Source organism: Vidua macroura, chromosome 2 (genome assembly GCF_024509145.1).
Source record: "Vidua macroura isolate BioBank_ID:100142 chromosome 2, ASM2450914v1, whole genome shotgun sequence".
Lineage (NCBI taxonomy): Eukaryota > Metazoa > Chordata > Aves > Passeriformes > Viduidae > Vidua > Vidua macroura.
Window position 1 is genome coordinate 15,688,060 of NC_071572.1, and position 60,016 is coordinate 15,748,075.

General features: G+C 42.9%; 2 protein-coding genes and 1 non-coding gene across 3 annotated transcripts; 2 read left to right on the plus strand and 1 right to left on the minus strand.

The window, feature by feature from the left end:
- Nucleotides 1-362: 362 nt before the first annotated feature.
- On the minus strand, nucleotides 363-37,993 carry PPEF1 (protein phosphatase with EF-hand domain 1). Its single transcript, XM_053971530.1, has 17 exons — nucleotides 37,682-37,993; nucleotides 28,683-28,872; nucleotides 25,550-25,677; nucleotides 24,684-24,735; nucleotides 18,791-18,963; nucleotides 16,979-17,093; nucleotides 15,177-15,223; nucleotides 11,080-11,246; nucleotides 9,490-9,526; nucleotides 8,868-9,017; nucleotides 6,457-6,657; nucleotides 4,921-5,106; nucleotides 4,155-4,297; nucleotides 3,415-3,521; nucleotides 2,294-2,457; nucleotides 1,369-1,453; nucleotides 363-902 (listed from the first exon to the last, which is right to left on the minus strand). The coding sequence occupies exons 2-17, from the start codon at nucleotides 28,744-28,746 to the stop codon at nucleotides 712-714; spliced, it is 2,010 nt and encodes a 669-aa protein (XP_053827505.1). The 5' UTR covers nucleotides 28,747-28,872; nucleotides 37,682-37,993; the 3' UTR covers nucleotides 363-711.
- An 877-nt stretch (nucleotides 37,994-38,870) lies between these two features.
- On the plus strand, nucleotides 38,871-38,943 carry TRNAV-UAC (transfer RNA valine (anticodon UAC)). The gene has a single exon. It is a non-coding gene; the product is annotated as a tRNA-Val (tRNA).
- Nucleotides 38,944-43,539: 4,596 nt separating this feature from the next.
- RS1 (retinoschisin 1) lies at nucleotides 43,540-56,586 on the plus strand. The gene is made up of 6 exons (XM_053971532.1): nucleotides 43,540-43,703; nucleotides 51,736-51,761; nucleotides 52,048-52,153; nucleotides 54,717-54,858; nucleotides 55,004-55,199; nucleotides 56,312-56,586. The coding sequence occupies exons 1-6, from the start codon at nucleotides 43,574-43,576 to the stop codon at nucleotides 56,462-56,464; spliced, it is 753 nt and encodes a 250-aa protein (XP_053827507.1). The 5' UTR covers nucleotides 43,540-43,573; the 3' UTR covers nucleotides 56,465-56,586.
- Nucleotides 56,587-60,016: the final 3,430 nt, after the last annotated feature.

Consider the following 60,016-nt stretch of genomic DNA (forward strand, 5'->3'; position numbering starts at 1 on the left):
AGTTTCTGCCCATTGCCTCTTGTCCTATTGCTCAGCACCATTGTGAAGAGCCTGGCTCCATCTCAGAAATAGTTATGATTGTTTCATAGCTCCATATCTCAACAAATATGGGGAAAAGTAACCAGAGGCAAGAGGAAATCTAGTGCAAGTGTAAACATCTTTCAACCAAGATCCTCTAAGTTGTACCTGTAAACTATTAGAAGGATAAGAGATTGACCTGGAATAATTTAATTCCTCTGCATCATGCAAAGAGCAAGATTAAATGCAGGACTATCCATTTTAACCAGATGCTTCCTCCCTGTTTTCCTCTCCTGCAATCAACACCCCACAGCCAGCCTCTTGTGCCTGTTCCATCACCTTGTGGTTATCAATGCACTCAGCTGTCACTAAGGACTGCTGACAGACATGTACCAAAGTCTCTCTTCCTACACAGCTGTAGGCATGACCTTGGCAATGGTCAGGGATTAGACTGATGGGGGAGATGCCACCAAGAGGAGGGGATGAATTGTAAGGTCCTGCCAGTGTGTGGCAGTGACACAGTAATACTCTAAGTGTGGGTTTTCATCTCCTCTATCCCATTATTAGCAGGTACAGATCATCTAGGAAGGGCTAAATAAAGGCTTGCACTGTGACCCTATCAAGCAGCCCTTTTATGACTAACGACAGCAAGCTGAGCTTCCAAGACAACCCACAACAAGTTCTGCCTTTTCATTAGGTTGCCTTTTTCTCAAGTCTGTGAACAACGTGAAAGGCTTCTAAAAATTCGTTGAAGTCAATGTGGCCATCTTTGTTGTAGTCTATGCTGAGAACTAACTTGTCAATGGAGTCATCCTGTATATCAATGCCCAGATGAGAAGTGAACAGTCTCCATGTCTGGCTGAATTCCTCAAGAGAAATCAAACCTAAAGGAGACAGACAATAGGTTGCTTTTGGCAGTGTTGTTTCCCCTTCCTGCATAAACACACACATGCACCCTCCTTCACTGCAAGAAAGTTACCTGCCTATTGTGCTGGAGTTAGTGCTTTCATTATTGAAGCACATTTTTACTTTAGGTAATGATTGAATGCTTTTGACAGTGGAATTGAGAGAGCAGTAAAGGGGAAGACTAGAGTGGAAGAGAGAAAAAGCCCCTAAAAGAGCAAAGCCAATACTGGAGCTGGGGTATATGAGAATCTTTTCTTGTTAGGCTCTGTGCACTGTCCTTATATGATTGCAGCCTGACTGCTTAAAATAGTTTCCACCAAACTGGAGAAATTATATCACCTGTGGTTCCTCTATATTTAGAAGCCTTAAGGAGGAAACGCAGTGGGGAAAAGATAACTGGTATAGGCTCCCTAGAGCTGACACAGTGAAGTTACCTGGACTTACCTGAGTGATCTTTGTCAATTATGTTAAAGATGATCTCCAGATCCTTTCTGTATCTGCACAGTGTTTCTGCCAAAGCTGGCTGAGCCTGGTTTTGAAATCACATACAAGAAGCTATTCAGACCTTGGTTTGAGTTAATTTAACCAACAGAATATCTACTCTCCAATTTCCATTTCCCAGTTTAGCTGTCAAATGTGAAAAAACAAATCTTTATGCTTGAGTTCTCTGGAATGACACTTCTGTGTCTTGCCCTGAGGAATAATCAGATAAAACCCATCACTTTCAGATGGCAGGGCAAGGGGGGAAGGAGCCCTTCACACCTCCTACCTTCAGTAATTATTTGTGGAAATAATCTTGGATAATCTAGGGAAGATGGTGTAGACCATGCACTCAAAGCACTCACTATACAGATGTGAATGGGTCCTGCTGTTTAGGAAAATTGTGGTGATACCTCTGTTCCAAAGCACTGTGCAGCCATTTGGTAACAACTGGGCTCTGTAGAAGTGACCTCAGATACCATTATAAACATCTAAAAGTCCATCTATAAATGTGACTTCCTCCCACAGGGGCCTGAACTGCCTCTGGAGCTTGTTTGAAATGCTCATTTCAAAGAGTAGGGTTTGAGTGCTCTGGGCAGGATTTGTCACATCTCCTCAGCTCCGTTATCTAAACGCCCTCGAGAGCCAAGAGAAAGTAAGAAGCAGTTCTAGCATGTGATTCATCCAACCTATTTTAAGCATCTACCTTAGCAGGGAATGATGATTCGTACCCTAGAAGTGCTCATTTTCCTCCAGTGACTATAAAAGGAAGCTCAGCAACTAGTTCAGCTGTAGATGTCTACTTGTTGGGCCAAACCACTGTCTTGTGCTTCAAATTGCACCAAAAGTTGTTCCTCCAAGAACTGCAAGGAAGTGTTTTCCTTTTTACCTCTTTTATAGATTGACCCATTTTCAAATCATAAAAACATGACATGAAGTCAACTTCTCCATCTGGGTTCATCTGTGCTAACTGAGACCGCAGCATCCTCCAGGGCAGTTCCAGCTGCAGGACAGACTCCATTGCTGCAGCCCAGTCATTGACAGAAATCCTGCCTGCCAGAAGAGGTCAGGTCATGGTTAAAAGTACAGGACACAGCACACATCAGTCACCAGCACAAAGGGTTACAAAACACAAGGATTTTCTCTGAACCCTGGGATAAAAGCCCTCATAACAAAGGAGTGGTGGGGTTGGACTAGGCATTCCCACAGGTCCCTTCCAGTCACAAAGTTGTGATGCTGTTATGATGTTTACCATTTGAGAAAGCCACATTATGCCATGAAGAGTACTTCAGGTTTCAGCTGGGCTGCAATTAGAATGACATGTGGCTGAAAACTCAACACAGAAATAGGTGAAACAGTTCAGTGGCCAAAGAAAGAATATCGTATTATTGAGTGCCCTTGTAAGGACACAGTCAAGTGAGAAGCCATCACAAGGAAAAGTTGTATTTGTGGCAGAAATAAACTTGCTTCTACATAAAAGGTCCATCTATTAACTTAGCACTGATTTTTCTTCAGCTGAGGGGTGAGTGTGTGTCTGCTAGGGGCATAGGCAGACTGTGTGTCTGCTGGAGGCATAGGCAGGCAACTTTCCCCAGATACCTCCCAGACTCAGAAGGAGACCAATTCCACACTCCCCACCTGAGACCCCACTTCCCTGTCTGACACATTCTGAAGACAGTCCTGCATTAAGGTGGTGGTGACCTTTGAGCTTCTGGAACTGGATTTGCCTTCCCAAACTCTCTACCCAACAGCAAATACCATTTCTTTATTTGCCCATGTCTTTCAGTTTTCTTTTTCCTACTTCAAGCTTCAAGCTGTTTGGGCTAAGCCCTTCCCAATGCCTATCCTCCTCTGTGGTCATGAAAAACAAGGTCAACCAGCCTCTGCTGCCCTCAGCCTGACACTGGCAGGCAGGCAGGACTCCTCTCCATGGAGTTTGTCCCCTCTGCCTCCCACACACATGGAAGCTGTTTTCCCCATGGTAGCAACCGGACAGAGAGGAAGTAGTACCTGTGCCATTGATGTCGTACTGTGCAAAAGCACTGATGAGTTCAGACCTGTGTGCATAAATCTTCTCTCGTAAGGACTTTAAGGCAGATGATTCAATTGTACCTACCCTAGGAGGAAAAAAATCAGCAGATTATTAAAGGATTAAATTCCTCTAGCAGGTTATGCTTTTCAACCCTCATAATAAAATTCTTATATCCTTTAACATGTAGTATGTTTAGGGTCTAGTATGTTTTAAGTAGGATGACCCAAAACTCACTAGAACAACATCCAGTGGGGGGAAACCCCAAACCAAACAAAACCAACAATGCTCCACAAGAATAAACTGAGTTTTTGAGATAATTGAGTTTATGCAGGTAATTCTAAGCTGCTTTCCTTTAGTAATCTGACCACACTACTAGGCATGGCAAAGCTGTCATGATAAACTTTTGAGACTCAATTCATAACAGGATTTGTCCAGATTAACACTGCAGCCTTAAAGCAAACAGGTGCAGGCCATTTATGAGTCCGTGACAATTGTCAGTTCTAACTGCTTACCTCATTGGGTGTTTCTCAGGAAACCAAGTTAAGCACCCAGAACATCTTTTGTCTACTGTATTAATTTTTAAATTGTAAAACAGAAAACCAGTGAGAATCAAGGAAAATGGATGCCTATTCAGTTATTCAGTCAAGCTCTAGATTTGTGGCAGGTACACTCAGTGTGAGGTGACTCCATGCTCACTGCATGCAACACACAGCTTTACCTCTCCCGGAGATTCTGCCTGCGCGTGAACTTGCTGACCTGGTACTGCACAAACCGAGGGGTCAGCTCGGGGTTCAGCTTGATGTAAGCGCCCCGGTTACTGCCCTCTTCATAATAGTTAGAGGCAGAGAATATGGTGATAACCTGACATAGGAAACAAAGAAACTGGATTGGCCAGAATAGCTCTTCCTGACACTTATTTCTGAAACTGATTTGAGAAAAAATTCCAGGTTACAAAATCATGTGTCTACATTTAAAACCCTGTCATTCACCAAATTGCTCTCGCCTTTTGAGTCAGAGCTCTGGGCCTTTATTTTTGACCTGTCAGACTTCAGAGAGCAGTGAGATATAACAAGCTGTTTAAGAGAAACCTCTTTCAAAGAGAGACCTGATTTTCAGGATTCTTGTTGGCCTCCCAATACAGAATGTTAGAAAGCAGGGCCAGAAGAGAAATAAGTAAGTTAAAGGCTTCTAGAGCCTTAGAGGATGTCTTGAACTGTATTTACACACAACTCTTGTTGGGGATTTTGTTGATGTCCATTTGTTTTCATGTAAGTAATAAATTGGTCCCCACTCCCTAAAGATGTAAAGAATTTTTTTACTTGGAACTCAGTAATTTGTTGTAACATCTATCTAGGACAAAGTTCCCCCAAACCCACTTTAACAAAGTGACTCTCTTTTTTTAAAATAAATTTTGCAGACAAATCTACTGTGGATGTTCCTGTGAAATTCACAGGAGAATTCTACTTTACATGGAAGCATCTTACCTTCCCATCATGACTGATCTCATAACCTTCTGGCTTAAATTCATGAGACCTGATGAGCATCTTCAGATTATATCTCTCAAACAGCTTGGCAGTAACATCGGGACCAAAGTAACAACCTCCTCCTCGACACTTGTTTGGTGTACAGCCATTTTGGCTTCTTGGATCACTCCACAGAATGTCAAGGATCTATAAATAGCAAACTCAAGCAAGTGAGGACTGATAGCAGGGGAAGACTGACAGGCTATGGCTGTCTAAAGTAGTGGCCACAGCAAAAGCCCCACAGTACAGGGAGAAAACACATAGGTCTTGGGGGTTTTCCTTCTTTTCAGGACCATATCCTTTTGGGCTGAGACTTTTGTTCTACTTTTTAAGAAATATTATCTAGATTTTGGATGAACTTTTTTGTTTCAGAAGAAATATCATTTCAGCAATGTACCTCCTTTCACAGCTGAGGTTTTCAGACTTGGGCAGGTGCACCAGAAAGGTTACCTGGGCTAATTCAATGAGTAAAAAGGCTGCTTTCTTCACAGGTTGGTAGGAGAGGCAATTTCTATTTCCCAGCACAGACTGGACAACCACATTGGTCCATGGTTTTAGCTAAGCTTGGGAGTACCTACTCTAAACATGACAAGAGTTGCCTTTGGCTTTAATGTCTTCAGTTAGCTCACATTTCAAACCGACATTTTACATATTAGCATTTTAGTAGGGTTCAGACATGAAGATGAATTATCATGGTTTAATTCTAGTCAGTAGCAAACATTATTCAAAATGTGTTTGTTTAAACTTTTCTGGAGAAGGTTTGCATTAACACATTCCACTTCATGTTTGTGTGCATCTCTTAGTGGATGAATGATTAGCTGGGGGAGTGTCAGATTTGGGGGGGGAAAGGGGAACCTTGCTTGTGCTCATTATGTTAGTTTTTAGGTCAGATAGGTATCTTGGGAAATCAGATTTTCAGAGAAATTAAGCTTTTCAAATTGTCACAATTTATTAAATTACAGTATAACAAAAGCTCTATATTTGCTCTGATATTCAAGATTAAATTAACAGCCAGAGGACAAAAACTTCCCACTTCTGAGTAATCTGCCTGTATGTCTCAGGAGCTGGGTGGCTTTTTTTGGGCTATATCAGCATTCAGTTGCCAAAAGCACAGCCAAAAAAAGGTGCTTTATCTCACCAGCAATTGCTGTCTGACCTGTTTAAACCAACAACCATTTATGTACCAACAGATCCAACCACAGGAGGGCAAGCAAACCCATTTCCTACTGAGCAGTTTCCTCCTCCTAACGGCTATGGAAAAAAAAAAAAAAAATACTGGGTGAATTTTACTTGTAAGGTACAAAACCCCAAGCTTTTATTATCAGCTCTACAAAAAGCATCCAAAAAAACTAATCGGTATGTAATATACTCCTTAGACTGACTGTTTTCCTATTAAGAGACAGTTCACTCAGACTCGTGAACGCACTGCCAGAACAGAACACCGGCTGAGTTTGTGCGGGAGGGGTTTGGTATCAGTGTGTCTTTAGTTTCACCTACTTGTTTCCATTCCTTCAGGGCGGAGTCTGGAGGCAAATTTGAACCTGAAGGCTCAGTGGAGCCCGATGAAGAGATGTGTTGTGTCTTCCCTGCAACATGCTGGTTGGCAACGTGTTTACTGGGTTTGGTCGTGGGAATTCTCTTCTTCATTTGGTCCTGTCTGTTTCTCACTGACTTTGGTGGCCGCATCAAAGATTTCAACTTAAAAAAAAAAGTTACTATCACAACAACAGAAGTTGATACAGAGATGTTGGCTGAAAGGCACATCCGCTCATGTTTCCTGTACTCAGGAGAACTCCTTGAGAGTTCAACTAATGTTAACTCTCATAATATCCTGATTTCACAGGTTTGGGAGAAGCTGCAGGTATTTGGCACTTGCAGAAATTTTGCTTTATACCTATCAGTAATCAGGCTCTTCAGAGCTGCTTTCATATTCTTATCCAGACACACACACTCATTCCAAACACAGTAAATCTGAAGGTCTCACTATACAGCAAGTGGGGCCTGGGCTCGGGGAAGACACTTCAGTGCCCAGTTTCCCTGGGAACAAAATAAACATTCAAATTGTACAGAACGTGAAACTCCGCTTCTGCTTTGACACAGAACTGTGCTGTTAGATTAATTTGGCTAAATTAAATGGAGTATCAGGAAGACAGTAGTGAAACTGATGGAATATTATATCAGGCCTTATACTTTTAAATCAAACTCCTCAAACATGCATGGGCATTTGCTATTCTGGAATGGTGCACTATGGTTCCACAAATGACCATTAACATGGATTCTTCTCCAGGGAATGTCTTCTCATTTGAAATTCTCTCATACTAGCTTATTTCTAGAACAAAGCCAAAATAAACCCCAAAACCAAACCAACCAACCAACCCAAAAAATCCAAAGCAAAACACAAAATCCCAAACCAAAAAAAAACCCACCCACCAATAAAATATACACAGTTGGCAGACCCCCAGATTTTACTCTTTAACAAAGGAAAGGACTAATTCAAAACAAATGCACAACACAGGGTTATATGCCAGTGCACTGACCTGTATTGAAACCTGTCCACTGCCAGCTGCAGCAATTAAAGTATATCACTTGGCCTTGAGTGACACGGCCCTGGGTTGTGGCCCACACATGTCTCATTAGTAATGCTCTCCTGTGGCAGCTACTTTGACCTGTTAATTCTGCATTTCACAGATACAACATTTCACAGAAACATGCAGAGCTGAGCCCTGGTGAAAGCATGGGCAGAACTCAGCTCACAGTTAGGACACCTCTATCTGTAGTTAGGCACCCAGTTTTAGTGCACAGTGGTGCAGCCAACGGAGCCTAGACGCCAATGATCAGAAGTACTCATGCCCTTTTTCACATCTTTAAAAAAGAGACACAACTCACTGTGCTGCAAAGCATTTATTTCTGCTTTAGAAAATATGAGGATGACAAAAATAGCACTAGATTCCACAGACATTGATGACAGGGTACACTAAGTTGCTCAAACATTGGTCTCCTATGCCATCTGAGCTGCTCCACTATGGCTGTGAATTCGTGCGAGGGGGGCAGACACAAATCTGGCCTAAAGGACTGGTGGAGGGGACCTACAGAGAAGACTTCCTTTGGAGGCAGGCTAAGGCCAGAGGGGACATCCCTAGCCAATGGGGCACTTCCTTGAACAGCACTGGAGACGTGTGCCTAAGTAATGATATCCACCAAATCTCCTGGATCTCCACTGTCTATAAGGAGTCTCAGCACCCTGATCACAAGCAGACATCTTGATTCAGTTGTTCATATTGAGACCAAATCCCCCACTATTTTTAGCTGATTTGAAAGGTCAGTGTTTGCTCATCATTTCAGAAAAAAACATGAACATTTTTGTCTTCTAAATCCCTGAAAAGCAGTAGATAATGTTTTATCAAGGCCAGTTCTTGAATTTTGATCCTTCTGGAAAGGCTCTCCCACATGTACAACACTCAGCTGCTGCCAAGGGAGCGCCTCACAGGTGGAGAACATCCCCCACACAACAGATGGCAGAAGCACAACCCCAGGAAAAAAGGCAGTGCTGGAAATATGTGGCTAAATTGATTTCTAAAGTGTTTAAAGGAAATGCTCAGGAATCAAGTCCTTTTCATACTTTTTGGCTAATGTGTCATCACTGCAGGAGGAGTCATCTAAAGTGGCTTTAGCTATTTTACGGTCAAAAGACCCGTGTTATGTGGAGAGCCAGACAACTGGCTCTCAACACCTACTGCAACCTTGCTTCCTAAGCCCTGATTTTGAAGAAAAATTGGACTATTATTTTTCTTACATGCCTTATACTGCTGCCATTTCCTTTCCTAATGCAAATGACCTGATACTAGCATTCATAGCGCAACATTTCTAAAAGAAAACAAAATTACCCTCACATGAATATGATCTCTTACCTTATTTCTCTCAAGCGCATTCAGGAAATCCAAATCTGTGGTGTCTGAAATCCCCCCATGCAGGATAAGAACTTTGCTATCAATTATAGTGGCAAGGGGAAGCCAGCTAAAAACATCTCGCAGAAGACACAAAATCTGTTTCCAATGGTCCTGTAAAATATACTCTTACATTAGATCCTATTTCTGGCAAATTCTGTTGCTTCTAAGTTCAAGATTTTGCTGAAGTGTCTGCTACAATTTATATGAACAGTTTTATTCAGGTGATATCCTGAACTGCAACCCTGACAAACATGTTCCAACATTTACTTTAGGGTCATTTAATTGTCTCTGTAGCGTTTCACTTTTTTCTTTCATGTTTACCTCTTTTTGTGTTCTTGATTGTTCTTATGGATGTTACTTATTTCATCCCATAGATCTCTGGGCATAAGAAACTAGCACTTAAAATTGTTTTGTCAGTTATTCCACTGATAGGTCAAAATAATTTCACCTACATCACTAAAGTAATGCTCTGCTACACCTAAATAAACTGGTTTGAACTTTTCTTGTTTACACAGGTTTCATTTTACATGTGCAATTCTACCAAAAAAAAAAAAAAATACAGGGTAAGGAGGAGGACTCTTACCTTGTACTTCTTTGAAACTTCTTTTGTGAATCCATATCTGAAAACAGGATGGCATCATGAACTGGTTTTCGGTATGCACCTTCTGCATGGTTTCCTGTGCTATGGTGTTTTCCTGGAGTTTTCTAGCCCCCTTTTTCACCTGCCATTCCATCTCACCTCAGCTGAAATGTGCTTTCCTCCACTCTGTCTTGAGATTTGAGTTAAATTCGTTTCTTGTGCATAACAGAGGTTGGGAACAGAATCCAGCCTAGTAGTTATTAAGAGGCCTTTTGCCAGTTCTACCTCTTAGATACCAGAGAGAAATTTCAAAGGAACCTGATGATGGGCAAAAATTCCCACAAAATCTTCAGAGAGTTTTTGTCTTAACTATCATATAATGATAGAATCATATCATAGAATGGTTTAGGTTGGAAGGGGCCTTAAAGATCATCTCATTCCAACCCCCTGCCATGGGCAGGGGCACCTTCCACTAGATCAGATTGCTCAGAGCTTCATCCAACTGTCATGTCTTTTCCCCCACAAGGGACAAGGATTTTAGTACCTAATTCTTTTAACTCTGAGATATCCTTCATCAAGGGGCATTTTCACAACACTCAGCTTTCAAATTTACCAATGTGCAGCACTGCTAATCAAAACAAAGCGTGATAGACAGGAATACCTCCGTGCACTCCATACCATCACAGACTTAGTTAATATTTTCTGCTATTCTGGAGAGGAATTTTCCTACCTTGTAGGTTAAGTAACTGATCTTGGTTCATGTTTGTTGTTTTTTAGGGTGTTTTCAATTAAGTGCTGAAAAAGTAATTATCACATGAAACTGATTCACTTTTGTGGATCATTAGTAGGACTTGCCTATGGGCCTCTGAGCCGGGTGCTGACACAGAGGTCTGTGTTAAAACAGCAATACATCCTGTGTGCACACATCAAATGATGCCAGGGCTACAGCAGCTTACCCACTACTCAGTCACCCAAAGGCTTTCTGGGGCAGTTTAGAATTGTAGGGAGTAGGACTGAGGAATTCTCACATGTCTGAGGTGCTTTTTGTCTCCAAGTCACACTTTGACTACAGCCAGAGCCACTGGCTGTGCTCACTCCCTTGCCTGCACTGCACAGCTGAGTGCAAATGTCTGTGTTAGAAAACAGGGTGTCAGCTTTCCTGCACTGACACCTCCAACTGATGAAGCTCCTCGGAGCAAAGGGTAGGATATTTACCTGCCCTTTGTGTTACAGAAGTGAAATCTTAGTTAAAAGTTAACTAAAATATCAAATTTCACTAAATATGTGCTTTAAGTAAAATACAATCCTTCTATCCATTCTTCCCCAATTTTGATACTCTGGAAGCTGCACTAAGCCCTCTGACTTCAATGGATTATGATTAGATCAAAGACAAGACATGATTGCCATTCAGATGTCTGTGTGTAGTGAGGATGTTCCTTCCCCACACACATGCTGAAAAGGCAAAGCTCTACCTGACTACTTAATAAAATATTATTTCTGTTTTAGGGTGTCACAGTGGCTAAAGTAGCATTCAAAAGCTCAAAAATTTCTAGTGATAGGCCAGATATTACCTGCCCCACTCCCAAAATCTACCTCAGGTTCATGATGTAGTCTTCATGGTTTCCTCTATTCAAGTGTAAATCATTGGGATAGATAAGAAGAAATGCAAATAGGATTATAAGTATTTCCATAGAATTTTTCCCTCTGTCGACAAAATCACCATTAAAGACATAGCAGTTTTGTTGTGAAGGCAGACCATTCTGCAGAAAGAAAAAAAAAAAGGGGGGGCATTTAGAGAGGCTGCTATGCTACTGTAATAAAGTAAATAGCATTTAAATGAGATCCCATTGCTAGAAATTCCAAAAAAAACCCTGCATAATACAGAGATCTAAAATGCCACATTTCTTTATTTCCACTGTTTAGAATAAAAGCCTTCATATCAGACAACCTGAGCCATTAGAGAAGAAAGGACCTCTCTGGCTGTTCTTACAATGCCATCTCTAATCCTTTCCTCTACCTATTAAATTAAATTGAAAGGGACCAAAAGGAACATCAGTCTTGTAGTAAAATATACGTTTTTGTTAATGCAACTGTTCCCAGGAAATTATGCACTTGTAAACAGAAGGGAGTCATTCAGTTTGAATGGAAGATAAGAAATGCATGAAAAATTATCTTCTGATGTAAGTTTGAATGGATTTCATATATTTACATTGTTTGCAGTGTATGCTTCCAAAACTCCTGAGAAGGACTATAGTCCAGATGCTACAAAATCTTAAGACAGAATTTAAAATTTGAAGAGTTTGATTTCACTTGCTTTAATCATGAAAGCACTACCTGAATTTCACTCATGAGAGTCAAGATATACTTGAAAGCTCACAAATCTGAGAGGTTGTATATACAGGTTTTTCTTACCTTATTTTTTTTTTTCTGAAGATACAGAGGAATGCTTTATTATAAATGGTGACTTAGTAAAGACAAGTATTTTGAACTGATGGTATGCTTTATTAGATTAATTACCAGCACATGAATGGGTGCCACCTGCTTACAGAAAATACAGCACCTCCTATATGTAGCTTCATCATTTCCAGTCATGAGTATCAGAAATAGTATTTCAACTTTGACTTGCCAGAAAAGGGAAACCTGTTTTCTCAACTGATATGTACAAGAAATATCAATAGAACATCTATAAAATTACGTTATAACTGTGGAAGCCACTCTTAAAAGTTCTGGCAGTATTGCTGGACATCCCACTTCTTGAATATATCTACAGTATCAGTGTCAAGCTTTTCTTGTGTTCCTATGGCATTACTGGTATTCTGCCTTAGTGGGTTTATTGCAGGATGTGTAATGTGGCCAGGGACTGATATAATGTGTCATTTAAATCCTTATGAGAATATCTTTTTTTGTCCCAATCAGTGTTCTGTGCTTTCATGTTAGGTTGCAGTAGTGAACCCTGGTCTCTCCATCCTGGCTGCTGTAAATTCAGCTTCCTTGGATTTTGCTATAGCCTGTCCTGAGCCCTTTCCAAGTTAACTTGGAAAGCGCCTTTGCTTGCTCTGTGCTCACGGGCATGGCAATGTATGAGGCTCTTCTAATGCAGTGGGTTGAAGTGATTTTAAAAAGGAGAGGATGGATTTCAGGAGTGGAACAGACAGCAGAAACTCAGCAGCAGTTTCTGGAAAGATGGATAAACAATAAATAAATAAAGGCTTTGCCTTAAAGCCAATAGGCATGCAAATCCACCAGCAGATTGTGAGTATACACACAACCACTCTAACTGCAGTTCTCATGGAAAGACACATTTACTGGAGCACCCTTCAGACACTATCACCCTTACACACAATTTGAGTTTTAAACAAGTTTGATTTGGACTTCCAACTTCAATTTAATTTTGTTCCACACTCATGCACTTTCCTTTTCTGTGGTTTCAACCAACAATGAGAGCAAAACTAAAGTAAAGGCTGCTGCAGCCTCTGACATGTCAGAGAGGCAAACAAGGCCCTCTAATGACTAGCATCTTGCTGCTAGGCAAGATCATTACCGCATCTCCTGGGTTAGTGATTAATTAACTTCTGTTTGTTGTTGGCATTTTCTACTGCTTCAGGCCATTTCTATCTATAGCATCCCTTTAACAGTCTAACTGAGCAATACATAATTAAAAATTCAAGTGTTTCATGGAATATCAGGAAATGCTGTAATTTAATGAAGATTAATGCAGGGTCTGAATGAACCTTACAAACTGGCTATTGAGGAAAAAAAAGTAAGTGTCTTAGATTCAGCCAAACCAGGTGTAAGGATTATACACCATCTGCAGCATTGTATCAATATACTATAGATTGCCAGCTCTGTGTGTTTGCTGGGGGTGGTCTGTGGAAGTGACAAGCCTGGTCTGCATGTAGACCTCCAGAATCAATTTCAGCTCTGCACAGCCCTGTGCAGAGCGAGATCACTCCCATGGCATAGTTTAGGATTGCACCCTCTTGTTCAAGGTAGTTTGAACCAGCTTGGAGGATGAAATCCCTTCCAACTGAAACAGAGTTTAGGAAGGAGGAAAAAAAATGGATCCCAGAAGCCAATTGGGTTCACTGCTCATCTGAGTAAAGTGCTCAGAGGGGACAGAAAATAGTGTGATTTAATTTGCTTCTAAATAACTAATCAGCTCTATCATATGCTCTCTATATTCTCAACTACTTTGAAATGACAAAACATTTGCCCATTTTATTTGATTTGATGGAAGGGACTTCCCTAGAAATTTAACAGAGAACAACTGGGTGTTATCTCTAGTCTGAAGTCAGTGGGAGTTTTGGCTCTGAATTTACTGAAGTCAGGATGAGAGTTGCTTGTTTTTTTCTCTTTATAACATCCATTAGTGGGGGGGAAAGAATTGGCATCTGTTTACTCCAGAAAAATAAAATGCAGGCTGATTGCAGTTGTAAATATAATTATATCTGAGCATTTATCTCCAAAATACTTATATTTCCCATTCCAGGTTCTGTGTGTGAAACCAATATGTGTCGTACTTATTCCAATTTTAAAAAGAGAGCTAAACAACCAAAAGACTGCAAGCCAAGAACCAGCTAAAGATGGTTGATTAGTAAGAAAAGCAGGACTCTGTAAAAGGTCTGATTATATTTTAACTATACTTCAACAGACTTCGGGTGTGCACTTGGGCAAAACAACCACATTTACATTGAACAAGTCTCAGATGAAGTGTAACAAAGCTGGAATCAGGGGGAGAATGACACCATTTAAACACCTGGTTTAGCTCACTCCAGTCTCCATTCAGTGCAGATGAATGTGTAAGGATCTGACACAAACCCTTCCCCCCTGCCCTGGAAAGCTCAAATCAAAGAGAGTACCTGCTCAATCAAAGGTGGTGATTCATCCTGAAGATAAATGTGAAACTAAATACACAACATTTCCTGCATCTTCAGTTAAACATACAATTGTGGAAAAGCTAGCCTGGAGATTAATTTGTTTTACACATCAGTAAAACAGAGCTATGCTTTTTTAGCATGATAAAAAAGGATATGTGAAGGGTGCCCAAAGCACTTTTATTTTTTGCAGACCATGTGATTGCTTCCAAGGCTTAAAAAGCTTTTAAACACCACTCTTTCTTGTTTCCTGATAAAAACAAAAACACTCCCCTCCCAAAAAAACCCCAACGACAACAAAAAACCGACAAACCCAAAAAACCAAACCAAACTAAAAAAACCCAACCAAACAACAAAACCCCCAAGCCAACGCAAAAGCAAACCAAAAAACCTGCAGGTATCAGTGGAAGGCCTAAATGAAAGCTTCTGCATTTTTTCTTGAATGTTAAAATTATCCATGGTGTAGTGTTACATCAGGAACTCAGTTAGCTCCTGATTTTAGCAGACTTCAGTCAATATGGAATTTAAAACAGTGGCAGAACTTTGGAGACTTTGCAAGGAGTCCTCTTATGTTTTGGCCCATGCTGCAGTTCAGCATTCAGGAAAACAATAATGTCCTTGATCTCCTTCACAGTGAGCAGGAGGATATGAAGAAGGGAAAGCCCTGACAAAGACACCAAATTGTTCCATGATTTGTGTGTGGTGTACGGACACCACATAAGCAGTTCTAATGGTGATAAATCTGTCACATATAAATAACTGTTCTTAATAATAAGTCATAAAGTGAAAATGCTACATCTCAGAGTACCTACTTACCTTATAGAATATCAGCAAAAGATCATCCAGGTTTCCATGCAAATCTCCTACAGGAAACAAAAAGAATTTTTAAAAAAGTTCTCACAGAGAAGGAAGAAACTAGAATTATAAAACCGGAATTAGCTGGATCTAATACCTTTTTATACTGCACAACTGAACATGTTTCAGGGACAGGTTTTGATTACTACCAGTAGGAAGTGATGGAGAGTGTCAAGAACTGCTCATGCCTGTGTGCCTCAATGCTAAGGCCACAGGAATGATGGATTGGGCCCTTTCTGAGAGGTTTGTTTGGAACAGGCAGGAGGATTTCACCCCAACACCATGCGTCACTGCAGCACAGATCCCCTGTGCATCTGACTGCATTTCATGCTCACAGAGCCAACCTTTTCATGTCTGTGACTCACCACCACAAAGCTGCAGAACAGTTTCAAAACCTATCTTGTGATAATATGCTTTTACCACCAATAATTAGGAAAAGAGAAATGACATTTTTATGTGTATACATTTTCTGTGCTTTTGATTAATTATGAGCCTGCTGAATTTGTTCTAAGGGATCTTTCAAGCTATGATAGATATTTATCACATGTAGATGCAAACATTTCAGGTATATATTTAATCTACATTATTAATTTGAAATTATAAGAAATGGAGAGTGATACCTTAAGGAAATAGACATTTTGGACCTATTATGTTTAAAAATGGGTTATCTGTCTTCTGTAGAGGTTCTTTCTGGTGACAAAAGCTTTTAGTTTCAGTACAGGAGAGGGATCCCTTTTGATGCTGCTTACATAGTGCAAATGCAATGCAAACATGAAGAGGAATGTTTATTTAACGAGAACATGTGTTGTGAACAAGCATGAATCTGTTTCCTTGGTTTGGAAAGGGGTCTTGTTGGCTTGGTTAATAAATTATTGTTTATACAAAACCTCATTTAAACAAACCCTTTCCTGGCAATCAAAGTAGGTCCATAACCACATCTTAAAAATATTTATTTTGCATGTCTCACAGTACCTCCCTTATACCACTTTACTGTTACACACAGCACACACTGATAGATGTCAAGAGTTATGTCACCATTACTGTTCTGTTTTGCAGCTACTGCATTCTGTATCAAGTCAGGATACTGCATCCCATTATCCATAATTTACAAAAGTGTAACAAAATAGATGGGCAAAGAGCTCTTAGTTCCTTACTGTGTGACACATCATTCTGTGAGACTAAATTGTTGGTTGTATAAAGACTTATCCATCCTTTTGGGTCTCCTTAGAAATGAGGGGTTATTATAATTTCAATTTATTCTAGATAGTCATGCTGTCAATGAAAAGTCTTTTTTGCCACCCATATTAAACCCTCATTAAAATCATTACCGAGTAAATTATGATTAAAAGCATTAAAATCATTACTGAGTAAGGTTTTTTTCTCAGTGAGACGAGAAAGAGGTGAGACTTAAAGCCAGTGATCAAAATACTTGGTGGCATTTTAGAGGTGGAAGTGCAGGAGTATTTAAGTTGCACTGCAGTGTTAGCTGAATTAATACTGACTCATTCAGAAATGTGAAACAAGAACAGGAAAGAGGAGGTGAGGGAATTTCCTAAAATATACTTTATGATTCAGGAACTTTATTATTTTGTTTGTTTGCTCCAATTTATGCATTTGTGGGGGAAAACAAATAAAAAGAAATAACTTTTTAGGGCATTGAGAACTTTCTTCTAATGGCAAAATTTGGAAATGCCAGTATCATTCTCTAAGCACTTAGAATATCAACCCATAGCCCAAAGCAGTTATCTTTTCTGGCACCTTACCACAGACAGTTATTTCCTTGGAGTAGGAAGTTGAAAGATGGGTGATATTTGGCATCTCCTTGAGAACCCTCCTAGTTTCACTTAGCAGCTGCAGTACATAGCGGGCATGAAGCAGCTGTGAGAAGAAAAAACAGGTAGAAAAGGAAGACTTATCTGAATTAGCAATAGGTCTGCCTGCTTTTTAATATCAGACATGTACTGCCAAGGTTATTTATAGTGCAGACCTCCAGACATGAGTACAGGCTGTATGGCCTAGTGCTGGAAATTAGGAGTGTTCATAGCTTTGCATTTGCTTCCCAGTGAATGGATATGGAGCCCTTACTGAACTTGTTTTATAGATTTTTCCCACTTTATTTATACTGGTCTGTTTCTATTCTTCCTGTTTTTCAGAAGAGATAAGACTTAAACAGCACTCAAAATCACTGCATAAGGCCATCTGTTTAAAATAACTGGGAAAAAAATAAAAAGGATGTCAAGAGACATCCTAGGTGTGAGTAAAAAACAAAACAAACTAAACAAAAAATCCCAGAACCTCCAAAACACAAGCCAACAAAAAAACCACAAAGGTCATAAATGATATTTCAGCAAATTGCAAAAACAATGACAAGAAAACTCCAGTAAGAGCTGGCTTGGTAAGGGTTGTCTTCCTGTTCACAGTGAAGAAGTTATAACAGTGCAACGTTGAAGTTTCTGGTCTTCTCTCCTGATGTTTTTTAGGAAAATTTTGTCAGTTGGTGATTTTTAAAGCTTTTAATTTCACCAGAGATCTGAGGAATTTTAGTAGTGGAGATATATGAGCTACAGAATGACTTTTCAAGATTCATGTCTTTAAGCAATCAAAAAGGCCAATTACATATGACCATTTCCTTAATAAAATGCCAGCCAGTAAGAGAAGGGAGAGTGGACAGTAAGGTGAAGTCTGGGTTGGCTCATTTATCATGTGCTTTATATTTGGTACTTTTACAATCAGCCTCCACAGAAAATTACTAGAGAAAAATATTCTTATTTAGTAAATTAAAAAGCATGATAGATCCTTGCCCCTTTTATACAGCATATTTTAAGCACAAATAATTACAAGTTCAAAGAAAGCCATCCCATTTAATGCCTCCCTGCTCCATCCTCATCTTGTGCGCAACAAAAGGGCTTACTCAGGAATATAGAGAATGAGGAACAGCCTCCTCAGTGCCTTGGAAGCTGCAGCCTGAGCTCCAGAGATTTATGCTGTCACTCTGTTCTGCTACATTAGCAATGCTTTATAGTCACTCCACTGTTACGGTGGAGTCTTGCACCCTGCAACGAGGTGATTAACCCTTACACCTCAATTCCTCTAAAAGAATGAGGTGGGCGACAAAAGACAGAGGACCAAACAATGAACACTTTTAACCCATAAAAAGATGATAATTAGTTTCTATCTTAGCTCAGGACACCTTCCCCAGCCCTGCACTCTCACTGAGAACCCCAGCCTTGCAGCTGCTAAGGGTTCCCATTTCATTTCAGTAGTCCCTGCCTCCTCCCCTGTGCCAGGCCTGGTGGTCATGCAGCAAAGTAGTGAATCAAATGTGGGAACTCGTCTGTCTGAGAACTGTCTGCTTTTGATTTTATTGTGTTAGCTTACAGCCAGATCAATTTCCCAAGGCAGCTTACCATGCATATTTATGATCACATTGCGCTAGCAGGAAAAAGTAATGAGATGTAAAAGAAGGGTGAAATACCTCTTTGGGCACTAGTTTAGCTTTACATTGGAATTGTGGAACTACAACTTGACAGATGTAAAATAAGTTAAAAAAAGAAAACAAGCTAGTTGCAAATTACCTGTTCATTCCTGAAAGCATGAAGGAGAGCATTGGCATCTTCAACAGTAAGGGGGAATGAGAGTCGTGGTCCATAATAGGAGTCTGGAACATCAATCTTCTTTTCAAATTCTTTTAAACATAAGTCTTCATCCACCACCTGAGGAGCACTAGGGCTGGTGAAAATTTGAGAAACTGGAACAGGATAGAAGGAAAACAAAAATGTAGAAACTCCACCAGGCCCCCATAGAGCTGCAACAGCGTGGCCAGAACTGGTTGAATGTAACTGCTTTAACTGCTGCAGTATTACAAAGGCTGACTCCTGCCTCCTTTAGTGGAAAAGCTCCAGTCTCCCCAGATTGTTTCACAATACTAAAACCAACCAACCAATCAACCACAACAAGGAAATAAAGACCAAACCAAACTTAAAAACAGACAAAAACTCTTTTCCAACTGCTAGTAACTATGGTCAGGTTACAAAACATTTTGTACTGAAGTTGTGGAGCTGTCTGCTCATAGGTAACGAAAACCATCACCTGGTACAAACTTCCTTCTCCTTCCCCGTGATGCAAGGAGATGCAAAAGTCATGGCTGATCATTTAATGACCATCATCTGTTTAAAGTTCAACATCACACTTTTAATACAGGTTTTGAAGATTCCCTTCTATTGCTTTTATTTTCTACTTAAAATTTTTCGGCTAAATACCAGCAGGTCACAGTGATTATTTTAAAAGTCACCAACAAAATTATATTTATTCACAGCAGATTGCAAATCACTCCTTTCTGATACAGCTAGGAAACAATGCCAGCTTTTGGTTGGCTGTCATAAAACTATTGGATGAAGCAAAATAAACAAAAACAGTGGTGAAAGTAGAGCACAGCTTCTAATTTTCCTGGAACATGGAGGAAGCAGGAACACTGTTAATTGCTTCAATCCAATATTTCTCTTGACATAATCTTGAAACTTAATTGGCTGATCAGCAGATTTCAGAGTTTTTTTCTTGCAGATTGTCTTAGTCATATATCATTCTAAAAGAGAGAACCAGTCCCTAAATGAAAGTGTTCTAGCAGATGCTGTTGCAGAGTTGCTCTTGTGAGATGATTGTTGTAAACACTTTGTGCTGGGCTACAGTTAAGTTTTCTGTAACCCTGATTTCCTGCAACTGCAAATAAAAATGTATTATTTACAGCTGTGTAGCTGTATTATTTATTGCTGATTTACAGCTGGCCTGTAGCTGTGACTCAAAACTCACAGTAGCCAAAACCAGCATGTAGCCTCATAAATGATGAGACTCATAAAGGCCAACTTGTCTTGCAACTGGATAAAATCCATATTAAAGAAATAAACAGATAAAAATGTAATCTGGATTTTAAAAAGTCCCCTTTTACTATCAGTACTTCAGCTGTGAGCTGATTAGCACTTTCAGTGCTAATGCAATGTTATACTCAGCCATTTAAATGGATTAAGGCATCAAGTAACAGCAAGGTGCTCAGGGTTCACCATTTTCACCAAGTGCAGTTTGATTTGCAATCTCCCACCACAGTTACAGCTTTGTCTGGCTGGACACCAGAATGTCGCCATGGATTGAAATTGCTGATTCTCACATACTGATCAACCAAGCACATTTGCACCAATTCTTGCTCCAGCTCTAGCAGCAGGCCTCTGGACAGTATCTCCCTCTGCACCCCACTTCCAAAGAAGTGGAGACTACAGAACCAACTCCTCAGACCACTAATGCCTAATTTCTTGCCTGTTCTAACCAGCTTTCCTCATCTGACTTGAGTCCTTCAGAGTCAGTGATCTTCTCAGCATTTCAAGCCAGGCAGACACCTGCCCATGCCTGCTCCTGCTCTTGCCTTCCCTTCCAGCACACAGTAGGCCATCCATCCATTACTTTACCTCTGAACATGAACTTGCCTTCCTCACAGACTCACTTCTATTTTGGCACATGCTCAGGCTGGTAAACCTAATCCTTCCCTGTCAGGCAGATCTCTGCAAAATACACCCCGTTTTCCACTTCTGGATGAGTTGTCAAAAGCCAGTCATGGTCATTACCCTTAAAGTGTGCTTATGGCTCCTCAGGCTGTCTTTCAGCTGGATTTTAAGGCTTCTTCCTGCACAGCATGACTGTCCCATCTCTGAACAGTCAGTAATGGATGACCTAATGCAGCTTGGGCAATCACCACACTATCCAGCAAGTACCCCAGCTCACCCACATGCCCCATGTAGGACTAATTCTGAAGGATTCAGCACCCCTCACATTTTGCTGTTCTAGTCAAAGCTGTCAAAGGCTCTTTCAGTTCATACTAAAAGACAGGGATGAAAAGCCTTGGCATGCCTGGTTCTGGCACACATGTCAAGACAGAATGAAACATTCTCTGCCAGCATCTGCATCTCTGCACTGACTAGAGGGAGCATAGGCAATGACCGACTTTGTACTCTGACACCAGAGGTCTAGCCCAGGCTCAGAGAGCTGAGCCTTCACTATTAATAAACCCTAAACAACTACAGCCATATTCTATGTTAAACACAAATGCCCAGAGCTAAGTGGAGTCAATTTGGCCACAGAAAGCCCAATGACCTGATTCTCCTGACCAGATCACCTTGCCATGGGAGTTTTTCAAGGCAAGTCAAAGCTGCCACTGCCAAGGATGTACTATCAGGGTAACCAGGAATCAGCTACTTCTGCAGCTCTGAAATCAGTTCTCTGTTCTGCCACCATCTGTGTGCCTTCAGCTGACCATTGGGGTACCTGAGAGCGCCTCTGACTTCTGAGACGTGCTCTTACATAAGCCAGATACTGATCCACAGCCCTCAGGTCAAAGCCAAATGGACACTGAGCCTACAAAGAGGAAGGAGGTTTCTAAAATGCTTCAAACATTTCTTCCTTCACACCATCCCTGGTGCTACAAACTGCAAGCAGCTATAACTTATTCCCCACTGCAAGAATCACTCTGTGTAAAACATCTTGGAAGGGTGTTAAAGCTGTAAGGGAGGCATCATGGGGAGTGAAACTGCAGAAAACAACACTTTTTTTTTTTGTTTGTTTGTTTCCCTTTGAAGGAAGGCTCCTGGAGGTGCCCTGGTGACCTTGAAAGGAACAGGTTTAGATTCCCAGTCCCACCATTTTTCTCAGAATGCATCTGCAGTCTTCTCACCCTCAATGTGCCCATAAAAGAGTGAGTAAATGGGTCATCTTTTGCTGGAAAGGCAGTTTCCAGCTTTCTCTGACCAGAGAGCTTTCCATTGAAAGCTGTGAAGGTAGGAAGATTTTTTCAGGAAATGAGGGAGAAAAGTGTAAGTTAGAAAAAGGTTTTATTCTTATTTTCCACAAACCTTTGCAAATAGCCTTTAATAAAAAGCAGAACAAGACACTCAGCTATATAATATCCCAATCACAAACTACACTGACATCTTAAGGAGAATGAGAGGATGAAAAAAGCTTTAGGGTATAACAGAAACAATCACATCAAAAGCACTGCTGTGTTAATGAGATGGCAGCTGCTTTCTTTCTTTGAAAAACATAATCTGAAAAAAACAGATTAAAAAGAGGAAAGTAACAAGATTAATGGTGGAGGCTGAGTAGTTTATAATTTAAGGAAAACCACACATCACAAAATTTTCAGGTAACTTTCTTATCACATACTGAGAAGAACAGGCAACCCATTCTTTGGTAAGAGTATTATATACTGTCTTCTTGGAGACAGCTTTTGAACCATATGCTATCACTCTAATTTAAGTGAGCACACACTGATGAAACAGATAAAAAGCCAGAGAATTGCAGCTTTTAGAAAATGCTTGAGAATATCAAAGTCAATTTGAAGCCTCTCTGGTTGTTATGTTTACATTCACTGTGGTTCACATCTTAAGATGGTGATTCAGCAGAAGTGGAAGCAGTTCTTTAAGAATCCCTCTATTCAGTAATGATTTTGCTTACATCAGTGGAGCTGGCATGAGTGCTGCAAAGGTCACTTCCAGGGGCAAGCAATCAAGAGCTTAAAGCAAAGAATGCACACGGCCAGCAGTTGGAAAAAAGAACCACAGTCCACACAATATACATCTGATATGCAATTCCTCAAAAAAAAATCAAAGTCATCTCCTTTGCATAGGCAGCCTTGGCCATCTCTTTATTAAACATACACCAGAATTTTTCTGTTTCATTTAGGGTTCTGGTATCTGTAACACATGGTGTTAGAAAGAGGGAACAAACCAAGACAAAAATAAAGCTTTTAGAGCAGTTATCAAGTCTTAACAACATCAGTCCTAAAAGATGGAAGTTTTAAGCCAGCAAGACAAAGGGATGCTTTACCATAAACCATATACACTTTATCATGTGTTTCAGCCTTAACCACATCTGCAATTCCCAATATCTACAAGATCAAGAAACAGGTCACCTGTGCAGTGATGATGAGGAGCAGCTCATAGGACCTTCCATCTCCCTCCCTGTGTACAGGAGAGGCTCAGATCTCCACCTGCACATGAACAGCCCTTGCAAGTAGCAGTGTGCTCTGCAATGTCCTGAGCCCTAGCAAGTCATCTGAGACACCTCATCTTTATTATTCTGCCAGTAGACACAGTTAATAAAGGGGGGTAAATTTTTTCTACAACAAGCAGCTGTAAAATTCCATTTTAATATTATAATAAAACTAGAGATTAACAATACTTTGCCAAATCTCAGACCTAGCACTACTGTTTTCTTTCCCATTCAGGTGGAAAAGCTGAACAGAGGTGCACCATGAGCATGAAGAAGTAGATTAAGTGAGCAGTATCTGTTTTTCTTTGCCAATTCCTTCCCAGGAAGTTAAATGACTAAAGCAGATTTTTTTCACAGAATATGGCAGTAATGGGAAAAAAATCAAAGGGAGGACTGTTGAATCATCTGCCTTGCCTTTGGAGCAAGGCTTAAATGTAATTTATTTTTCTGCAGAGCACAGAGAGCATTAGGCACTCTAAAGTATTTAAGAGAGAAAAATTGCAATTTCTACCGGTTGTCATTAGAACACTGAACCACTTAAGGTTTTGATGGTGGTTTTATCCTGCTATCAAAGTATCTTGTGCAATTTTTAATTGGAATAACCCGTGGCTAGACAGATGAAAGAGAAAGGGCATTTTCTTGTAATGTAGTAAGAAGGGGACAGCCTCATTTTTAACTCCACTGGGATTAGATCTATTCTGAATTTGTTCAGGGAAGTCATGTTTGTTTTCTGGACTTAGGAATCACTTTCAGTCTGTCCTTCTGTTGAGCTTGACCTCAAAAGAAGTTATGTCCAAGGATCCCAAAATACTTCAAAAATTAAAGGTTATTCCTTGAATAACTGAAGCTTAATTGAGATGGTTTCTAAAGGTTTATCTCCAGCAGTTTAAATTTATTTCCTTTTTTATCATTCACATACTGATACATGTTGCAGTGAAATCTAGAACAAATTAAATTAAAACATGGTCCAGAACTGCCAGAGGTGGTGAGTGGTAGGGGAGAAAGAGCAACCTCTTTGATTATACCTGCCTTAAACTAACTGAACACAATCTTTCTGAATAGTCACATCTAATAGTTTAAGAAAACATGAACAGAAAGCTGTGAAAATTGGATTCTGTAGGAAAGGCAGTAACATATAAGAAACATATAAGAAAATATAAGAAAGCACCTCTGAATATTCTCATATAACATATAAGAAAGCACCTCTGAATATTCTCATAAGGACAACAGGCACCTGTTCTGACTTAGTGACTGCTCTGACTCACTAAGTAGATAGTGAGCAGTGTCAACACTTAGAGGATCAAATTCATATTACAGTATTTAGAATATCAAACCTCAACCCCAGCACATGCCATAGGCTGTAAATATCACATTGAAAATTAAGTTTCCTCACATCAAGTTTTTCAAACACAATCTCCACATTACTTTCATTTTTATTACCTGAATCAGGATGAGTACAATGATCCAGCATGAATGTAAAAAAGTTGGATAGCTGAGTATGAAAAAGAAAAGAACAAACACACTGATCAGTTTAGGTGATCCAACAAGCATTAATATCTTTCTTACTCAATTACTTGCAATTTCCCATTTAGGGGGATATAAGTCACTACTGTATATTCCCCATAGTATCAGCCTGCAATAATGACACAATTTGTGTCCTACTACAAAAATAGCTCCCTTTCCTTTTTTGCTATGAATTCACCACTGATACTTCATGGAATACATAAAGTGTTTCAGGGCTGTTTCAGTGCTGCTGATGTTTCTAGGTGTAATTCATCTTGCCTACCACCCAGACTATTTGCCTAGTCTTCCTTCAGAGTCAATAGAAACAACTGCTACAATGCAGTGAACTGACTTCAGACACAGATTCTAGGATGAACACAAAGGCCTATAAGTTCCAAACTTCCTATATTGACCCTAAAGGAAGCCTGGGCTGACGCTGATACTGACACTGGGCTGAAACACTGATATCTCTGTTGCACATATATTGCCTCACAGACAGTTAAGATCACCCATAGTGATCTGTAAATGACCTGCAATCCCTGGCTAACAGAGCTGCTATCAGGAACCTATACCCTAGATATGCTGTATGGGTAGAATGGTGTCCTGATGCCTGTGTAGTTACACTCATCTGTATGTCTGTGTATGAATACACACAACTTAATTCATGTGTCAGGTAGGGAAACAGTTTTATTAATCAAGTCCCAACTTTGTAAAAGAAATCACCACACACCCATTTTGTTTGTGCAGCCACAGTCCTGGGGATAACATAACTGCTTGTATAGGAAGAATGGAAGATTACAAACCTGTAGCTGGTCCTGTTCATCAGCATATTCAATTGACTGAAAGATACTGAGAGAATAGCGGCGCCTCATCTCCAGCCGGGCCATGGTAAAGCGGTACCACTTCTGGATGAGGATTGCAGCTCTAATGACTGTCAAAACAGAAAGCACTGGAGTACACATGGATGCAGGGTAATCCACAAGGAAAATACGCACGCTGCCTTTGCAGAATTTTGCAATTAGATGAGAAATTCTGTCCACTGTGCATAGTCAACAATAATATGAAACCCAGTAAAAGTGAGACTGAAAAAATACATGATGTCTTTACTGTTTCTGTCTTCAGAACAGAACAGATCCCCAGCTCACTGACTTGCTCAGGCCTAAGTAGTTAGTAACCTTCCCCATTTAATTATCTTGAAGACAATACCCAGGTAATAAGTCAGTCATGTTCAGCTGATGGGCACTATATGGGTTTTGGGAAGGTGAAGGAAGAACAATTTACCCTATCAACAATATATTTCTTTATCAAGCTGTAGTAAAAAGCTTTGATTTTGCAAGCTATGACATGAACAACAATGTAATGACAGTATTTGCAACAGCCTCTTCTACCAGAAAGTTTTTGCCTGCAGAGCTAGCTAGCTTGGTTAACAAAAGAACACTCACCCAAAAAGTCAATGGAACATGACAGAAGACCATTTTTGACTATGTGCTGAATATGCATTCCACTCAGCACTTCAAGAAGTTGTGTCCACTAGGGTCTCAGTCTGGAAAACTGCTAGAAACTTCACTGAAGGACAATCATCAAGAATGCAGCCTGGAAGAAAGAGCCTGCTACCTTCAGGCCTCATTCATGCCACAAAGAGATCACATTCCTTTAACCACTCAGATACAAGTTTATTAAGCAGAGAAACATCTGGTGGTAGAAAGAGGTCCTAGGGTGGGCACTGTCCTGCCTACTGCAAAACAGTAAAGAAAAGCTCTGTACTATAGGGACAACAGTTTATACCAGTCAATTATTGTAACTGATCTCCAATACCAGGAATTTTTATACTAGGATGAGTGGAACCTGAGTGAGAATTTTTTTTTCCTTACGATTGTTATGCAGGTAAGGGCAAATATTAATGGGAAAGTGATTCTATTAATAGAGTATAACATAAAGGAAACATTTTTATAAAAATGCTTACAGATGCCATAACAACATGTTGTTTGCTTATTTCACCATTAATGAATATTCAGTATGGTTAAAATGGTAGAATTTTCTAGTCTAACCAAGAGCAAAATCCAGAAAGAATCCTATCCTGTAGATATTACATTCATCCTAGAAAAATCCTCCTGCCTGAAGGAAATGTGATCCTTATATGACTAAGAGCATCCTTCAGACCATACATAAACTCTGAGATCTCTCTTATTTTCTGTCCTTTCTGGAAGTCCCAACACTACAAACCTGAAAGCCTGACACATTACAGCCAGGCTGTCACTAACATTTCTGTTTAGAAGAGTACCTAAGGGGCAAAGCACAATCACCAGCACAGAAACTAATTTCCAGCATCAGAGCCATTAAACTTCCCATTAAAGCCCTCTGGGTTGCTTAATGGTCCTGAGTACTTAACATGGCACAGTTCCACTGCTATCACATAAGATAGATACATATCAATCACTGTGGTTAATGTTGCATATCTAACAGAATGTTTCCTGTCTTTCTTTTTCTTTTTTTTTTTAATTGTACTTATTACAGCACTGTTATTCTCAGGACTGAATCAGAACATGATTTTCACACTAGGCTAAACTGCATCTCTAAACAAAATTGTTATCAGTTGCAGTAGGTCTTTATACCAACAAATATCTGTTAAATTCATGTTATTAATGCATTAGAGAAATGTACAGCCTCAGGCTTCAGAATGACGGTTCAGTATCACTTGACTACTGCTGAAGAGCAGAAAGGAAATCATCCAGCAGCTCCAGAAGACAAAACAAATCCAGGAAGCACAAAAAATCATAAGCCCCACATCAATGTGTGTTGATGGTTGTTGATCAAGAAAGAGTATAGCTCCTCATGCCCACTCCAAGCTTTTATACACTCAGAAATATTCCCAATATTCCCTAAGGTCTTGCAAGGCACATGTAGGCATAGTGTGCAAACCCAAAGAGGGTTTGAGCTGCCTCTCAGTTACAGGTAGGTCTGGGATTCCGGATGATTCCATTCTATTTTCACTACTGTGATACAGCACTGATGCTGCTTTGTAGTAGTATACACAAAGCTGAGTGCTGCTCTCAAACCAGTCAGCTGGGATCCCTGTAGCCATGACTAAGTGCTCCTGCTTCTTAGTCACCAGCTTCCTGTGACTCGTGTCCTGGCTTGGCAGTCAAAAAGAGCCTTCCTTTTCAACCACGGCTGTTTAGCATAATAATGTTCTAAGACTATGCACAGTACCATGTAAAATGGGTCTCTGCTGACCAATAAATTGTGCTTTAATGAAAAATATTGAAAGAGAACACAGAGGGTCTGAAAAAAGGTCTGAGTGAATCCTGGAACATACCTGCCTGTGCAAAGACTGCTGAGTTCATACCAAGGTATGATTAAAAGTAGGGTGATGATCTATTAGTTTAATTAAACATTTAACCAGGTCCTGTGGAGACTTTCAGCTGACAGCCTCACTAATTGTCAGGGAGAATGTCAGGCCAGGCACTTGGTAGGCCAGAAAACTGATTTTGAAGTCATTGTAATAGCCCTGCTTTATTACACTTGTTTCATAACTGGGGTCACACACAACAGGGAAATTGGGGGTGGTTTGCCCAGGAATCCTGCGGTGTGAAAAGCCATAAAAGGTCCCACTCAATACCTTACCCCCTAAGCTTTGCCAGTGACAGAGCGAGCACAGACACATCTGAAATTTAGCTTCTGTCCCAGATGCTGAGAATCTTTTACAACCCAATCTGCCAATGTTAGAGGTGGCCTAAAGCTGCTTCCTGACCTCAGCCAGCATCTAAAAGCTATGCACAATTTTAAAAAGAAAATAATTAGAAAATAATTTTCCCTGAACAAATATTTTGACAAGACTGGGCAGGGGTTGTGGGGGAGAAGAACATTATCTTGTAATCCTCTACTGGTGTTAGAGAGAGAACAACCACTTGCCCTGAAGATAAAGGCAACACTCACCATTCTCTGACCTCCTGTCAGATACAGAACTGCTGCACCCCATGGTTCCAATGATGCTGCCCATCCGTTTTAATTGCTGCTAATACAAAGCATGTTTCTCTCAGCTGTAAGCATTATACACATTTCCTCTGTTGTTCCTTCAGTGATGAGGGCTATATTCCTTTGGGCTCCTGGGCTCTTCCTAGTACTCCTAACAGGGGTGAGATTGGGAAGGAGGGATAGGGAGAAAAAAAAAATGGTGCTTGACAAAACAGTATCTAAAGTCCCTTCAGCCCATAAAATCTTATTGTACAGCACATCCTACCTAAACTGGACCACACCAGGGTTGTTTTTTTTTTTTTTTTCCCACATCTGATTACTGTCAACTTGCAGTCAAGAGAAATTAACTTAGTAATTAATACAGTTTACTCCTTACATGTTAGCTTAATGTGCAGCAGTGATTTCTTATATGAAGAACAGCTATTTAAAGCTATTCCTTACTACTGTCCCATTTAAAGCTGTCCCTTACTATTAGGGACAAGGGACTATGGAGACATATTACTCTTCATTCTTATGATTTGAAAATTGGAACTGCAGAATTTTAAAGATTTTAAATTACATGTGATAGTACTGCTAAAAAACTCCAATCCTCCTAACACTCCATTGATTTGAAAAGTTGCCTTACTACCCCATTTATCATTTTATTGCTCAGTGTCACCACCACCAAATTTACCAGAACAGACAGTACCATAGCAAATCACTTCATTATCAGATTTCATTTAAATAAAATATCCAATTTTCTGTTGCATTTCTACTGAAAACAATCAAATGAAAAGATTTTGTTTCATTAAATAGATGAACAAAATACATTTTGAAGTGAAGTCTTTTGGGTTTCTCTCCTTGCTCAGTCCTTCACTAAATAGTATCACTCACTAATGCAATACATTCTCTAATCAACAAATTCAAATTAATACAATTCCTCTGAGATACAAAATGAATCAATTTCTAAGCAACAAGAAATTAACTGATGCTCTTAGATACTGAACTTTGTTTTAGCTAAAGATTTCTTATATGATCACACTGACCCCTCTCTCTCCATCTCCAGGGATACATCTAACATCTAAATTATTTTATCTATTGTTTTATTTCATTGATATTCCTTTTCTTTTAACTTGAGTTTTAAAACAAAGAAGAAATTCATCAGCATAAGATGAATGCTTAGCTACTATTTTCCTTTGGCTTTACTAGAAGAAATCAAAATAAAAGAAGGATACAAAAGAAAAAAAAACATAAATTCATAACTAGGTGATTTTCAATTTCAAGAATTAGAAAATACTTATAGTTATGGGTCTGTATGTGCAGATTTCAACATTTATTATTATATATGATATCCTGTCCTGTCATGTTAATATAACACAACTCTTTGTAGTTCTGGGGATTTTTTTCAGGATCCCACAAAACAAGGGTATCCTACACTTGAGCTGGGTCTGACTCCTTATGAGTCAGTAATTGATTCAGGAAAGAAGGATTTTAAGGTTTTTTCCCCCACAATGGACTGCTTTATTTCCTTCTGAAGAAGCTATCATGAAATCAAAAAAAAATGCTCTTACATTAATTTTGAGTTCATCAATGGATTTGGCAGCATCAAATACAGCATTGATATTGCTAATAGCTCAAATTTGTCTTCTTTCCAAACAATTCTTGCTCTCCTGGTTACCATCTCCTCACTTACCCTTTTAAGAGAATCTCAAGCCTTCATTACTCCATCTCAAACAAGACAGCCATGACTTGAATTGTGATCTGAAGACTGGCACTAAGGGCAAAATACACCTTACAATCTAAGTTCTACTTAGACTCTTGATTAAATGGCAGGTTAGCCTGTGCCCAGCAAGTGGGCAATGGGAGCCCTAAACAGACCCATCACACCTCTCAAGACTCCCTCCAAACCACCTCCAAAGCAATGGGCTGACCCAAGAAATGGGGGGCTGAATTGTGATTATAACCTGCTTTCAATGACTTCAGCTTTCCTCCCAGTCATCACCACTCTCCTCCACTTACCTGTAAACTCATGGACTTCTACAATCTCCTTGAGCAAAGCAATTAAAAGATAGAGCATAGCGACAGAAATTTTATTGTGACAGCTGTAAATGAAGACTCAAACATATACTCAGAGCTTGGAGGAAAACTTGCACACATATATCCTATCATTAAACCTCCTAAAAAGGCCAAATCTGGCCAAAAGGGCTAGTCCAGGGGAATATTCACCACCTTCAGTCCCAAATATCTGCATTCCAAAATGGACAGGGTGAACATTCAACTACCTTTTCATGACAACCTCTCAAGTGGCTATGGAGCCATCCTCACTACCAACCTGCATGCCCAGACTCCAGGCCAGGAGAGTAATTTCCGTAAGCAACTTCCTACACAGTGTAGCAGTGTCTGGTGAAGAATCATTTGCCATTACAAAATTGCCCCAAATGTTGGCTGATAAAATGGAAAGCTGGGCTTTTTACCAAGGTATTGCAAGAGACACAAGGTAGCTGGATGAGAATTTGAAATATAACGCTGTGTTAATATGCTGGATATTATACCACTGATTTACCTTTAAGAAAGAATCCATCATGTTGACTAAAAAGCAGGCATTCCATTTCTACAAGTCAGTAATCTGCCCCACTTTTAGACATAATTCAAAAAATTGCTAGATTTCTCTCAGTTTAGCAAAAAAGCCAGTTTTGTTATAGACAGGCACTAAAAGCAAAACCCATCCACTGAAGCAAAATAAAATGTCTTTACAGTCATGCCAATGGAGACGCACAAAGCTAAGCCAGAGTGGCACATGCTGCTCTTTTCTGGACAGGAGCCGCTGAAGGTTACACACAGCAAGTGCTCCAAAGGAAAATGGAAGTCCTGTAAAGATTTATAGCTGACTTTCAGTGAAATCAGACAGCAGGGTCTTTGGGCAGAGAGCCATCATTTAAAGCATACCTTATCTTTTAAAATTATTTGAGCTGTGCTACTGGCAGACAAGTGTAAACTAGGTTAAACCTGAGGATATGGGAAGCATACGAATAAGATCCACTGTTGCAATCCACTAGGATTTAAGTCAATTTCTTACTCCTCTGTCTTTTCATTTGTTTCATTTGCTTCAACAGTTCTCTCCAGCAATATGCCTCCTTTCACTACTCAACCCTTTTCTCAATCATATTTTTGAATAGGTAGGTATGATCTCCTCCCATAACGTGTCTTAGGAAGTACATGTACATGGAGAGGTGATAAGATAGAGACAGTTTTAGCATAAAGATCAGATGGATGGATGGATGCTTCTAATGACAGAGGCTTTCCATTGATGCTATCTTGTATATTTTTTTTTTATTTTACTGTGACTCACAGATTTCCTTTATAATTGTATTCCTTTGGAAACTAGGATTGCAGAGAATGAAAAAATGCCATAATATGCATTTGTGATGGATTTGCTTCTCTGCATCGCTGAGGGAATGAAGCTGGAAAGACTAAAATACCCTAGAGAAGAGAACCCAGACATTAAATCACAACACTCAGGTCAGAACTTGCAGAAGAACAGGTCTCCAAAACTGTCTTGTTGGGATTGTCAAGGATGAGAATCTGGAGATGAGTTGAAGATCTCATTAGCTAAAAGACCCACCCTGCAGAAAGTAGGATGAAGCAGTCACAGTCAACTAGCAGAGTGAAATGGAACCTGGCTATGGCACAGGAGCTGTAATTTTGACACCAACACAGAATTTGATCTGCCAAGGAGTTGATATGAGAACATCAAACATAAACAAATCAATACGTTATTAGGGCTCCATCATTTTACACCCATGGAACAAACTAACATTTCTATTAAGTGATTTTCAGTGATTATAAATACGTGAAAGACAGAAATGAGAAAGGCTTTTGTTAACAGATAATTTCTTCTGCCTGCTCAGAGAAGCAAGGCTAAGCTCAATGTAGAGCTGATGGAATGATTGCTGCAAGTGGCTGTGTTGACAGACCTCAGTGTTGGGGCCAGGAATCAATAGGGAATGGGATGCATGTGGTGGCTTGAGCACTGGCCAAATGTTAGTAAGATACCAGAAAGCCAGCAAAGCCTGAAAGAGAATAGGATGAAGTTTTAAGGTGGACTCATATTCCTGAGCCAAAAAATGCACTGCAAAAAGAAATAAAAGCAAGAGTAGCAAAGGTGTGAATATGTAGATAATTCAAGCAATCCCTGAGCTCAGGAACTGCATGCAAACCCAAAAACAATCTGTAGAAAAAATGGTAGGAGAATACTAGTTCATGTTATTTATAATCAATAAAGGGTACATTTACTTTTGGGTTTTGCTTTGTTGTTTTGGCGGGGCAGAAAATAAACAAAGCAAGCAGCCTGTTTTTTTTTGTGCAGCAAGACTTTAGGCAGATTTTGTTTTAAAAAGAGGAGGAATAGCAAATACAAGTGGACAAATGGGGTACACATTCTTCTTCACCTAGAAGAATAAGCAAACCCACCATATCACTTTCCAGAAATGCTAAATGCCTCTAGGGGGAGATTTTTTTAGGCAACAAGGGGAAAACTGAAAATCCCGAAGCAAATTTGGTTCTAGTAAGCTGAACTCAACTGGAGCATAAAAGTTAACACCCTTTAAGCAAAAAGCTGGATCCCATACTGTCCTGCACTTAATTAGCAGGGTCTTAATGACATCCTGAAAAAGCAAATCTTCACAATAAACATGTGCTGAAATCTGAGCCAGTTTAAAAATGAAATTCATTCTTAAGCATGGTTTTCATAAAATTTAAGTTAAGCATTAGAACAAGGTTCAAAATATAACAAAAATAATTTTTCCTAAAACAAAAAATACATGAAATACAGTAGTCTCAAAGCTGTTTGATTTCATCTGTACTCAGAAGTTCTGGATAACTGATTCAGTCCAGGTCAAACTATAGTATGAAGCACAGTGATTTTTCTCATGGTAAAATAATAAATAATGCCACATACATCTGTCATTTTGTCAATTTTCTCTTTAAAAGTGAGCTATATATATATATCCCACCCAAAGATATTACCTTTTTTTTCTTTCTGCTTCAGCAATATCAAGATTTTTTTGTACTAGAGTACCTTTAGAAGATTCTTTTTTTTTAAGAGAAAGCAACCCCTGAGGGGTGCAGCTCTGCAGAACAGGTGCTCTAATTCTCTCTGGGGCTCTGGAGCTCAGGAGCTGCAATGCACTCACTCTCCACCTATTTACACAGCCTCCCGTAGAAGAAATCTCTTGAATGCTGCTCTTCAGAAACAGTCAGGAGAATATGTTGTTTTCATCGTCCAACCTGATGTGAAAGCTCATGGCTGCAGCCCTCCAGCTGTGCTGTTTCCGTGTTGAAAAGCTGTTTTGTCACCATGCCTCCTGAATCTCAGGCAGAGAAAGGGATGGGCTGAAGTTATCTGCCTCGCATCTGAAGTCACATGATCTCTTTCGGCCTTTCTGCTGTGTTGAGGCAATGATTTGCATTTTAGCAGATCTAGCACACCGGAAAAAAACATAAGGCTGTCCAGGTTACTTGGTTATCTGATGTGACTGGCATGGTTATGAAAGCCCTTAAGGAAAGAAATACTGAATTTACCACAAGGCATTGCAACTGCATGCAAGTGATATAATATATAAGTGTTCTCCAAATCACTCAGTCATACCCAGATAATGGCACAAGTATGAAGCATTCAGATTTTGTGCTGGGAGACACTGTGCTAATGCCTTCAGTTCATTTCTTCATGCATGCACATGTTCTCACCATAAACGTGTGACTGGAATTCTGTGGACTCAGTTCATGTTTTGGCTCGTCTTCTCCTTGTGTGACTGCTGGGAAGGGATTGGAGAAGCTGAGAACACCACAGCCTTGCTCCGGTCAGAAAGCCACGATCTGAAATCAAACCCTGACCCCTGGCAGCACGTCCACATCTCTGACCCAGCTTCTGGCCATGCTGACCCCTGACTCCCAGTAACAGCACAGGATCCCTAGGGAAGAGCAGAGCCATCATGGTGATTTGTTGCTGCCCACTGCTCACACAACAGACCCTGAGGAATCTGCTCCACTGGCAGTGCATGGATAGCATGGGGACACTGTGATTTCGAACACATACCCTGAAACCACTCAAAACAAGGAGATGTCTGTAGAAGCATGATAGTGTAATATCACCACTACACTCTTGGGCCCGGTCCTCATCAGCATTTACGTTCATCAGGACACCATTGCCCCACTCCAAAAGGCAGGGAGGGGTTGCTTGCTGCTGTGCAGTGATGGAACAGAGCACAGCAGGCATTTCTGTGGGGTCAGGGCGGGGCCTGTGAGTCCAAAGAAGATCACAGGTTATAAAGCGTGCTGTGGTGGGAGAAAGCTCCATGTGCACAGGCACAAGATGAAGACCACTGTGCCCTTGCTCTGAAGCCTCTTCAGGTGGTGGAGCCCCAGCAGGACTAGATAGAAACAAAAGATTTCTGAGAATAGAGGCAAAGTAGTATCTTCATCCTCCTGCCCCTCCCCAAAGGTCTAATAATACCATAACATGCTATTTTCAGAATTTTTTTTGTCATCAGTGTGGTGACAATTCTAAAGGCATCAACCACCATTCTGAAGGACAGAGTGATCAAATCCCCTATTGAAACACACTTTTATTAAGGTGCACAAGATACTTAAAATGCCAAACCAGCAAAGCAGAAGGCATTTGATTGACCGAGCTAGTCCTTTGAGGTTCTGGAGTCCCAGACACAAGCTTCCACTTTCAAAGCTGTTCCTCTCCTGTGAGACAAGACAGTAAATGGAAAGCATACCAAGTGCAATAATTCTGCATGACCCAGAACACTTTTGATGTTTGTTTTTTCTGGCAGGATGCACTTTCCCTGATCTGAGTTACAGCAGCTAATCTTTTATGTATGATCATGCTGCTCTGCCAAAATGCAAGCAAGCAAAAATACATCACAACCTCTTTCCACTGTACTCTTGGGATACACATTATTTATAAACATTTACTGTACCTGATAAGTTCATCTCTATTGGCATTTACCAAGTTCTCTGCATAATGAGAGTTTTGCTGCAATTGCCAATAAATCCATCAGAAACATTTCATCCAAGATCGGTGGGAGAGGGATAACCTTAGTAGTTAGGTTCTTTAGGACATGGTTTCTTTTGTTTCTCTTCTTTGTCCTCTGTCTCAGTGATCTGACATGACCAAGCAACCTGATAAAGAGTCAGTGTTGCTGGACTGAGCCACCTCTCCAGTTACTTGTGGGGATCACGATAACATGCAACTTGAGGAAACACAAATGTCCTTTCCAAATTAACCTTTCCCATTCAAGTCCAAGGAGATAATACTATTTTCCTTTCTACAAAGGGCAAAGAACATACTGGTCCCATCAACAAGGTCACACCTACTACTGCTTTTTTGCTCAGCAGTCATATATCACACACACATTTTATATGCTGAATAAACTTTTAGCATCAACAGCTGCAACAGAAAGTAGGCCAAAAAATTCTGACAATATATGATTGAGCGGTCTAGCATGACAAGAAAAAACCCAGTGATGGTGCTAGTGTAGAAATCAGGGCATCCCTCTAAAAGCAGTCCTTCTTGATGTAATTGCACCTATTCTGTTTTCCAAATACTTTGGAAACATTAACCTGAGCAAGTATTCATGCAGGCATTCCACATACATAATTCAAATTCTGCTTCAGGCTTATTTCTCAGAAGCACCCACTACAAAGTGATGTAACCAATATTTTTCAAAAAGGATGAAGATAACATAGCTGAAGGGAACGTGCTCCTTCTAAGCTCTGACCATGGTTTCCCTCCTCTTGCCCTACCAAGCTTAAAGTATTTTTATATGACCCAGCAAAGTATTTTAAAGTACTATCCAGGGGAAAAGTCCCTGACTGAGGAAACCTGGATGCCCAGAGACAGAAAGAAAAAAAAAAAACCTAATAGAAAAAAAAATGAAGACAGAAATTAATGTCCAGAACAAATCTAAACTCTGACTCAGCCAGTGAGATGACAGAAATCTGTGCTCACACATTAGAAGAAGTAGGTTAGTTTGTGTGAACACAAAAAGAAATGTTCCCCCACTGACAATTCTGGGTGACAAGGTGAATAAAAAACATCAAAACTAGCATCCTTGGCAAAAAGCACACCTAATCAGAAATGTGAAAGAAAGGCAGTGGTAGGGCCTCAAAGCTCCTGAAGACTGAGAAACTAGACCAGAACACTATGAAACCATCAGGATACCCTCTGCAAAAAATGAGAACAATTTTTTTTCTTAAAGAAAGTTTCCCAAATTATCAGATGAATGCAGATTATTCTGGGAAGCAATGACTAATGACCTAATTTGCACAACTCTACCTCCCTGACGTTAGCTTCAACCTCCACTTAGAGCTTATAGAAATGATAGCTATCTATCTACAGCACTCAGGGTTTGACAGATCTTAGTAAAGCAGCATGAGGAAAAAGAAATGAGCATAAGAATTGCCTAACAAAAGCTTGATGTGCGTTTTGTTGGTCTGGTGAACCAGAAGCTCCACACACAGTGCAAACCCTACATCCTGATGCCTCAGGCCTACCAGGCTGTCTCTTTGCCAAGGGACAAAGCCTTTAAATTAGGCTCTCCAGGTCAAATCAGGCTCTCCAGGTCAGGAGAGCTCACAGATTTGACTCCCACACTAATGATCAGTACGTAAAAGGATTTAAAAAATATTTTTAATTGTTTCTTAAAGAATGGAATCTACCAACTAATAAGTGCAACCATGTACATGGTAAGGGGTCACCAAGACTGTGGAAATAATTGTCTTCATCTTTATTTTCATCTAATGCTTATTAAATTGCTTTTAATTAAACATTTTCTACTTTGTTAGAGTAAATAAATCTGCTGCTTCAGCAAAATATTATTAATTTCAAAAATCATGTCAACTATGCTATTTAGCCACAAACAATACACTGTTTTGCTTACAAGTACCACACTTCTGAAAACTCCCAGTCTTACCTTTTATATTCCAAATAATAACTTCTGTTTGTAACTTTTGACCTGTAAACATAGTACAGGTGCCTTAATTTCTGCTCCTACAAACCACTCCCTTTGAGATGTGAGGCGGGAGGCAGGATGGTGAGGTAGTGCAAGTAGTGCAAAACAGCGGGTAAAACACAGGAGAGGGAAGACGGCAGTTATTGTGGGGTGTAAGGGGTGACAAGAAGGTCCATGGATGGATGGATGGATGGATGGATGGATGGATGGATGGATGGATGGATGGATGGATACCCAAAACACCCGCTTCCCGCACAGGCCCCGGGCCCGAGCGGGGCCTGAGGCGGTGGCCGAGCGCGGGGCGCCCCCTGCCGGCGGCGCAGACCGCCGCGGGAGCCGCCCCCGGGCGGCCACACGGGAGGAAAACTCTCCGTCCTCTCCGGGGGATTGGAGAGAGCCCGGCGCTCCTGCCTCTCGCTGCCTTATGTTTTTTAAACAGCCTCCTGTGCCGAGGAAATCATCTACACGTCCCTCCCCCGCTGAGAGCTGGAGCGTCCCGCAGTAAGCAGCGAGGCGCTTCCCATGGCCGGTTCAGAAGAAATCCCCGCAGCTGGGCTTCCCCGGAGCAGCGGCGGTATCGCTGCAGCTCTCCCGGAGCTTAGGCCGCCCTTTCCCACACTTGGGCCAACCTGACGTGACACTCCAGCCCGACTCGGGAGGAACAGAGCAGCCGAGCATATGCCAGGAGCAGCGGGATGTGCAGGAAGGCTGCCAGCCCTTCCCGAAGCGGGGCTAGTGGCAATGGCGTTGGGAGCGCACGGGCTGAAGGCAAATATTTACCGAACACGTTCGCTATGCGTGTGCCGAATACGTGCAGGGGAAGGGAGCGCTCCCTGTAGCGTGGCCCGCACGCCCCAGGGTCGCTACCAGCTCCTGTGCGTCGTGTGCGGGCGGGCAGAGCGGGGCCCGCCACTGCCCGCAACACGCAGCGGCACAGGAGCCTTACCGGGAGCTGATTTACCCCCGTCATTGACCCTCTGTACCTATCAGAAAGGCAGAAAACGCATTAGGGTATTTTTAACTACTACATTTGTTTTTAATCAACCAGCAATTAAAGAGAAAATATCAGACTTCTGTCCTCGGCCAGGGAGGGAGGTGTGGCCAGAACGTCGTCGATAGGGGCAGCGTAGTGAGAGGGAGTGTACGTGGCGGTTCCATAGTGTAGTGGTTATCACGTCTGCTTTACACGCAGAAGGTCCTGGGTTCGAGCCCCAGTGGAACCAGCACGAAGGCAGGAGATGTTTTTTTTCTTCTTGCCTCACGCTAAGTTTTTCATAATTTCTTTTAACGCGGTGAATTTCGGTTTAGCTGTTGCCTCCCCAAGACGGGGAACAAGAAGGCGCGGGCTCTGCCTGCGGCAGAGGCGGAGCAGTTTCCAGGGGAGCAGAAAGGCGCCTCAAGGGAAGCCCTGTCACACGGGATCTCTTCCACAGGCTGCAACCTTGGCAGAGGAGCCTTTCCCTGCCAGCGCAGTAGAGGAATACCCACACCTTACCATGGTCCCTCGGAGGGGCACCCGAGGAGACCAGAGAGAGCAGAGGCAGTGGGCAGAAGCAGCAGCCTGCGCTGCTCTCAAGCGGCGAGGGACAAAGGCAGTGGCGAAGTCTGCAGCCCCCATGCATCCCCTAGGCGTCTCACCGGGACAGACTGGAACATGGGTCCTTTCACCTCTGTGTTTGGAGACATGTTTGAGCGCTGGGGAAAGCCCAGCAGTTTTCACAGCACACATCTAGCAAGCACAGTTAACTCCAGTCTTGTTTTCCCCTGTACTGTGCATATCGTTTTTATTAACTGGGAAAGAAAGAACTATCTCAGCTTGCCTTGGAGCAGTTTAATTTTTAAATTATAACATGTTGTCTCATTTTGCACGTGCAAGGCTTTAGAAAAGGGTAACCTCTGCGCATGGGTGCTGGCCCAGCATCTGTCTGTGTGTGGGAGCCCTATCGAGTGCTGGGACTAAGACGTCTCTTCAGGAGGAGGAGAAGAGTCCCTGAGCTCCACTGACCTGGAATCAGCTCTTGAGTATCCTTGAAGGATCAGAGTGGGAGAGTGTGATTTACCTATCTTTAATGAGAAAAAAATGGCTTAACTTACTTTAATCAGAGACTTACTAAGAAATTTACCTTCATCATCATCATATGGAGAAAACTATTAACCTTTGTCAGTGCTTGTTCTCACTAAACAAACACTCTGAGGTGTGGGCAAGCTGCAGCTAAAGATTGCAGATAGAGATTGCAGACCAATGCAAGGATAACTGGGCCAGGTCGCAAAAGTTTTTTTGAGTGGAAAGCAGCCGTACATCCCATAGTGAGACCTGGCAGGCTAAAGCTGTAACATTAACGTCATGCAGATGCTAAGGGCCTGTGCATCCTGCAACCTGAAAGTGCAGAAGTACTCAGATCTGGCTTTCCTCTGCCTATTTGCTTAGCAGTGTGTTCACAGCCCACAGGAGGTGAAGCCAAAGCAATGTGGTCCCCCATCTGGGGTAAACTGTCTTCCACAGACTGGCTGCTTCCAGGATACAAGCTCAAAGCTGAGGCAGACATAGCTAGACTTCTCCTAATGTAGGGTATGCAAGCCTCTGGTGTAGGTACATCCCATCTAATAGGGATGGTGATTCCATGGTGCCTACCCTGCCATCAACAGCCACAGCACCCCCAAGTGCATGAGTTACAGGGAATGGGCCTGGGCCTGGTGGTCAGCACTGGGTAATTATCTGCCTCGTGTTTTCTTACATTTAGGAAAAAGTCTTCTTTTCAGAAGATGACTTAAGCTCATGCTTCAGACTTGTAACAGGAATGTTTTATTCTGAGAGCCATATCTTAAATGTGTGTAGACTACTGCAGCTCCATTCATTTGAAGGGGATCCAGCTCCTGTCAGGCTCTAAAAGCATTGACAGTCTTGCCCTCTCCGCACATCAGTATCCTGCTTCTGAGAGATGTCCGTGGTTCACATGTACATGTGTAAATGTGCATTTTGTATGTTCCCTTACTGTGCTAAAACAAAAGTGTGCCAGTCACACATTTTTTGCTGAGATGCTGCTTGTCGTGTGCGTTCAGCTTCCAGACACATGGATCTGTGTGTGCTGCTCTGACTGAGCTGTCTGGCACTCTGACTTGGGGAGAAATGTGACACTGCTATGTAGAGTTCCACTTCTCTCTCACACACGAGTACTTTTGCTTCCTGATTCCCCTCCGAGGTCACACACACATGCTGCCACTCACACTAAAAGCATCCCCATGGTGCGGGGTGATCTCTGTGTTTTTTCCCAAAATCTGGCAGAGGAAAACACACTAATATTTCTGAGGGCTATGAAAACATAGTAAAATGCCAATGGGACATGAGCTAGAGCTGAAGATGTATGGATAAAAGAGCAAACCTGCCCAGGCAGTTCCTGTTTTACATAGCAGTGAGAATGTTACCAAACTGTCTTAATTTGGGCCGTTTTTACTAGTCTCAGTTTTGTTCTGTAATCAGTGCCAGACTAATCTTCATCCTTTTTGAAACTGTATTTTTCTTTTTTATACAGGGCAAATGTAGCCATTTCTGGTGCTGTGTTATGTACTGGCCATTAACTTTTTTCTGCCTTCTGTACCTGAAAATATTTCTGTGCTTGCTAGGAATTAACTACATGATTCACTTAGCAATGCCGTCTGCAGTGGCAGCATGGTTTTGCTGTTTATAGTTATTAAAATGAAGGACTATCAACACCATTAGACATAGACTGTCTGAACTGCATATTATTTATATAGAGATTTTAATTTAAATGCTCTTCTAATCTTTACGTGAAACAGTTTGGGTTTTTGAATCCTATAAAACATTTTTTAACATTTTTTTAAACAAAGGCTGCCTTTCATTCTGTGTGGAGGGAGTTTTACAACTGGGCAGCCACCCGTCTTAAGAGTATCCCTTTGGACGGAATGTTCTTTGATAAGAGCTGTGTTATTTCTGAACACGTTCAGAAATGAGCTACTGTGCATTTCTTACACAAAATCAAAATGTATTTGAAGGGTGGGGTTGACCATAAATCAAGCTGATTTAAAACTGCATGTGATGATGGGAGAGAATTTGGCTTTGCTTTTCTTTTAAACATGGTAGGTGATTTCTCTTTGTGTGAGTAGCTCTCCTTCTGTGTGACCTGTCCTTATGAGACCATAAGGTGAGAGGCTGAAGCTCAGATCTGGTTTTCCAAGAGATATGTGGATGAAGGTATTTAGGGATTTTTAAGCTGGGATTTTCAAACCCACGAGATTTAGACACCAACTGCTCATCAATGCAGAGAGGGAATAGATATCTGAGTGTCTTCAGCAGCTCTGAAAATCTCTATCTCTGTGCCAGCCCATTTTAGACTGAACAATGTAAATAGGATACTGTGTAGAGACTGAAGTGAGATGCTGCACTGCATCAGATGCCCAGAGCCTTCCCTGGTACCTTCAGTGGGTCTCATATTTCTTTAATTCCTGGCTGGACCTTGTGGTGGGTGTCACTGCCCCCAGCATATGTGCAAGTGGCCTTTGGCAAAAAACCAGGAGCAGCCCCATGCCCTTAGAAAAATTACCTCCTTCCTGGGGCCTGGATTGAGCTGCCCCTCCTGCTTGCCCTGCCATGCTTTGATTCTCCCCCAGTGTTTGGGGCGAGCTGGCCCAGGTCCATGAAGCAGAGTGGCCATGTCTATGCATGTGGTACATGTCTGTGCCACAGGGGCCTGCCTGGAACAACCCTCGTCTCCATGGAGGTAGGGTAGAGCGGGAAAAGTGTTGGGCTGAGGAGGTTAAACTCCTTGAGGCTCAGCAAAGCAGTGAGATCCTTGGTGGGAGACTCCTCCCATCCATGTCACGTACCCTGGTGAGTCGGGGGTGTGCTGATGCTGGAGGTGCGACTGCAGTGGGATGCTGTACCTGACAACAGATTTACAAGGCATTCCAAATTTGTGGGTATCTAAAGGCAAGTGAAATGAATCCTGCCCAGGGGACTGTTTTTGAAAAGCCAGCATCCTTCTTTGCGGAGCATTTTTGAGTGAATATAAACCAGAAGAGTAGACACACAACTGGCTTAACTCAACTGCAGCCTATGTGATGTAAGCAGTGCCTTAATCTACTCCCAGTGCATACAATCTGAGATCTCTTGCAACAAAGCAAGCTGCTTCTGAAGCAATTGCTTTCAAAAACCTCCATTAAAAATTCACTGCTAATTTCATGTGATCAACAGGGTTTGGAGGAACAGGTGCAAGATCTGCTGGAATCACTAGCAGTCTGTTTTTATCTTGAATCAGTCATTCTAAAATCAAATCTTTGACGTAGACTGGTTGAGAGAATACTGTTGGTAGAAATGTTAGCGAAGAGAGGTTTACAGTTTTGGTTAGAGATTTTTGCAGCCTAGCAAGTAAACAACTGAAAACCACTATTTTTGTTTGATCTACTAATTGCAGTTTTTAGCCCTGTGCAATTAGGTGACTGGAAGAGCAGTAAGGCCAGGGCAGATTTCTACACACAGCTATTGCTAGGAAAGACATTGCTGGTGTAGAGGTAAATAACTGGGGTGGAAGATAATGAATACATGCTATATACAATAGACAATATACACTATACATCTTTTATGAGCATTAGGCATCTGCATTTCTGTAGGGTGTATATGTGGTTTATACGTAGGTATATCCTGGTTTATTTGGACATATGTCTGCATGTACAATCAGATTCACACTCAGAGTGTCAGTACCTCAGTACGTGTTGCCTTTTAAAAACTGTTACAGATGGCACAGCCTCTAGGATGGAGTTTGACAGTAACAATTGTGTGGTTGGCTTGATGGTGCTTGATAAAATAATGGGAATGGAGGAGAGTAAGGTGCTTAGGCAATGCTTAAGGTAATCTCATGCCTTCCCATCAAGCCAAGCAGTGCACTAAGGAGCTATTCACAACAGAGGAAGGAAAAGATGCAGTTGAAGATGGGGAGCGTCCTGCTGTCTCTTCTTTTCTGGTACAAAGGTATGCACTTTGCCTCCTGAGAGGCACATTCAAATATCCCTCTTTGTGTTTCCTGTTTCAGCCACGCTTTCTTCTGCCAGGGGCTGCGGGGTACAGAGCAAGCTCTTCTCTACATTCTCATGGAAACATAATAATTTGGGGAAAGGCAAAATGTGGAGGAGATGTGTAATTTATGTACATGAGTGAGCAGCATTCTTACAGCTCTATGAATATTCAGTAGTAAAACTCTGTTTCAAAAAAATAATTGCAGTGTAAAAAAATTGCCATATAATTTGTCAAAATATGAATTTGCAAAGAAAATTGTAGTGCAGCTGAGCCAGTGTGTAAATAATAATGCTGATTTGAAAAATGAGGTACAGTATAACATGAAAAACTGGTCCTTCATTAATCAAAACTCTTGATTAATCAAAAACTGATCATTTTCTCTAGCAGCAAGACATTGCTGATGAAGATTGCCCTTCTTTTAAAGGCCTTTCCAGGTATTTTGGCCTGGGAAAGACTTCCAAAGATACTTTTAGAACAAAAAGTAATTCATAAGTCTAGAAAATGGGAAAAGTATTTATCAATTTTGAGGCTTTCTTATATTCATTTTTCAGAAAAGTTGCAACAAAAGTAGGTAAGGGGGAGCTAGAAGGAGACAGAAAATTTAGGGTGACAACTCCTTTCATTTAATTCACTCAGCTGGAGAACAAGGAGATAATTTCCTGGTTCATATTTAAATTTCTGGCTTCATCAAAGCCAGTGGCAAAGCTACTGTTTTCTTAAATGAGGCTGAGGGTTGCTCTCGGTAAGTGGTGGGCAGTGTCGACCGACATGAAAGTGTGAATCGAGTATGATCTGTCAGGGTGAGGAACAGATTAATCAGACAGCCCAACTTTTCTCATGTGGGTGTTGAATTCCCAGTGTTTTTGTATGTCTGTTTTTTTCTCTCTGTGTTTCCGTTGAATATTTTGCTCTAACAAATTTCATGGGTAGGAAAATAAGTGCTCCTCAACTAGCCATGCCTTCATTTCATCTTGTTATTTTTGGCTGTACCCAGCTCTGCCTAATTAATAGGTCTTTCTTTTAATCTCCCAGCAAATATTTGTACGTTCTCCTCATACCTTATCTCATCACTCTCCTTTGTTTCACTTGGGAAGGTTACTGGTGCCTGAGCTTCTAGGAAGAGTGTTTTTATACAGACTCCAGCATTTTTTTCCCTACGGGTGGCATAACTGCAATTAGTCCTTGGAATAAGTTCATATACCTTGCTCTGAATTCTAGACACAGCTTGCTTTTAATAGACACCCACACATCGAGATATTTTTGGAGAGCCTGCAGTGAAAAATAAGTTGCAAGATCACTCTCCAGGCATCACTCCTTTGGTATTTAATTTATTTTCTTAATTTATTGTATTTTTTAATTTACTGGTTTTCTCTGCTTCGCGGTCTAAGTGTCGTCTTGTGGATAAAAAGAGCAGCCCGGGTGCCCCGCACAATGGTGCCTCTCCCAGCACGAAGGTGCCGCGAGGTCAGCGCTCGGAGCTACGTGCGCTGATGCCACGATAAGCTGCTTAGCTTATTTTCCCTGGCAGAGCAAGTGGCTTAGAGGAGCACCCGGGGGCTCCGCGCCTCGGCTGGGCTCGTGTTCGCTGGGGACACAGCAGAGCAGCGGCAGCAGCAGCATATGGTGCGGCAGGAGGGCTCCCGCGGCAGCTGCCGGGCCCCTCCGCACGGCGAGGGGAGCGCCCGAGCCCGCAGCGCCACGAAGGCGCTGGCAGCGCGCTCGGAGCGACGCGCCCGCGCCGCGCTGCTCCGGCCACCCGTTCCTGCGCCTGCAGGAACGAGCACACCTCGGCAATTCAAGGGAGGGGATTTCTCTTTTTTCACCTCTGTTTTTTGTAGCTTTGGGAAAAAAAAATAGAAAAACAAAACAAGAAGCTCCACCCTCCCCACCACCCCCCCCCCCAAAAAAAAAAAAAAAAAAAAAAAAATTAAAAGCTCAAACATGCTTTTGGATCAAAGTAAATAACATTTTTAGTAGAGCTGCCCTTTGGCGTAATCAATGCATCTAATGAAATTACTATGCATTAGTAAATACTGTACTAGTTCTGCGTAGTTCCAAGCAGGAAGGAACAAACATGTCAATAAGGTCAGAAAATGCTAAACATTTCTAAGGAACACTTTGGGGGAAAAAGATAATTAATTATACATCTCTTAAGAAAAAAGGGAGGAAAGGTAGATTTTTTTAAAAAATTAATTTAGCTTTTCTCAAATATTGTCACAACATAAAAAAAATTTAGTGGAAACATTATGGAAAAAGGGAAATTAATATTAATTAAATAGATGTAATTGTGATTACTAAAACATGTTTTTATTGCCTTCAAATAAATGCCAGTAAATATTAAATGAACCACAATAAAAATGAATGAAAAGGAAAACCTAATGAAAATCATTCAAATAAAGAAAATGAAACGGAACTTAAAATAATACAACTGTGAAGAATTTCCACAAAACGAAGGAGGAAAAGAATAGCCAATTTAAAGCCTGAGAGAGAAGCTTAACACAAAGCATGAGACGTCCCCTTTGCAGGCTAATGTCCTCTTGCCCTGGCTTTGTGGCTCTGACCGAGCCTGGCGGCGATCAGCAGAGATCAGAGCTCGCAGGCTGATGCGTGCCGGGCTGTTGGTGCCCGGCTGGCCGCTGCCGGGGCCGCAATGTCACCTACAGGAGAAACAGGCTGAGCGCTCGGCCCAGCGTGGCTTTAGGTGTTGGGAGTCTCTGGGTGGGCACCGTGCTGTCCCCAGGCCAGCCTGGCTGCCGATGTCTTCGGGTGGGCACAGATCTGCAGGTGTCCTGAGGTCCCTGCCTGCTGGCACAACTCCCAGGGCCATTTAAACTCCCCGCTGGTTAGAAATAAAGGTGCTGTTTACACAGCACAGGGTCCCGTGGAGCCTGCCTAGCGTGGCCATGGAAAAAGCCCCGGGGGAAAATCAACAAAAACAACGACGAAGCGTGTGGGCAGAGGGGCTCTGCTTGCCAAGGGGACCTGGGGACCGGTCACAGCTGCAGCAGGGGCCCCTGGGACCACTGCCTCTGGCACAGGATCAAGGAGAGATGGGGAGAATGCCACGAATGTGGCAGCTTCCCGAAATGCACCAACCATCTTACGGAGGCTGGTGCAACCTGATGTGAGTCACCTCAGCCGCTTGGCACGATTTTCAGGGCTGGGATGTAAAAATAGGCTAAGTTAATAATACAGCAAGGTACAAACTAGCACCCAATGGGCACAGAGGTGTTGCAATGTTTTTTTCAGTGTTTCGACCCTTGGTATTGCTTACGGGCTGTTACCTCACTCTGCTTCCTGATGCTGTCTAATGCAGTGTTCAGGGAAAAGAGGGCCTTTCAGAAAGCATGGTAAGACCAGTGCCACCCATTCCAGCCATTCCTTTCATTTTTGTGACTTTTTGGAGCATTTCTGGGGCTCCAGCCTTATTTTTCTGGGGTTTAAGATGTTTTCTTTTCCTCTACCCCATAACCCACAGGTGCAGAAGTGAAAAGGTGACTATCTGTGCAAAAGGAGCCATTATGCAGAAAGTACTGCTGCATAATGGGGGCATTGCTCTCCACTGGGAGGAGAGAAAATAGTTTTACCTCTCTGACCACCGTTAAACTGAGATGATGCTTACAGAGATGAGACAAAAAAATCAACTATTTTCCAGCTGAAGCTTCTAGGACACCTATACAATAAAGTAAATAAATAAAGAGATTTAACATTTTCCACATACTTTGTCTGTAATGATAAGTTCGTGTGAACTTATTCCAGTAAATTGAGTGCTGACATTTATTCTGTGTTATATTTTGTTGCTTTCTTTTCATATTTATAATGTGCTTTCTCATGCTTGTATACCTGTTATTAATTCTTACACTAAAAGATGACTTGCTGCTTTGACTTTATGGTCAGGATAGTGAATATGATTCCTCAGAGTTACTGTATTGAACACAGCCTTTGGCAGTGTTACTTCTGCCCACACTTATCTTCCTCCTTTCTTTCTCTTGTTTAACCGCATTCCTAATGATTACAAATTTTCTGAGAAACACAGTTACAGTTACATGTTCCTGTCATTAAAACGCCAGCAGCTGGGTTTCCTTGCTATTGATTGCCCCTTTTTCCAAGTAGCCCTAAGCCGTGGCTGCTGCTTTATCCAGCTTCCACCTCAGGAAGCCCCACCCCAAGGCTACTTCTGCCAGCTCTTTTCTTTCTGCCCCAAACCTGGACCAGTTCCTGGAGTATCATTCCCCTTCATCCTGCTCAGCAGCAGGTGCCAAGTGGAGACATCTCAGGACCTGGGCTCCAGCCCAGCCTCACCAGCACAGGTTCCCTGGCACAAAATCATCCCCTGGATCTTGTCCCAAGCCCTGGTCCCTAAATCCTGTGCTATGGGATAGCATTTGTGCATGGCAGTGCTCTGGACACACCACACTGCAGGGTGGGATGAAGGGACAGGAAAGGTGCATGCCTTATCTCCCTGCCTCCCACAAACACAGATAATAATTTATTTCACTGAACTGATGGTTTGCTGGAGGTCCTGGGAGGCAGTAAATAGAGCTCTTTCCTTTTTAATGTTTTGGGGTTTTTGTCAGTCCTGTGCTTTTAAAACAACAGCCCCTGGCGGCTATGCAGGCCATATGACTCTCCCTTGAATTGCAGCAATTGGTTCTGTCTGACCTACAATTACCAATTATCTTTGTAACCTTCCTTGAAGGCAAACATGCTTGGTATAAAAGCATACTGCCCATCACATTTTTAGACTATTGGCAGCCAGCTTTCCTCTTCATTTCCTTTGTAGGACAGGGCTTGTCACAGCTGTAAACACACCAATATATCAATTACTATGTTTTATGGCCAACTGCAGGCAAGGGCATCTTTCATTTGCTTTCCTCTCCCAAGGCCCGGGGTTATCAGGCTGCACTGCCCAGGCAGGGTATTTGGCCATCCATTGCTATGCTTACCCCACGCCAAGCCTGCTGCTCCCCTGTACCGTGGTTGGATGGCCAAGCCCCTTTGGGAGTGAGCCCTTAGCAGTTCATCTCTGCTAGCTGAAAAAGGGGATGCTGAACTCCTGTCTGAGGTGTTTAAATCAGAAAGTTATGCAGTGAGGAGTGGAGGTGTCCAGCCCAGCTGTGACAGCCAGAGGGGCAGCACACCAGCACCAGTGCCCTGGCACTGCCTTTGCACCACTGCCTGTTGTGGGACTGACCCAATAAAACATTGCGTTGAAAAAAGGGCTTTTGTGCTTGAAATTCACTCCCTTGCCTGATTTGCAGTGGTGTCCCCTAGCAGATGAGGCTAAAAGCCCTCAAAGCCACTCTCACAGCTCAGGAGCAGGCACCACTGGCTGAGTGCAGCCACCCACAAAATGCTGGGTCACCTGGGAAGGAGGATTTATTCTGGGTGGTTGAATTGATGCTACCATACACCCACCCACCTGAAATCTATTCCTATTTTGCCTGTTGTTTCACTCACAGCTGTTGAGTTTCCAGCTGCATGTGTCAATTTAGCATATTAAATTTTGATCTTGGCTCTCAAAGAGAGGGACTCAGGAGGCCTATTGAAGGGCTCAGCAAGGTCACAAAGCAATATCCTACACCATCCTGGTAACTCACATCCCCTTTCCCCACCCCAGGCATGCAGTGCTCAAGAACAGGCCTCACCACACTAGAGTCATGGAACATAACTTCCTTAGGTTAATGGCTAGACTCCATGATCCAGAAGAAGCCTTTTCCAACCCCTTTTCCGGGCTAAAGTACATTAAACCACCTTAAGAAAAACAAACAAAAAAAAAAAACAAAAAAACAAAACAAAACAAAAAAAACCAAAAAAAAAAAAACCAAAAAAAAAAAAAAACCCCACAAAAGTTTTCTCTGCAAAAATCAATCTTCTAAAGATGAAAATAAATGGTTAAGCAGATGGAAGGAGCTGAACCTGTAGCCCTGTGAGCCAGGGATTGCTGGGCAATGGGAACACAGAGCAGGCTGTGATGGCTGGGGAGCAATCCCAGATGTCAGGGTAAGGAAGTCCTTGCAGCTGGTGCTCCTGGAGCAGGGCACCTGTCCTGCTTGGAAAGGACACCACTCTGCGGGCCAGGGGGCAGAAGAGATGCCTGCCAGCCTGGATCTCATGCCCCAGGTACCAATGCCTCTCCTGCACTGGCATCAAACAGCACAGGGCAGGCAGGAGAGGCAGGCACTGCATTACTTTTATTGGCAAATATGGTCCACTTTTGGTAAGTGATAAAATCCTGGTTTCTCTTGTACTGACAGACAGCATTAACTTAAATCACCTTCACACAGGTTTAAGTCAAAACTCTGCCCCATGTGGCACAGCACAGGGGTGACTCTGGGTTTGCCCCTCTTCCTTGGTTTTCTGATTGGACAGTGGCGTCCCAGGGCTTGGCTTGGTAACATTTGTGCTGGGACAGGTGTAGTGCAGTGCTGTGTGGGGCCCCCAGCCTACGCTTTCCGAGTTGTCTGGAGATGTACCAGCATGTTTTCCTCCTGAGCATGCTGGGCTCTGGGTGATCCCTGCCTCCTCTTTGGCCTGACTAGAAGCCACAACTTTTTATTGTGGACTGGTGTTTACTTCTTCTGCCAGGGCCAATGCCATGGGTTAATGTGGTAAGTTCCTGATGCCAGAAATGCTACTCTGGGACACTGAAGCACAGGAGACCATCCCTGTGTTAGAGAAAGGAATTTTAAAAAAATTATCATTTTGCTTTTGAAGGTCTTTCTTTTAGACTCTTCATACATTTAGACTCATTTTCACACCCAAGGAGCAGTTGCATTTCAGTAATAAACAGAGCTTTGTATATAGTTTATATTTCAGCTGATTATAATTGCTCTGTGTTTGTCAGTCTTTTGAGATGAAACTTGCTATAGTAATGTAAGATGTAAATTCCCAGCATTAGCTGGAGCTTCCTAGGCTCAGCAAAGTGACAGTGTATGAATGAATAAATCATTACTAGATTTCAGTGAATAATTCAGAGTCTAATTCATTTGGTGAAAATAATCATCTTTTGGTATTCACAGTACTTCTAGAGATGGAAGGTTTCTCATGGGTCCTGTATGCAAGCTTTTACCTGCTCAATCACTTTTTCCTTACTGGCTTGCAGATTACCTACATCTCTGAAAATCTGATGTTTGACATTTGATTTGTGTTGATGAGTTATCAGCAGTCATGGGATTATTTTTTTTTATTATTTTCATAGCTGTTTGGGAAATATTCTACCAGTCTAAAAGCTTTTAACATACTCTGCTTTGGACTTCATTGTGAAGCAAGAAGAGCCTTTTCAGTAAGGAAAAAGCCTCATAAAAAAGCCATTGCTCAGTAAGAGGCAGGAGATAAAACAGGTCAGATGTTGCAAAAAATAACATTCCCTTCCTCCACAGCCACAATTACGGGTTTTCCCTAAGAAATGAAAAAAAGGTAGTCTTGTCTGTAAGACAGAATAGAAAGGCCTATTTACATTTCTTTTTTCTACATCACATCCAGAGGGAGTGATCTCAGACCAAGCAGCTTGTGAGATACTCTTATCTCCTCCAAAGACATTTGGGATGTGCAGTGGCACCAGGCTAGGATTTCACCCTTGAAGCTCATCAGCTTAAAGGGGGAAGTGTGACAGGAAAAGCGTGGAGCAGAGAGACAGAAAAATGGATATAAGTGAAATTAGCTGTAAAGCAGAGACTGAGGGGTCCAGCATGTGCCTTAGGGTGATTCAGGTGTATCTGATCAGGAAGAGGAGATGCCAAAGGCATCTGAAGGAAAACCCTATGGAGGAGCAGCACAGACATGAGCACATGCAGTGTCCTGCTCCTGCCCATGTTCTCTTGCCTTCTCCTGGCAATCTGCTTGAGGAAATGTGGTACATTAATCAGTCCTTCCTCTATCTGTCTCCATCTCAGGAGTAAATGTTGATTGTATTTCCTGATGTTTGCTTACAGCATCTTTGTTTCTGATCTCTCTCTCTCTTCTTCCCTCCACGCCCACTCTCCAGCTGTGATGGCCCTCTCCCCAGGAGAGGTAAGTCTCTCTGGGTAGTTCAGCTGCCAGGTAGATGCCTTGGGGCAGAAGGAGGGCTGGCACCTGGGCCTTCAAGCTCAGGCACATGCTCTGACCTCTGAAACCAAGGGGATCCAAGTTGTTCTCTGCTTCATGTTGAGCTGGCAACAGGAGAGGGTCTCAGACAAGGTGCAGCAGTCCAGACAGGCACAAGCATTTGTCTGAGGTTCAGAATTCAGATTTGGCCTCATGACACTATTGTTGATTACTGTACATATTTATTACTTGATTTTTACCTCTCCTTTAGGATGAGAGACTGGAGCTGTGGCACAGCAAGGCTTGCAAATGCGATTGCCAAGGAGGCCCTAACTCAGTGTGGTCCAGCGGGACTAACGGCTTAGAGTGCATGCCAGGTAATGGAGGGACCCTTCAGCTGGGTTTGTTTGGGGCCCTTCAGCAGCTTCCCCTTTGCACGTGGCATTGCAGAGCTGGCACGTTTCAAATCCAGCTGCCAATGGGGCTGGTGGAGCTGAACCACTGTGAGGTGAGGAGATGACCCTGCACCATCAGGCAGAAGCAGCCCCCATGCCTGGGCCTTGGGAGGTCACCTAGGCTGGCCCATGCTGACCGGTGACAGTGGGCATTTGTCTTTCTCCCTCTGGAGCCCTTGGTGCTGGTGCTTCCAGAAACTGGCTGGGGCAGCTACGGCCATGTGTAGGATTTGGTGTAGGAAACCTTTTGTACCATGTAGGCTCATTCTTCCTTGCTGCTGTGAAATCTTCTAGACTCTCCAGGAATCAAGAAGAACAGTTTATTCCTTCTTTGCAGCATATTTTTAAATGGGAAGGGAAGGGAAGGGAAGGGAAGGGAAGGGAAGGGAAGGGAAGGGAAGGGAAGGGAAGGGAAGGGAAGGGAAGGGAAGGGAAGGGAAGGGAAGGGAAGGGAAGGGAAGGGAAGGGAATGTGGCAGGTTTGGTTGATCTGTTCATGGCCAAGGAACATGTGGGCAAGGAGCTGTGCTGGGTTTCCTGGCCAGGCCAGGTGTGAGGGGGTGTTTCTCACATTAGCATTACGTAGCTGAGTAATAAAAGCATTTCCCTTGTTTTCCTGAATGCGGACTTTTCCACTGTAACTGTCAGCTGTCGCTGTCCCCTAGACAGGGGTTTTGCATTCCCCTTGCTCAGCCCAACCCAGCCAGCATGGTGTGGCCTGGTGTTCCCTGCTGCCCAGGGACAGTTTGCAGAGCAGCCATGCAGAGTTGCCTCTGGCATGGCTGAAGGGAGCAGCTGGCCTCACAAACACTGCATGACTTTTCTCTGGCTTGGCAGTAACAGTGTTCAATGGTTCAGCTGCTTTGGCTAGGCAGGCATCAGGCATCTGTTTTGGCAGGTCCCTGTGCATGGCACAAACGGACTCACCAGAAGGTGACCTGCTAATTGCATTACGGTTGTGTGGTCTGTGGATTAGTGTTGCTAAAAGTAAAGTTGGGTGGTGTTTGAGATAAGCCTGATGAAAAGTAAACACACGGGCCACCCTCTTGCACAAGGGGAGCAAGACTTTTAATCTGGTGGAAAAGCATGATGTTTCCATGCCTGGAGGAAGGCAGGACAGTGGCTATATGTTTTCACGGGGAAAAACATGTTAATGAGGTTCCAACTGAGATATGTTAATGAGCTATTGATGCATGCAATATTGACTTAGTAGAGCTTGCTAATGACATCGACTGTATGGCTGCAGTGCTGGGGAGCTGCACTGGGGAGGCCACAGTCATGCCGGGTTCTGGAAACCCACTGATGCTCCCCATATGTTGATTGGTTTTGACACAAGGCACCACAGTGGTTGTTCAGGCACGGATAATGCAAGGAAACCTCTCACCCACAAGTGAACTGAGCAGAGCTTTGCTTGCTCCTTTTTTGCTGAGACCTGTGAAACAGACTGTGCTAAACTGGAGAAAGGGACAGAATTACCTCTGGGGACTCCAGAGGCTCCACAGGCTGCAAAATCAGAAAATGCTGCCCATGATATAGATGCTTTCCTAGGCAATCCCTATATGACACCTGAGTGTCTTCATTTTGTGTATCTTGATACACAATGATAACCTGATCACATTAAAAAAAAATCATAACAAAAAAACCCCACAACTAGGTCCAGGTAGCATGCAGGTGCTCAGCCTCACTAAAGTCTTGCCTTCCACAGCACTGTGTGGTGACCCACCACAGAAAGTTTTAATGAGGAGCGAGTATTTCTCTCTCCAGTAGTTTTGCAGCCAGTGGTAGTCGTGTTGAATTGCTCACTATTGCAGAAGACAGTTGTGGGGGCAGGATTGTTACCCTGAAGATCTGCAGTCAAAAACTGAGATGGAAATCCCTGAGCTCTCAGCAGGGCTGAGCATGACACCTCACTGGCACCAGAGCACCTGCAAGTTTTTCCACAAGGCAAGGCCACCTCCAGATGCAAAGAAATGCAGATCTGAGGTGCTTGTGGAGGGATGACCTGAGCTGGCTCAGCAATTTTGCCATGCAAACAGATCCATAAATCAAGACAATCATTGGAGGGGCAGAAGGAGGTAAAGCCCAGCAAGAAAAGAAGTGCCCAGAATTACTCAAGGCAAAAAGCTGACAGACTGGAGGCTGGATCCAGGTTGATGCAACCAATCAGGCTCTTCTTCCACATGCTTACAAGAGGGAGATTCAGACTGCAACATCTGATAAAGCCTTTCCCCCAAAATGTTGCAGTCAGAACAAGTCTAGTAAGTTTGAGAGAGAAAGAAGAGTTAGAAATTAACAGAAGTGGAGGTTAGAAATAAAGACCCTGTGGCCCCAGGGCAGGTTGTGATCTAGGATAGGAGCATTCCCAGCATTCTAATGAGGGAGAAGAGAGCACTGAAACCCCAGGACGTGTTCACAATATGTGTGCAAACACACCCAGAAAACATAGCCACTTCTGTCCCTTAAGTGTTTTTTCCCTTGTTCTGCAGAGTGTCCCTACCACAAACCTCTGGGCTTTGAGTCTGGTGCTGTCACCCCAGACCAGATCAGCTGCTCCAACCCTGAGCAGTACACGGGCTGGTACTCCTCCTGGACAGCCAACAAGGCCCGCCTCAATGGCCAAGGCTTCGGGTGAGTTCAAAAATGCCCCCCTGAGGGGTCCTGGGGGCTCTGAGTGTGGGGGCTGGGGAACCCCACTCCTGGCCGTGTCGGGGCAGGAGGGTCTGCCTGGGAGGGCACAGTGGAGGACAGAGCAGGGCTGGTGGTGTCCCCCCAGGTGTGCATGGCTTTCCAAGTACCAGGACACTGCACAGTGGCTGCAGATCGACCTGAAGGAGGTGAAGGTGATTTCGGGGATCCTCACACAAGGGCGCTGTGACGCTGACGAGTGGATGACCAAGTACAGCGTACAGTACCGCACCGACGAAAACCTCAACTGGGTGTACTACAAGGACCAGACTGGGAACAACCGGGTCAGTGATCTTTGCTCTTTGGCCACTGGTGGAAGGGTGGCATGTTTGGTGACGACAGGTCACAGAGGAAGGTGCATCAAAAGGGGGATCCTGTGGGAGCAGCACGGTGGGTCTCGATGTTCACTGTGCCTCAGGGAGCAGCACGGAGAGGGACCATTCCCCCTGAGGTGGGATTGTGTCATGCTGACCAGTGCAGAAGGACAAAATACATTATTTGTGTTTTCTAATTATCATACTGGAGTCCAGATTAAGCTCAGAGGCATTAACTGGCATTGCAGAGGAGGCAGCAACTCCATGACAAAACCCCTTTCTCAGCTGTGGCCACAAAGCCCCAGCCATGTTTCAGCACTGCACGGGGATTTCTTTTATTGCCATGTCCAGGGGTAGTGTGTCATCCTGGTGCAGAAAAACCCCTCAGAAGAAATCTGCAAATAGTTAAGTCATAACCCACCAAACCATTCTCATGCTGCACTTCTTACTGGTTGACTTGAAACAATTGCATTGGGGAGATATTACAGAGTTGCCTCTGATCCCTGTGCAGTCCAGCTGGGCTGGGGGATGCCACAACTGCTGCCTCCCAGGTATCCTCAATGCCCATCTATGGGAATGGCCCTGTCCTAGCATAGGAGGCTCTGCTGGCTTTGCTGAAGTTCCTGCAGCCCTGGGGACATGCTGAGCTTTCCCAAAAATGTAGGTCATGGCAGCAGATGTGACATCCAGGCCAAGGAATGGGGAAAGGGCCCACACATATATTTTTTGTCTATAATGGCTTGTGTAGGAGCCTGGCTCATGAACTTCAACAAGCCAAAGTCAATCATGCTCACTCCTAACAAGTACTGCCTTGGTATATGAAGGCAAATGAGAGAGAATGGGATGAGAATGGGGTGAGACTTTCTGGCCTACCTGTAAAAAGTGCAGGATCGATGGGGGGAAATGGCTTACTAAGAAAACTGAATCAGTGTGACAAAAATTGTCTACATCTGGCTGTTTTTAAAGTCTTTTGTTCTGAGGGTGGAGGGGAAGGAGCCTCCTCCTCCTCTGCTCTGCACAGGCATTCCAAACTCATGGGACAGGATTTCCAGCTCCCTAACCACCCACCCCTCCCTTGACAGGTTTTCTATGGCAACTCTGACCGCTCGTCCTCGGTGCAGAACCTGCTGCGGCCGCCCATCGTAGCCCGCTACATCCGCCTGATCCCGCTGGGCTGGCACGTGCGCATCGCCATCCGCATGGAGCTCCTCGAGTGCCTGGGCAAGTGCGGCTGAGCGCCGGGTCCGAGGGGCTCCGTGGGCGCCTGCCCGCCCCTGCAGCCGCCCCGCCCCGTCCCGCCGCCTCTCCCGCGGTGTAAACGCCCAGCCTGCAAAGGGAAGGGCTGTCTTGAATAAAATGTTACTTCACACCAGGCCTGGTGATACAGCTGATGGGGGGTTGTGGGGAACACTGGGGAAGAGGAAGGTTCAGGGCCATGGCTTGGATCCTGTGAGATGCGGTGTTTCTGGCCCTGGATGTTAGGTTGGGGAAATGATCACGATGTGCTGTGAACACTGGAATACATGCAGATGAGGTCCACAGGCAGGCTTGGAATTCTCTTCTGGAGGGCAGGTGTAGGCCAGGACAGACACCTCACCCTCATGCCCTGAGATGGGGTTGGGGCCTCATCTGGCCTGGTATGAGGGCCCACATCAAATCACCTCATGTTTGCCTGTATCAGGAACACTCTGGCCTGAGCTGCTGTGCCTGGTTTTGGGACAGGTATCAGTGCCTTGAGCACCAGGTAGACAAACCCTCTCTGTTTTTGCACTGACACATCTTGGGGACTCGAGCACTTTGCTCCCTGTGGATGTTTGGGCACAGATACAGGGAGTCACTCTCCTTAACTGTTTGATCTCCATGGCCCCATCTCCAGTGGGTGTTTAGCATCCAAGGAATTTGGGGCATGTGGATGTTGAACCCATCTTCCTGAGCTGACAATTCAGTTACTAAGGTTCATGTCCCTGCCTCAGCCCAGGAGCTGATGCCCAGCACAGCCTAGGTGGGACCTGCAGCCGCAACAGCTCTCATGAGGGAGGGTTTGGTTTGCCTTCCCACACACCTGCAGCACAAACCTGGCAGGCACCAGAGGCCTTTTCCCTATTTTCTAACAATGTGTGCATCCATCCCAAAGACCCACAGCAACAGAACCTGAACTGTCTCAGGGAAGAGAGGAGAGGCATGAAGACAGTGGCATTGAGGCAGCCTGTCTGCCTCTCCTGCCCTCTCCTTATCCCTATGGGCAGAGAGGTGAATGCTCAGCATGCAGGGCAGGAATACAGATATGACTAAAAATGAGATGTGACAAAAAACATGAGAAAAGCTTTTGGATGGCTGTGCAATTAATCACATTCATTTGTGAGAGCAGATATTTCTGCCTTGTTTTATTCCTGTATGTAGAGACAAATAATAGCTGTCAGGGAAATAAGCTCTTCTGGCCAGTCTGAAAGCTGCTCCACTAACCAACAGCATGAAGTCTACAGAGATGTAAAAAAGACCAATTCCCTTCTGCTGAGATGATTGCTATACACCAGCACTCCCTTGCTTCCCTCCCACCTCCTCATCCATGGACAGGATTTTTACCTATCCAAATTGGTCTAGGGACACATTTTCTTAGTAAGAAATCACTGTGTGGTTCTCTTAATGCTGAACAGTCAAGGCAAGCTCAACTGAGAGGATCCACTGAGCTTGAGGCACTTCCTCAGCAGCCAAGCTGTGGGACCAGCATGGTACAGCAGCCTCCCTGGAGGCTGCACATCCAGCACCAGGGAGACAAGGGCAGCAGCCATCGCAGCTCTTGTCTCGCTAACACCAACACTGAAAGCTGAAGCATTTCCAGGCCCTGGTTGTAGTTGCCAATATGTTAACACATAGCTCTCCCTGCCCTAAAAGCAGCACAAGCAGCTCTGCTCCAGGTCCTGATGGATGATAATGGGGGAAGGAGCCTTGGTGCCAATGTTTTCCTGCATGACTGAGGAGTGAAGGAGTGGCTGCGAGGGGCAGAAGGATGAATTGGGCACAGCTGGTGAATATTTGTATTATCCCAGAGCAGTTAAGCTTGACTGTAGCTAGTCAAAGCCTTGTTTGTGACTGGCCTCTGACTCCTATGCACAGTCCAGGATTTTTCAGTTGTCTGGTTTTGGAAATGCACCCGATGGCAAAGGCCAGAAGCTCCTGTGAGATTTGGAAGAGCAGGCAGGCTTAATGCACAGCCTGAATGGATGGAACATACACCATTATATACCAAGGCACCACACTAAATTATATATCTTCACATGACTGATCCTACAGAGAGGATATAATAAAACCTTGGAGGAAAAAAATACTTTCTAAGTAGAAAGGACCTGTGCTATCATTCTTCCAGCCTCCCATCTTCAAAGAAATCACTAGACCTTTTTCTAGATTGAAATGTATGGCAATACATAAGATGGAACACAGTGCATTTCACAGTTCATTTGCCTCTTGCCTTGCCCTGTCCTTTGTCTGCAGTTCACCTCTCCACTTGCATGGGGGAGGGACTTACTTCTGACTTGCAACTAAATGGCTCCTGTTAAAGCAGGAGTTTCTGCTCTGATCCTTGCTATGTAGCTCACTTGCTAATTGACCTCCAGAAATTCACTTAACCTATGCCTCTTATATAAAGAGTGCTGAGAGGCTTAATTAATTAAGTGGTCCTAAAATGCTTTTAGAATTGCATTTGACTTCTGCATAAATTCAGCATGTTGGATTAACAGTGTGACTGAGACCATCATGAAAGTGAGACAGCACCAGTAAAGTATAATTACATAAATACAAAAGCTTTTCCTCATAATCATAGAATCACAGAATGGTTTGGGTTAGAAGGAACCTTAAATATCATTTAGCTCCTATCTCCCTGCCATGGGCAGGGACATCTTCCACTAGACTAGGTTTCTTAGAGCCCTATCCATGCTGGGGTTGAACACCTCCAGGGATGGGGAGTCCACAGCTTCTCTGGGCACTCTGTCCCAGTGCCTCACCACCCTCACAGTAAAGAATTTCTCCCTAATATCTAATCTAAACCTGCCCTCCTTTACCTTAGAGCCAATCCCCCTTGTCCTATAATTACATGTGCTTGTCCCTCTCAAGCACTATTGCAGCCTCCTTTAGGTACTGGAAGGTGCTATAAAGTCTCACCAGGGCCTTCTCTTCCAGGCCCAAATCTCTCAGCCTGATTTCATAGGAGAGGTGTGCCAGCCCTGTGAACAAATTAGCAACCCTCCTCTGGACATGCTCCAATAGGTTCTCATCTTTCTTGTGTTGGGGGCCCCAGACCTGGCCACAGCACTCCAGGTGGAGTCCCATTAGAGCAGAGCAGAGAGAGGGAATTCCCCCACACTGCTTTCAATACAGTCTAGGATACAATCAGCCTTCTGGGCTGGAGGTGCACTTTGTCGTCTCATGCTGAACTTTTCATCCACCAGCAGCCCCAAGCTCTTCTCCTCAGGGGTGCTCTTGATCTGTTCCTCCTCTAATTTGTATTTCTGCTTGTGACTTTCTCAGCCCACATGCAGGATCTTGCACTTGGTTTTGTTGAGCTTCATGAAGTTTGCACAGGCCCAGCTCTCAAGCCTTCTCAGCTCCCTCTGGATGGGTTTCCTTCCCTCCAGCTTGTCAACTGCACAACAGGGGTTGGTGAGAGCACACTCATTCCCACTGACAAAGATGCTAAACAATCCTGCAGGCTTTACCTGCAGAGATAGGGAGACCAATGTATGGCTTTGCAACTGCATAAAACACAAGGGGTTTGAAATAGGAAGTAGGACCAA

Excerpts from the sequence above, each read along its gene's own strand:
- PPEF1 (XM_053971530.1), bottom strand. The coding sequence starts at position 28,746 with ATGGGCAGCATCATTGGAACCATGGGGTGCAGCAGTTCTGTATCTGAC. Across the intron at positions 2,458-3,414 it reads GTACGACATCAATGGCACAG|GCAGGATTTCTGTCAATGAC; the intron begins GTACTACTTCCT and ends CTCTTCTGGCAG. Across the intron at positions 903-1,368 it reads AATTGACAAAGATCACTCAG|GTTTGATTTCTCTTGAGGAA; the intron begins GTAAGTCCAGGT and ends TGTCTCCTTTAG.
- RS1 (XM_053971532.1), top strand. The coding sequence starts at position 43,574 with ATGCTTAAGGTAATCTCATGCCTTCCCATCAAGCCAAGCAGTGCACTA. Across the intron at positions 54,859-55,003 it reads CTCAATGGCCAAGGCTTCGG|GTGTGCATGGCTTTCCAAGT; the intron begins GTGAGTTCAAAA and ends GTGTCCCCCCAG. Across the intron at positions 55,200-56,311 it reads ACCAGACTGGGAACAACCGG|GTTTTCTATGGCAACTCTGA; the intron begins GTCAGTGATCTT and ends CTCCCTTGACAG.